General features: G+C 47.7%; 1 long non-coding RNA gene across 1 annotated transcript; it reads left to right on the forward strand.

Annotated features, from left to right (window-relative positions):
• Window positions 1–19,661: 19,661 nt before the first annotated feature.
• On the forward strand, window positions 19,662–48,526 carry LOC132811720 (uncharacterized). The gene is made up of 3 exons (XR_009643371.1): window positions 19,662–19,787; window positions 34,933–35,148; window positions 47,424–48,526. It is a non-coding gene; the product is annotated as an uncharacterized LOC132811720 (long non-coding RNA).
• Window positions 48,527–72,089: the final 23,563 nt, after the last annotated feature.

Here is a 72,089-nt window from a genome sequence, read left to right on the forward strand (position 1 = left end):
ATTTACCAACAATAATTTGGCAAGCTCGGAAATTTAAAAAACAATACGAGCTTCATTGCTGCTCCAGTCGGGTCCCAAGCTCTGTGAAAACAATAACCATGTTCAGGTTTATTGCATACATTCTGAAACACGTGTTCCTTCTCCAGATCCTGCAAGTTTCCCCAATGAGCACAGTCCTTCCAAATGGTGTTGCTAAATTTGGCCAACTCATTTCTTTCCTAGCCTCTATAGCCTGAAGAGTGACCAGAAGCAATTACTCCCCATATGTGGGAACATTACCTACGAGGATGTTTTCCTTCAGAACTGACTTCCATATATTGTGCCAGAACAGATAAAAAGCTTGTTATCTTTTATAGAGCAATGATTCAGTGGGCGTAAAACACTAACCTTTTCTTGCTTAATAATCAAGCTGCCTAAATTTTAAAAATGAACACTTCTTAATATTTCACTCGATCCTAACGAAATATTTTGTGTAAAACAAATCACATGATACATAGTTATTCAGAGAACAAAGCAAGTTTGTTCATTGAAGAACCCAGAGGAAAAGGTGATGAAACAATGTGAGTTTGATATACCTCAGTCATCATTTCAAGTGCATTCTCTGCATAAATTCTCCTTTTCCTCCTCGAAGTATTCAACTTCTTGAATAACTGAGAGAATGAAGTCACAGTTGTACAATACATAAATCAGACCCTTCAGTCCAATTTGCCCATGCTGACCAGATATTCAAAATTAATCTCGTCCCATTTGCCAGCATTTGTTCCATATCTATCTTAAACCCTTTCTACTGATTATCAGTTTATTTTACTTTATCAGCACTTGAAATACTGACTTTTTTTTCTCCCAACATTGGTTAAAGAAGTCATAAGTTCATTCATCCAAGTTAATTTTGTAATCTTTCACAAAGAAACAAGTGAGAACAACATATAGCTGAGTGCAAACCAAAATACTGCAGCTGTGTGATATCTGGGAACACACTAAAGGTGAGACACTGATACTTTGGTGTAACCTGCAGTCTGGCCAAATTGCAGCAAAAAGCTGTTCAATTTTATCTGCAAACTATTGAATAAAATCCTCCTTGCACATTAATGAGGCAGCATTTTGGGGTGTCATTTTTAAAATATATTATTTTCAAAGTTACTCACAATTAAGAGTGATCACTTGGTGCTGTCTGCATAACACAGTATGAAAAGGAATTAACAGTAAAAAACATTATAACCCAAATTCAGAGTCATAAATTCATTGATGTTGCATGGGTCCAGCATTTATAAGTAATCAATTTTTAAAAATAAATACATATACGTTTACTAACTATATTGGAGTACAGTCAAGTTTCTTACTGAACAGTGACAGGATTGGACAGAGTCCGCATGGATTTAAGAGAGGGGAATCATACTTAGCAAATCTACTGAAAGAATCTACAGAGTCGAATATTGAAGTAAGAAATAGCAGGACACGAAGACAAGCTTATCATTAAACATGGTAGACTGGGTTTTGTGAAAGAGAAACTATATTTGACAAATTTGCGACAGTTCATTGAGGAGATAACAAGCAGGGCTGATAAAGGGCAATCCCATGATATTCTCTATTTGGAATTTAAAAATGCAAATGATAAGGTGCTACATAAAAGTTAATTGCACAATTGAGGAGCTCGTGGTATTGGGGTAATGTATTAGCATGGATTGAGGATTGGTTATCCACACTGGGGCTGTTGCTGAGTCCTCACTTGCAGTGCTGTATACAATATTAGCTTCCATATTTAATAAAGGATAAACCAACATTGGAGACCATTCAAAAAAGATTCACTTAGCTGCTTCGAGGATGAAAGGGTTGACCTATCAAGAATAGATAAGCAGGGGTGATCTTATGGAAACCAGATTCTGAGGAGCTTGACAGGGTAGATGTTGACTAGATCTTCCAGCACCAATGAAGTCTCAAACAAGGGAACATTCATTTTAGAAAAAGTAAAGAATTTTTTCTCTCAGTGAATGGCTAGAATTTTCTCACCCAAACTTTTGTGGAAGTTAAATGTGGGAGGGGAATGGTTGGGTTACTCTTCGGAGGGTTGTTCTGGCTTGTTGGGCTGAAAGGCCTGTTTCCACACAGTAGGGAATGTATGATTCTATTTTAAAAGAGGGCAGATAGATTTTTGAAATATTGAGCAGTTGAGGGCTATGCGGATCAAGCATAAAAGTAGGTGTTGAGGCCTGGGTTGGCCCAGCCATGATCTGATAGAATGGGGGAACAAGCTGAAAGGGATGAATTGCCTACGCCTGCTCCGATTCCTTGAGGCTTCAATTCATGTTTTTGTTGTTTCCAAAGAAGAGCGTAATACAATGTGCTAAAGATCTCAGATGTTGTGAAAATGGGGTGTTTATGTACTGATTCAGATAGCATTGAATCATCAGTCACAGCTATACAGTCATGAGTAGGAAGGCAATGCCCTCCATGAATAAAGGAAATCTACTGCAGAGCTCACGCAAAGGGAATTCTTACCCTCAGCAAACTCTCAACCCACCCTACCTCTTGCAAAAATGCCATCCCGTTTTACAATTCCTCCGCCTCTGACGTATCTGCTCCCAGGAGGACCAGTTCCACCAGAGAACAAACCAGATGGCCTCCTTCTTTAGAGACCGCAATTTCCCTTCCCTAGTGGTTAAAAATGCCCTCCAACACATCTCGTCCACATTCTTCACCTCCGCCCTCCAGACCCCACCCCTCCAACAGTAACAAGGACAGAACGCCCCTGGGGCTCACCTTCCACCCTATAAACCTTCGCATAAACCAAATCATCCACCGACATTTCTTCCACCTCCAAAAAGACCCCACCACCAGGGATATATTTCCCTCCACACCCCTTCCCGCCTTCCACAAAGACCGTTCCCTCCGTGACTACCCAGTCAGGTCCACGCCCCTCTACAACCCACCCTCCCATCCTGGCACTTTACCCTGCCACCGCAGGAACTGTAAAACCTGTGCCCTCACCTCCTCCCTCACCTCTAACCAAGGTCCGAAAGCAGCTTTCCACTTCCATCAAAGTTTTACCAGCACATCCACTAATTTCATTAATTGTATCCGTTGCTCCCGTTGTGGTCTCCTCTACATTGGGGAGACTGGGGGCGCCTCCGAGCAGAGCGCTTCAGGGAACATCTCCAGGACACCCACACCAATCAACCACACCACCCTGTGGCCCAACATTTCAACTCCCCCTCCCACTCTGCCGAGGACATGGAGGTCCTGGGCCTCCTTCACCACCGCTCCCTCACCACCAGATGCCTGGAGGAAGATCGCCTCATCTTCCGACTCAGAACACTTCAACCCCAGGGTATCAATGTGGAGGTCAACAGTTTCCTCATTTCCCCTTCCCCCACCTCACCCAAGTTCAAACTTCCAGCTCAGCACTGTCCCCATGACTTGGCCGGACTTGCCCTACCTGCCTATCTTCTTTTCCGCCTATCCACTCCACCCTCTCCTCCCTGACCTATCACCTTCATCCCCTCCCACTCACCCATTGGACTCTATGCTACTTTCTCCCCACCCTCCTCTCGCTTATCTCTCCACGCTTCAGGCTCACTGGCTTTATTCTTGATGAAGGGCTTTTGCCCGAAACGTCGATTTCTCTGCACTTTGGATGCTGCATGAACTGCTGTGCTCTTCCAGCACCACTGACCCAGAATCTGGGTTCCAGCATCTGCAGTCATTGTTTTTACCTCTCCCATCACATGACCCAACATCGCAGCAAAAGCAGGACACACTGCGCATGCTCCAGCCAACAGTGACCCCCCCGGGTGATTGATGTCAGCACCGGACCAATGAAAGGACGGTGGGCGGAGCTGGAGGACCTAGCGGGAGGTTAGTCCTCCAACCAATCACAGTGAACGAAGGGCGGGGCTAACGTAAACCATGTGATCACCTCGCGCCCGACACAGAGTCGCTGTAATGAATGCTCGGGAAGTTTTGGAGAGAATGGAGACGGTAAGGAAAGAAATAAACAGGGAAACGGGAGAAAAGCTGTGTTGCTATGAGCAGAGAGATTTTACAAACAAATTTGAACGTCTCAGTCCTGTGTTTGCAGTAAACGGGGAATGGCCTCCACGCGGCTGCAGGGCTGAGTGAGAGCCGCCATCTTTATTCGGGACAACGATTCACTGGACACGTGCGCGGCCGCCATCTTTGTAGGGGGCAAGGTGCAGCCAGGCGCATGTGCAGCCTTTCTCTGGTATAGAGTCATTGTGATGACAGCAGCCAATCCTGCTCTGATTCACCTCTGGGCTCCCTCAGGACCACTTTGTCAATGTCTAGCCTCCTCAGTCTCGAACCATTTGTGTATTTTTCATCTGTTTAGTATTATATTATTACTTTTATAGACCCTTTGTAAATGAGTTTTTCACTGTGGCCCAGCCCCTGACCATGTGCTCCTCTATTATCAGATTACTTTTTTCCTGAATATTTTTGACAGTCAAGAATTCCTTTTTCCAATAAGCAAGTGTATTTTTCTTTCATTTCTGACTATCAAATTCTGAACCATTTTCATTCCCTGTAATTCATTTTGCACTCCCTGAAACATCAACTGTGTTTCTCCTTCCACAGATCCCAGTGATTAATGCCAAAGCCCTGTTGCCTGGGGAGAGAGTGATGTTTGACTTTCTTGTACAGCTGCAGTTTGTGTGGTGAAGGTGTTCCCACAATGTGGTTGGGTAAGAGACATTACAGATTATTCATTACAGCCACAGTGATGATTTGAAGATAATGTCCAAACCAAGAACAGTATGTAGTTTTATTATCATGCTTTCACAAAAATATTATTGAGGACTTTAGATATGAGGCCAGAGATGGAGATATTTGGTCAGCTGACCAAAAGCATTGCCAAAAAGTAGGTTTTGAGGGATGTCTTAAAAGTGGAAAGCAGACCTGTGAGGTTTTGTCTGCAAATTTCAGCCCATGTTGCTTTAGCAACTGTAGAATCAGCCACACAGTTGAAGTAATGAATTAACAAATCAGTGGGAGTCTCGAAGAAAATGGGTTGTCGAGGTCTCAAAGGATGTGTGGTGAAGGGAGCTAGGGATGATCGCAGCCAGGAATTATATGAAGAGTGAGTTTTCTAAATTGTTGTTGCTTATGAATAGGAGCCCTTTGATGGATCAACATGTTTGGGGAGAAGTGAGCACATGGATGACAGTTTTCAAATTTTCTTGAGATTACAGGGAGGTTGAATTTGGGAGGCTGGCTAGGAGTGTGTTTGGATAATTAAGTCTGGAGATAACACACCATGGATGAGAGTTTCAGTATATGAGCTGAGACGAGGGTAGAATCAGCTAGAAATAGTGGTGTTAGAGTGGGACTGAGCTGTCCCCTTCACCTCACCTCTGGGATTCAGCTGGTTGTCAGGTTGTGAATCAGGGCGGTAACACAATCGGGAGCTGAGTGGCCCTGGTGGAGCCGAAAATGAGTGTCACTCAGCTGGCTGTTGCTGAGCAGCTGCTGCTTGTTCGTCCTGCTAATGACTGCTTCCATCACTTTACTGCTGATCGAGTTGGACTGATGGAGGAAAATTGCCTAGATTGGATTTGCCCTGTGTTTTTATTTCAACATCCCTGGGCAATGTTCCACATTGTCAGTAGATTCCAGTGCTGGAGCAGTACGTGGCTTGGTGGGTGGCAAGTTCTGGAGCACAAGCTATCAGTATTATTGCCAGAATGTTAGCAGGACACAAAGCCTTTACACGACTTAACCATTTTGTTGATATTATTCAAACTAAATCGAACTGGCTTAAAGCTCACATCTGTGATGTTAGGAACTGATGGAGAATGCTGTCATCTTATCTTTTGCATGGATGTTTGAAACCCCTCCATCAGTAAGGGTGGGGATATCTGTAGTGCTTCCTGCAACTAGTTGTTTAATTGTCCATTACCATTCACAACTGGGTGTGGCAGAACTGCAGAGCCCTGACCCACTGCATTGGTTGTGGGATCACTTAGCTCTGTTGCTTGCTCCTGATGCTGTTTGATTATGCAGATAGTCCTGCTTGGTAGCTTCACCAGGTTGGCACTTCATTTTTAGGTATGCCTGGTGCTGCTCATGGCATGCCCTCCTTTCCTGTCCATTGTGATGGGTAAGTGCAGGATGTACAAACCCATGAGATTACAGATTGTGCTGGAGTACAGTTCTGCTGCTGTTGTTATCCCACAGTGCCTCAGAGAGATCCAGTTTGAGTTCCTACATCTGTCCCATTTAACACGGTGATTGTAGCACTCAACACAAGGGAGGTTTTTCTCAACTTTATGGCGAGGCTTTGCCTCCAAAAGGACTGTGTGATGGTCGCTCTTACCGACACTGTCATGGAGAGATGCATTTGCAGCTGGTAGATTCATAACAATAAGATGTAGTACCTTGTTCCCTCACCAGCTGCTGCAAACCCCATTTGAACAGTTATGTCCTTGAGGACTGAGACAGCTCAGTCTGAGCTACTCTCTCAGCTACTGAGTTAGACTCACCTTCCCAGAAGTCCTTCGCTCCTACCTCGCACCTCTAATATTCCATGTCTTTTTTTTTTCACTGGAGAAGGATGTGGAAGCTAGAGAGTTTGGAGAAATGAATAGTGATAACTTGAAAAGTGTCTGTTACAGAGGAGGAGTTTCAGGATGTCTTAAATTGCATCAAGGTGGATAAAGCCTTAGGGCCTGATCAGGTGTATTCCAGAAATTTGTGGGAAGCTCGGGAAGTGATTGCTGGGCCCCTCCCTGACATATTGGTTTTATCGTCCGTGACAGGTGAGGTGCTGGAAGACGGGTGCCATTCTTTTTTTTAAATAAAGGTGGTAACAAAAGGCCAAGGAACACGAGAACAGTGAGCCTGAAGTCAGTGGCAGGCAAGTTGTTGGAAGGGATTCTGAGGGACAGGATTTACATGTATTTGGAAAGACAAGGAATGATTAGAGAGTCAGCATGGCTTTGTGCGTGGGAAATTGTCGCTCTAACCTGATTGAGTTTTTTTTTGAAGAAGTGCTCGGAAGATTGATGAAGACCGACTGTAGACATTGTCTATATGGGCATTGAACAAGGTTCCACAGAGCAGACTGGTTAGCAAGGTTAGATAACATGGAATGCAGGGAGAACTATCTATTTGGATACAAAACAGGCTTGAAGGTAGGAGACAGTGGGTGGTGATGAAGGGTTGCTTTGTGGACTGGAAGTCTCTGAAAAGCAGTGTGCTGCAGGAATGGATATTGGGTCCTTAAATAAATGACTTGGATGTGAATATATGAGGTAGGTTTACAGAAAATACAAAATTGTAGGTGTAGTGGACAGTGAAGAAGGTTAGTTTAAAATACAACAGGATCTTGATCAGATGGGCCATTCGAGTGAGGAATGGCAGATGGAGTTCAATGTAGACAAATGTGAGCTGCTGCATTTTGGTAAGGCAAATCAGGACAGGACTTAATGTATTTAATGGTAAGTTCCTGGGGAGTGTTGCTGAAAAAAGAGGTACATTGTTCCTTGAATGTAGAGTCGCAGGTTGGCAGGTAGTGACGGTGGTGTTTGGTTTGCTTATATTTATTGGTCAATGCATTGAATACAGCGGCTGGGACGTTATATTGTGGCTGGATAGGACATTTGACAATGAGAACCTTTTTCCACGTATGGAGTCAGCTATTACAAGGGGGCATAGCTTTAAATTAAGGGGAGGGAGGTATAGGATAGATGTTAGGGATAGATTCTTTACTCAGCGAGTCGTGAGTTCATGGAATGTCCTGCCAGTAGCAGTGGTGGACTCTCCCTTTTTATGGGCATTTAAACGGGCATTGGATAGGCAAATGGAGGGGAGTGGGCTCGTGTAGGTTAGGTGGGCTTGGGTCTGTGCAACATCGAGGGCCAAAGGGCCTGTACTGCGCTGTATTTTTCTGTTCTTTGTTCTATGATAAAGCCATTTCAGGATTTCCGTTTTCAGTTTGAAGTTTCCTGTTCTGAGAAGGATGTTGTGAAACTTGAAATGGTTCAGACAAGATTTACAAAGATTTGCTACAGTTGGAGGATTTGGGCTACACGGAGAGGCTAAATAGGCTGGGGTTAAATTCCCTTGAGAATCAAAGACTGAGAGGTGACGTTTGGGAGATTTATAAAATCACGAGGGGTGTGGATATGGTAAACAGCTGGGGGCTTTTTTTTCCCCAGGTTAGATGAGTCCAAAACAAGACCACGTAGGTTTAAGTTGAGAGGGCAAAGATTTAAAAGGGATCAAAGGGGCAACGTTTTCAAGCTGAGTGTGGTGTGTGAATGGAATGAGCTGCCAGATGAATTAGTGGAGACTGATACAATTACAACATTTAAAAGGCATCCGATTGGGTACGTGATTAGGAAGGGTTTTGAGGAATTCAGACCAATAGCTGGCAAGTGGGACTCTGTTAGTTTAGGATTCCTAGTTGGCATGGGCGAATTGGTCCATTGTTTCTGAGCTGTACATCTCAGCACAGATAATTCTTGGATCTGAGAAGGTTAAGCAGTGATTTCGACCAGGTGCAGATTTGTTTCTAGGATATTTTAATTTACAGAGAGAGGGGAATTGTTAACAATGTCACAATATTAGTAACTACTTTATGTTAAATGGAAAATAATGTGAATATGTGACCTACATTTTACTGAGTACATTGAGCATCTGGAACAGTCTGAACAGCGGGTGGACACAGATTCAGCAGGTGTTCTCAAACAGATTTGCAATTTTACTTTCTATGGAAAGATTGGGAGGCTGTGGGTACGGATTTGCAGCATCTCTAGAGGGAGAGCACACAGCCTCAATGGGCTGAATAGCCCCCAGCCCCTGTGCTCTGTGATACTGCCCCATTCACTGTGAATGATGAAGCTCATCCCAAGGCAGAGAGAGCGAGGAGCCCACCACTCACCTCACAATGGGGGATGGCTTGATTGACGGCAGCTCCAGACCAATGGGAGGAGAGGCTGTATGGTCCTGCAGCCAATGGGAGTGAATGAGGGGTGTGGCCAGCAAGACGACACCTGTCCATGAGCTGTGGAGGTGCAGTGTCACTGGGTGGGGGTGGGAGAGACAGCAGGGACTGGGACAGAGGCTGCTGGACCTGAATTACAAACTCCCGGTAAATTAAAACCAAAAGAACTGCGGATGCTGTAAATCAGAAACAACAATCAGCAGGTTCTGGAGAAGCTCAGCAGGTCTGGCAGCATCTGTGACGAGAAATCAGAGTTAACGTTTCAGATCCGGTGTCCCTTCCTCCCAGCTGATGTTACTGTGAGAACAAATGTTGGTTTATATGCAGAAGGTAGGGTTTAGGGGAGGATGTAAGGAGTAAAGGATAGGTAGGGATAGAGCGAGAAGAATGGTTGGGTAAAGGAGTAGATAACGATCTGGCTGGGGGAGGGTGACTAGCTGTTAATGGAGACTGAGTGGCAAACCATAGGTAGTGTGTAATGACAGGCTGTGAGACCAAGGCCTAGTGTGTGGGGTAGGGGGCTAGGACATGGGGTTGTTAAGCTGTGGTTAACCACTAACTGTCTCCGTTGTAAGCTGTTCCCCACAAACATCACTCCACGATTGCAGCTGCAGACGGGTGGCACAGTGGTTAGCACTGTTACATCACAGCGCCAGAGACCCGCGTTCAATTCCCACTTCAGGCAACTGTCTGTGTGGAGTTTGCACATTCTCCCCGTGTCTGTGTGGGTTTCATCCGGGTGCTCCGGTTTCCTCCCACAGTCCAAAAGTGTGCAGATTAGGTGAATTGGCCATGCTAAATTACCCGTAGTGTTAGATGTAGGGGTTGGGGTTTGGGTCTGGGTGGGTTGCTCATTCGAGGGTTGGTGTGGGCTTGTTCGGCCAAAGGGCCTGTTTCCACACTGTAAGTAATCTAATCTAAAAAAAAACCTCTTGAATATCTTTCCTAATCCCCTCTGTCCTCCTTAAATATGTATCTTAAAGTTGTTCTCTTTAATCAATGTTTCCAGCATTCGTGAAACACTTTCGGAGAATTGTCAGTGTGAAAGGCTCCATAAAATGCAGGTAGTTGTTGTTAATGCCTGACATCAGGAGAAACAGGAATGAACCCTCACTCTTATACCTCTTATAAGAAGACAGGGATGGGACTGGAAGACCAGGCAGTACCTGTCGGTCCTCCAACCAATCGGAGTGAATGAGGGACGTGGCTATAAGCAACCACGTGATCAGCTTCACTGGCAGCACAGTGTGTGTTGTGACCAAGGCAATGGGAATGTGTGAAGGTGCAGGGCAGGGGAAAGGAAAGGCATAGTGACCAGGAAGAGAAGGAAATTTTAATGGAACGGGCTGAGACATTTTACAGAACTTAGTGCACATCGGAAAACACAAATTTGAAAATCCCAGGACCGTGTTTGTGTCAAACGGGAAAATGCTTCAAATGGTGAATGGTGCGAGTGAGCGCCGCCATCTTTATTGGGGGCAGTGATTCATGGGACAGGAGTGTGGCAGCCAACTTTGTGAGGGGCAAGCTGCAGGGGGACACATGCACAGCTTTGCCTGGCAGGGAGAGATAGGGCAGGTTTTACAGAGTGTCAGAGTCAGGGTGTTTCCAGTGTCAGAGTGTGATGCTGGAAAAGCACAGCAGGTCAAGCAGCAGCCAATCGGTGGGAAGGAAGATGGACAAGAAGGTGGTGCCGAGTTGGAAGGCTGGATCTGGGATAAGGTGGGGGGAGTGGAAATGAGGAAACTGGTGAAATCCACATTGATCCCATCTGGTTGGAGGATCCGAACACAGAAGATGAGGTGTTCTTCCTCCAGGCATCAGGTGCCTGGGATTTGGCGGTGGAGGTGGCCCAGGCCCTGCATGTCCTTGGTGGAGCGGGAAGGGGAGTTAAAGTGTTGGGAAACAGGGTGTTTGGGTTGTTCAGTGTTTTACTGTTACTTTCACAGACCTTTTGTAAGTTAATTTTCCTCTGCTGGCCAACCCCTGACAACGTGCTGCTCTCTAAACGGACTGAATTTTCCACAATCACTTTGCCAGTGAATCATTCCTTTTTACAACAAAAGAATGCATTTTCCTTCCATTTCTGACCATCAAATTCTGCAACATTTTCATTCCCTGAAATATCAACTGTGTTTCTCCTTCCACAGATCCCAGTGATTAATGTCAAAGCCCCATTGCGTGGGGAGAGGGTGATGTTTGACTTCCTGTACAGCTGCAGTTTGTGTGGTGAAGGTGCTCCCACAATGTGATTGGGTAAGAGACATGACAGATTATTCACTCAGCGACAGAGAAAAGTTGACAATGTATGTGCAAATCAACAACAGTTTGTATTTTTATCATTTTTATAATTTCACGAAATACTATTGATGATTTCTGACATTAGGCAACAGATGGGTATATTAGGTCAGGTGATCAAAAGAATTGCCAAATAAGCAGGTTTTCGGGGATACCTTAAAGGAGAAAAACAGATATGAAAGGATTAGGATAGGAATTCCAGACCATGTTGCCTTGGCAACAGTAGAAACAGCCAATCCGGTGAAGCAATGAATAAACACATCGTTGGGAGTCTGACAGAAAATGAGTTGTTGAGGTCTCACAGGTTGTGTGGTGCAGGGAGACAGGGATGTTCACAGCCAGGAATTACATCAAGGGTGAGAATTTGAAGTTGCTTGTAAACGGGAGCCTTTTGTTGGATCAACAAGTTATAGAGCAAGCGAGCACTTGGGCAATAGAGTTTTAGATATTCTTGAGATTATATGTAAGTTGAATGTGGGAGGCTGGCCAGGAGTGTGTTTGGATAATGAAGTCTGGAGATAACACAGGGATGGAGTAAGTATTTCAGTAAATGAGCTGAGACGAGGGTGGGGTTGGGTAATCTCACGAATGTAGAAATAGAATGAAGAGTCAGGCTCCTCCTCATCATCATCATCACTCCCCCTCACCGATTCACAGATATTGTTCCTTGTTCTGTCGGTCTTTTCTGGTTACGTCCTGCTCACCCATTCTGCTACTAACTAATATTTGACTTCAAGGTTGTTGGAAAATCCATCTCCATCTCCACTCTCCCTTTCCTTTCTGAATTCCTTGTATTTGGTGTCCCTCAAGGATCTATCCTTGGTCCCTCCAGTTTCTCACCTACATACTGCCAGGAAGTGACATCGTCCAAAAGCACTGTTAGGTTTCACATGTACACTGACAATGCCCAGCTCTCCCTCCCCACCATCCCTCTCCATTACTCAGTTATCAAACTGCTCATCACACTCCCACTACGCGATTGGCTGCAATTTCCTCCAATGAAACATTGCAATGGTTAAACCCATTGCCTTCAGTTGATGTTACAAATTCCTTTCCCTCACTGCTGAGCCCCTCCCTCTCCCTGGGAACTGTCTGAGGCAGAACTACACTCTTCACAATATTGCTCTCCTATTCTGACCCCAAGGTGACCTTCTGATCAGACATCTACACAATCACAAGCAGCAGGAATTCCAATCTGTAAAATGTTGCTTGTCTCCCCCTCGCCCCAGCTCCATTGCTACTGAAACCCCTTACCCGTGTTGGTGTTGCATTAAAGTTGACAAAACTAAAACAGAACCCTTGATTCCGCGACTGACCCAGAGTCTGGTTCTAGGTTCCCTCATGCTGGGATACATCCTGTCAGTCTTTACCTTGTCAAACCCCTGAGGAAGCCGATATGTTTGAAAGAGTTCCCTTCTCATTCTTCCCAAATCGAGTGAGTAGAGTCCCGACTTCTTCAGCCTTTTCTTCAAAGAGAATCCCTTCAAACCAAGGATCATCCCAGTCAATCTTCTCTGAATGCCTCCGATGAAGTGATGTCTCACCTTAAATAAAGGGACCAAAACTTCTCTCATTACTCCAGATGTGGTCTCACTCGCACTATATAAAGTTGCTCTCAGGTGTATACTTCAAACACTTACACTGCAAATCCCTTGAAATCAGGAGCAATATTCCATTCCCCTTCCTGATGACCTGGTGTAACTTTGTGCTAACTTGCTTTGTTTCCTGCACATTTCCCTCTTGGTCCCTTTGTGGTGCAGCTTTCTACAGTTTCCACCAATTAAATAGTCCTCTGTTCTTTTATTATCTCCTCCAAAATGAACAACTTCACATTTTCCCAAGTGATACTCCATTTGCCGACTTGTTGCCCACTTCTCCGATGAATCCCTCTCTGTAAACTGTTTATAGTCCTTTTGGAACTTTACTGTTATGCCTTTCCTAGGAGATTTTCCCCATCATTCTTCTAAACTTTTCCTGGGAACACTGGGCAGTGGGAAGCATGCAGAGTTCCTGTCTTTTAAGGGATACTCTATGGAATGACTGGGAGGAGCTTACTGCCTGTTTGGTCAGAATGGTGACAACTTGCCCCTGAAGCTGCATGAGCCATTCACCCCCCTCCCCCCCCATGTCTTATTGATGACGCACAGCGGCAGAACGGAAGGAAAGAAGAAGCAGCAAATCCTGCTCTCCACATCTCACTAAAACTTGGAAAATTCTCTCCCATGTGTCAAAGATCTGCCCTGTTCAGTCACATGAAGTCCCAAGATGGAAACTGATAGAAACCCACATACATTTCCCCCTGAACTGACTGCTGACCTCCACAAGGGGTAATGTGTCCAGTCATCCTGGGCCAGGAGGAGGGGATGGTGCGGGTTTCTAACCTGATCTGACAGTGACGGATTTTATAAACTTGTATTACAGGTGGACATTCAGATGGTAACCTCAGTATTTGTAACACCAAACTCTGACAGAATTACTCAATTCATCAGGACCTGGATATTTGCATTTAGTTGTGAGTATTGTGTTCCAGCTCATTCCTATTTGATGCATAAAAGGTCTCCTTTGAATCAAACCATCCTGTCAATAGATCTCCCTCCAAGTCTTTCATATATGTCTTGTCAACAGTTTATGATGAGCTGTTGAGTGTAAGGTTGATTATTCTAATGTATAATTTCTGTAAACCCCTCTGTCACAGGGCAGCCACAATTTCCTCTGCTACAAGGAGAACAACCTCAGTTTCCCCAAACCCCTGATTCCCCAATGTCTGTTTGCTCCCTATAAGGTACACATCAGGATTGTGTTTGAACATTCCCCACTTGCCTGCATCAGTGCAGCCCCCAACAATATTAAAGAAAGTGAACATCCTCCAGGACAAAGCACTGTGCCTGAGTGGTGTCCCATCCCCCACCTTCAGCATTCCCTCTCCCCACCCCCGGGGTACAGTGACATCACTGTGTAAAAGGGAAAGGCAGCATTGTCCTCCCAGACCATAGGGCTGCTCTCTCATTAGGGAGAGATGGCTGGTGGTGGGTTTAACCTGAAGGTTACCACAGCCCAGGCAAGGGGAGAGGTTAGAAAGGAGAGTCCATCTATTGTAGATGGATATTCTCTAAGTATTAAAATCACCAATATCATAAAAATGAATAGTATAAAAAAAAATCCAAAACACACTACTAAAATCCCCCATTCCTTGTACCATCCTGGTAAATCTCCTGTCCCCCCTCTCTCAGGGAACCTGCCATCTTCCCCAATGTGTGGGTGATCTCTGGTTTGCACAGACCCAGCTGCTCTGTGTTCCTGTGGGTGATGGCATCATCGAGCAACAGTTGCACTAAACCTCACTGTCTGTCAGGGTGGGAGACACAGAAATCCCGAAAACATTTAAGATGTATTTAGGTGCATGCTTGCGATGCCATGATAGATGATGCGAATGACTGTGTATTGGAAAATGGATTAGGATAGTTTGGTGATAGTTTTCTTTACTGAAATAGACTCAACGGCCCACAGAGCCTTTTTCTGTGCTGTAAACCTCGAGACAATTAATATAGGGATATGACAGGCCACATGGCTTGGAAAGGGTGGATACTAGGAAATTGTTTCTGTTAGGCGAGGAGACTAGGACCCGTGGACACAGCCTTAGAATTAGAGGGGGTCAATTCAGAACAGAAATGCGGAGACATTTCTTCACCCAGACAGAGGTGGGCCTGTGGAATTCATTGCTGTGGATTGCTCAGCCTGACCCTCAATACCACCCACACACGGCCCCTATCCTGACCCTCACTACCACCCACGCACCGCACCCAGCCTGACCCTCACTACCACCCACACACTGCCCCCAGCCTGACCCTCACTACCACCCACACACCGCACCCAGCCTGACCCTCACTACCGTCCACACACCGCACCCAGCCTGACCCTCACCGCTACCCACACACCGCCCCCAGCCTGACACTCACTACCACCCACACACCACCCCCAGCCTGACCCTCACTGCCACCCACACACCGCCCACAGCCTGACCCTCACTGCTACCCACACACCGCCCCCAGCCTGACCCTCACTACCACCCACACACCGCACCCAGCCTGACCCTCACTACCACCCAAACACCGCACCCAGCCTGACCCTCACTACCACCCACACACAGCACCCAGCCTGACCCTCACTGCCATCCGCACACTGCACCCATCCTGACCCTCACTACCACCCACACACCGCACGCAGCCTGACCCTCACTGCCATCCGCACACCGCACCCAGCCTGACACTCACTGCCACCCACACACCGCACCCAGCCTGACCCTCACTACCACCCACACACCGTCCCCAGCCTGACCCTCACTGCCACCCACACAACGCACCCAGCCTGACCCTCACCACCAATAACATACCGCCCACAGCCTGACCCTCACCGCCGTCCACACAACGCTCCCAGCCTGACCCTCACCGCTACCCACACACCGCCCCCAGCCTGACACTCACTACCACCCACACACCGCCCCCAGCCTGACACTCACTACCACCCACACACCGCCCCCAGCCTGACCCTCACTACCACCCACACACCGCCCCCAGCCTGACCCTCACTACCACCCACACACCGCCCCCAGCCTGACCCTCACCGCCGTACACACACCGCACCCAGCCTGACCCTCATTGCCGTCCACTCACCGCACCCAGCCTGACCCTCATTGCCGTCCACACACAGCACCCAGCCTGATCCTCACTACCACCCACACACCGCTCCCAGCCTGACCCTCACTACCACCCACACACCGCCCCCAGCCTGACCCTCACCGCCGTACACACACCGCACCCAGCCTGACCCTCACTACCACCCACACACCGCCACAGCCTGACCCTCGCTACCACCCACACACCGCACCCAGCCTGACCCTCACTGCCACCCACACACCGCCCCCAGCCTGACCCTCACTGCCACCCACACACTGCCCCCAGCCTGACCCTCACTGCCACCCACACACTGCCCCCAGCCTGACCCTCACTACCACCCACACACCGCACCCAGCCTGACCCTCACGACCACCCACACAAGGAACCCAGCCTGACCCTCACTGCCACCCACTCACCGCCCCCAGCCTGACCCTCACTGCCACCCACACACCGCACCCAGCCTGACCTCTCACTACCACCCACACACCGCCCCCAGCCTGACCCTCACTACCACCCACACACCGAACCCAGCCTGCCCCTCACCGCCACCCACACACCGCACCCAGCCTGACCCTCACTGCCACCCACACACCGCCCCCATCCTGACCCTCACCGCCGTACACACACCGCACCCAGCCTGACCCTCACCGCCACCCACACACCGCACCCAGCCTGACCCTCATTGCCGTCCACTCACCGCACCCAGCCTGACCCTCATTGCCGTCCACACACAGCACCCAGCCTGATCCTCACTACCACCCACACACCGCCCCCAGCCTGACTCTCACTGCCACCCACACACCGCTCCCAGCCTGACCCTCACTACCACCCACACACCGCCCCCAGCCTGACCCTCACCGCCGTACACACACCGCACCCAGCCTGACCCTCACTACCACCCACACACCGCCACAGCCTGACCCTCACTGCCACCCACACACCGCCCCCAGCCTGACCCTCACTGCCACCCACACACCGCCCCCAGCCTGACCCTCACTGCCACCCACACACTGCGCCCAGCCTGACCCTCACTGCCACCCACACACTGCCCCCAGCCTGACCCTCACTGCCACCCACACACTGCCCCCAGCCTGACCCTCACTACCACCCACACACCGCACCCAGCCTGACCCTCACGACCACCCACACAAGGAACCCAGCCTGACCCTCTCTGCCACCCACTCACCGCCCCCAGCCTGACCCTCACTGCCACACACACACCGCACCCAGCCTGACCTCTCACTACCACCCACACACCGCCCCCAGCCTGACCCTCACTACCACCCACACACCGAACCCAGCCTGCCCCTCACCGCCACCCACACACCGCACCCAGCCTGACCCTCACTGCCACCCACACACCGCCCCCATCCTGACCCTCACTGCCACCCACACACCGCTCCCAGCCTGACACTCACTACCACCCACACACCGCACCCAGACTGACCTCACTACCCCACACACACCGCACCCAGCCTGCCCCTCACTACCACCCACACACCGCTCCAGCCTGCCCCTCACTACCACCCACACACCGCCCCCAGCCTAGCCCTCATTACCACCCACACACCGTCCCGAGCCTGACCCTCTCTACCACCCACACACCGCACCCAACCTGACCCTCACTACCACCCACACACCGCACCCAGCCTGACCCTCACTCCCACCCACACACCGCACCCAGCCTGACCCTCACTACCACCCACACACCGCACCAAGCTGGACCCTCACTGCCACCCACACACCGCCCCCAGCCTGACCCTCACTACCACCCACACACCGCCCCCAGCCTGACCCTCACTGCCACCCACACACCGCCCCCATCATGACCCTCACTCCCACCCACACACTGCACCCAGCCTGACCCTCATTACCACCCACACACCGCCCCCAGCCTGACCCTCACTGCCGTCCACTCGCCGCCCCAGCCTGACCCTCACTACCACCCACTCGCCGCCCCCAGCCTGACCCTCACTACCACCCACACAGAGAATTTTTCCCAGGGCAGAAATTGTTAACACGAGGGGTCGTAGTTTTAAGCTGGTTGGAGGAAAGTATAGAGGGGATGTCAGAGGCGGGTTCTTTACACAGAGAGTTGTGAGAGCATGGAATGCGTTGCTAGCAGCAGTTGTGGAAGCGAGGTCATTGGGGATATTTAAGAGACTGCTGGGAATGCATATGGTCACAGACATTTGAGGGTTTGTACATTAGGTTTACGTTCCATAAGGATCAATGGTCGGCACAACATCGTGGGCTGAAGGGCCTGTTCTGTGCTGTACTGTTCTGTGTTGCATGAAGTGTATCTGTACCTTTCGACCATCTGCACCCTGTACTGACAGGTAGGGCTCCCTCAATACCTTAGAAACCATCCCCCAGTATGTTTAAGTAAAAAATGAGGTCTGCAGATGCTGGAGATCACAGCTGCAAATGTGTTGCTGGTCAAAGCACAGCAGGTTAGGCAGCATCTCAGGAATAGAGAATTCGACGTTTCGAGCATAAGCCCTTCATCAGGAATAGGAGAGAGAGAGCCACCAACCTCCGCATACAACGTATCATCACCAACCTCTGCATACAACGTATCATCACCAACCTCTGCATACAACGTATCATCACCAACCTCCGCATACAACGTATCATCACCAACCTCCGCATACAACGTATCATCACCAACCTCCGCATACAACGCATCATTTTCTCACCTACCACCCCACCAACCTCCGCATACAACGTATCATCCGCCGCCATTTCCGCCACCTCCAAACGGACCCCACCACCAAGGATATATTTCCCTCCCCTCCCCTATCAGCGTTCCGCAAGGACCACTCCCTTCGTGACTCCCTCGTCAGATCCACACCCCCCACCAACCCAACCTCCACCCCCGGCACCTTCCCCTGCAACCGCAGGAAATGTAAAACTTGCGCCCACACCTCCACACTCACTTCCCTCCAAGGCCCCAAGGGATCCTTCCATATCCGCCACAAGTTCACCTGTACCTCCACACACATCATCTATTGCATCCGCTGCACCCGATGTGGCCTCCTCTATTTTGGTGAGACAGGCCGCTTACTTGTGGAACGCTTCAGAGAACACCTCCGGGCCGCCCGAACCAACCAACCCAATCACCCTGTGGCTCAACACTTTAACTCCCCCTCCCACTCCACCGAGGACATGCAGGTCCTTGGACTCCTCCACCGGCAGAACACAACTACACGACGGCTGGAGGAGGAGCGCCTCATCTTCCGCCTGGGAACCCTCCAACCACAAGGTATGAATTCAGATTTCTCCAGTTTCCTCATTTCCCCTCCCCCCACCTTGTCTCAGTCGGTTCCCTCAACTCAGCACCGCCCTCCTAACCTGCAATCCTCTTCCTGACCTCTCCGCCCCCACCCCACTCCGGCCTATCACCCTCACCTTGACCTCCTTCCACCTATCCCACCTCCATCGCCCCTCCCCCTAGTCCCTCCTCCCTACCTTTTATCTTAGCCTGCTTGGCTCTCTCTCTCCTATTCCTGATGAAGGGCTTATGCTCGAAACGTCGAATTCTCTATTCCTGAGATGCTGCCTAACCTGCTGTGCTTTGACCAGCAACACATTTGCACCCCAGTATGTTTATCCCCAGAACACCTCGTAAACCTGTTTGTCAACTTTCAGCAGAAGCAGCCTCAGGGCATTGAGCACAGACTGAATGACTCAGTGACGCTTGGATCAGGTCAGATCAAATTCTCAAGCAAACAGATGGCTGGGGATATTCAGCAGCAACGGTGAGGGGAGAGAGGAACAATTCACATTTCAAGTGACCCTTCCTCAAAACGGTCTGTTCTGAAGGAGCTTTCCCGCAGAAATCACTGGATTGAAAGGTGAACTCTGTCTGTCTCTTTCTCCCTCTCCCATCAGAGATGCTGCTGGACATGCTTAGCTTCTTCAGCAATCTCTGTATTGATGTTTCAGGTCTCCAGCGGGTCCGTACAGATTGGTTTTAGTGTTGAATTCTCAAGCTTGCTCTGTTCAAGGGATTGAACCCCTCGGCTACAAAGGGGGGTCAGTTACCTCAGCTAACTGGTTCGTGATGCCAACACTGTTGGCTCAATCTCTATCATGTCTGAAATTACCATGAAGGCCCCAGCTTCTCAACCTCGCCCCTCACCTGAGGTGTGTCACCCACCAGGCCTCTCTCTCTGACAGGACAGCAGCTCTCGGGTCCTCCTGGTCTATACTAACATCCCAACTTTAAAAAGGCACTCCAGGAAGAGAGCTCTTTACGTGATTCAGGCCAAAATCCTGGAGCTCCCTCCCTGACATCACTGTGGGACACCCAAGGACTGCAGTAAGGAGAGTACAGCTCACCCCCACCTTCCAGGTAACTATTAGAGGGGGTGGGAATCACATGCAAGCCCCATTTGAAAATAAGTTTATTACAGGGTGACGGTGGATGGTCACTAAGACTGTTTCTGTACCTGTGCTGCAATCAGCATAACGAAGAAGCAAACGGTGGGTTGAAGATGACATTGATAGCCTTTCGTAGGTTGGTGTTTATTGGAGATTGTATCGACAGTATGAATGTTTGAGCACTTATTCAAGGGCATGCAGGTAGCTGCCAGAGGAAATGATGGGGGCTGGACCGATGGTGACATTTAAAAGCCATCAGGATGAGTATGTGAATAGGAAGGGTTTAGAGGGATATCAGCCAAGTGCTAGCAAATGGAATGAAATGAGATGAGAATATCTGGTTGGTATGGTCGCGTTGGACAGGAAGGACAGTTTCCAAGCTGTATATCTCTGTGACTCTGTGCCTCTGAATAGTCTATTACAGAGAGTTTCAGACAGGGCTTGGACTGTGTGTCTCGCTCATGCTTCCTCAGAATCTGCAAACCCTATGACTCTAAATTTCCACAACACTACATGAAATAGAAAAAAGAGGGTCAGTACTGAGGCAGTGCTGCACTGTCGGAGGGTCAGTACTGAGGGAGTGCTGCACTGTCGGAGGGTCAATAATGAGGTAGTGCTGCACTATCGGAGGGTCAACACTGAGGGAATGCTGTACTGTCAGAGGGTCAGTACTGAGGGAGCATGCACTATCCAAAGTTCAGTACTGAGGGAGTGCTGCACTGTCAGAGGGTCAGTACGGAAGGAGAGCTGCACTGTCAGAGTCAGTTCTGAGGTAGAGCTGCACTGTCAGAGGTATTTTCATGAGATTGGGCCACACTGTCGGAGGGTCAGTACAGGGTCACTTCCACACTGTCAGAGAGTCAGTACTGAGGGAGTGCATCACTATCAGAGGATCAGTGTGGAGGGAGTGCAGCATTGTCAGAGGGTCAGTGTGGAGGGAGTGCAGCATGGTCAGAGTGGAGGGAGCGCAGCATTGTCAGGGGGTCAGTGTGGGGGGAGTGCAGCATTGTCGGAGGATCAGTGTGGAGGGAGCGCAGCATTGACAGAGGATCAGTGTGGAGGGAGTGCAGCACTGTCAGGGGGTCAGTATGGAGGGAGTGCAGCATTGTCAGAGAGTCAGGACGGGGGATGGTTATGCAGTGAGAGAGTCAGTAGTGATGAAGTGCGCACTCTCTGAGGGTCAGTGCTAATGGATGGCCATGCTGTCAGAGTGTCGCACTGTGAGAGGGTTACTACTGATGGAGCGCCACACTCTGAGGTGGTTAGTACTGAGGGATCACCGCGCTGTGAGGGGGTCAGTACTGATTGAGCGCCACACTATGTGTCAGACAGTCAGTACTGAGTAATTGCCGCATTGCCAGAGGGTCAGTGCTGAGAGGGTGATGGACTGTCAAAGGGTCATGACTGAGGGAGCGCTACACGGTCAGTGTGTCAGTTCTGAGGGAGTGGTGTTTCAGAGGGTCAGTACTGAGGCAGTGCTGCACTGTCAGAGGGTCAGTGTGGAGGGAGTGCAGATTGTCAGGGGGTCAGTGTGGAGGGAGTGCAGTAGTGTCAGAGGGTCAGTGTGGAGGGAGTGCAGTAGTGTCAGAGAGTCAGTATGGAGGGAGTGCACCATTGTCAGAGGATCAGTACTGAGGGAGGGCTGCACTGTCAGAGGGTCAGTACTGAGGGAGGGCTGCACTGTCAGAGGGTCAGTACTGAGGGAGGGCTGCACTGTCAGATGGTCAGTGTGGAAGGAGTGCTGCAATGTCAGAGAGTCAGTATGGAGGAGTGCACCATTGTCAGAGGATCAGTACTGAGTGAGGGCTGCACTGTCAGAGGGTCAGTACTGAGGGAGGGCTGCACTGTCAGAGGGTCAGTACTGAGGGAGGGCTGCACTGTCAGATGGTCAGTGTGGAAGGAGTGCTGCAATGTCAGAGAGTCAGTATGGAGGGAGTGCACCATTGTCAGAGGATCAGTACTGAGGGAGTGCTGCAGTGTCAGTGGATCAGTACAGAGGGAGTGCTGCACTGTCAGATGGTCAGTGTGGAAGGAGTGCTGCAATGTCAGAGAGTCAGTATGGAGGGAGTGCACCATTGTCAGAGGATCAGTACTGAGGGAGTGCTGCACTGAGAGAGGGTCAGTATTGAGGGAATGCTGCACTGTCGGAGGGTCAGTCCAGAGAGAGTGCAACACTCAGAGGTTCAGTACTGATGTAATACTGCACTGTCAGATGGTCTGTACTGATGAATTGCTGCACTGTCAGAGGTTCTGAACCATGGGAGTGCTGCACTGTTGGAGGGTCAGTACTAAGGCATTGCAGCACTGTCAGAGGGTCAGTACTGAGGGAGTGCAGCACTGTCAGAGGGTCAGTACTGAGGGAGGGCTGGACTGTCAGAGGGTCAATATGGAGGGATTGCACCATTGTCAGAGGATCAGTGTGGAGGGAGTGCAGCATTGTCAGAGGATCAGTGTGGAGGGAGTGCAGCACAGTCAGAGGGTCAGTATGGACGGAGTGCAGCACAGTCAGAGGGTCAGTACTGAGGGCGTGCTGCACTGTCAGTGGGTCAGTACTGAGGGAGAGCTGCACTGTCGGAGGGTCAGTACTGAGGGAATGCTGCACTGTAGGAGGGTCAGTACTGAGGGAGAGCTGCATTGTCAGAGGGTCAGTACTGAGAGGGTGATGGACTGTCAAAGGGTCATTACTGAGAGAGTGCGACACGGTCAGTGTGTCAGTTCTGAGGGAGTGCTGCACTGTCAGAGGGTCAGTACTGAGGGAGTGCTGCAGTGTCAGAGGATCAGTACTGAGGGAGTGCTGCACTGTCAGAGTATCAGTACTGATGGAGAGCTGCACTGTGAGAGGGTCAGTACAGAGAAAGTGCTACACTATCAAACGGTCAGTACTGTGGGAGTGCCGCACTGTCAGAGGGTCAGTATTGAGGGAATGCTGCATTGTAAGAGGATCAGTCCAGAGAGTGCTACACTCAGAGGTTCATTACTGATGAATTGCTGCACTGTCAGAGGGTCTGAACTGTGGGAGAGCTGCACTGTCAGAGGGTCTGAACTGTGGGAGAGCTGCACTGTCAGAGGGTCAGTACTGAGGGAGTGCTGGAGTGTCAGAGGGTCAGTACTGAGGGAGTGCTGGACTGTCAGACGGTCAGTACTGAGGGAGGGCTGCACTGTCAGAGGGTCAGTTTGGAGGGAGTGCAGCATTGTCAGAGGGTCAGTTTGGAGGGAGTGCAGCATTGTCAGAGGGTCAGTTTGGAGGGAGTGCAGCATTGTCAGAGGGTCAGTGTGGACGGAGTGCTGCACTGTCAGTGGGTCAATACTGAGGGAGTGCTGCACTGTCAGCGCATCAGGCTGGGGGATACCTGCATTGTAAGAGAGTCAGTACTGAGTGAGTGCCACACTGTCAGATGGGCTGAATGGCCTAATTTCTGCTCCCATGTCTTGTGGTCTACAAGGAATATCGGGAATTGTTCAGTACATTGCTGCTTCTGCGTCCTACAGACCCTGCTCAGCAATGATTCCCGTGTCCAGATTCCAGAGACTGTGTTCAAACAGACCGTCTTCATTTAGTTTTTGAACTTGAAGAGGTTACATCCTCTTTTCCCAGGGTTGGAGGGTTCGTTTCACGTGACTGACCTGCCAGCTCAAAGGGATATTTTCATGCTGCAGGGCTGAGGTTTATTCCTCAGCTTCCGTCTGCTCATCCCAAATGGATCCCACTGCCCCACACGCAGCACAGGCGTGTGTTCCTTATTTCTGAGCTTCCCAATGCTCATCCACTTCCAGAATGACATCCAACACTCCTCCAAACCGTATCGCAGGGTAATTGCCTGGGAGAGAGGAGGGCTAAGAGTGGAAATAAAAACCTGAAAGTTCCTTACAGTGACATTAAGGGTGAATTGATAATGAGAGAAAGAGTAGGTTGTGGAAGACAGTGAGAGTTTGTGCATGGACCCAGAGGGTGTAGTGAATGGATGCATTTTGTCAGTGCTCATTGAGACAGGGTTGATAATAAATCGTGGAGATGCTCTGTGATACAATTAAATGAATTAGCATATATATATAGAGAGATGGTTCTGAGTGGTCTGGCCTTCTTACAACCCAATAAATCTCCAAAGACGGGGGAAATGTATCTCAGTTTACCGAATGAGGTGATGGAGGAAGTAGCAGGTACACGAGCAAACATTTTCAAATCCCCTCTGGCCACAGGAGAGTTGTCTGCAGACTGACCATGTGGTACTGTTATTCAAGAAGGAGCATGGGATATACCAGGCAGCTCCAGGCCGGTCAGGCTAATATCGTGGGTGGGACGTCTGTTGGAAGCAAGTTTGGGAGATAGAATTAATCAGCCTTTAAAGAGACTGGAGTTCAGGAAGAACAGTCAGAATGGTTCTGTTAAGGGGAGGTCAGGTCTGACCAATGGGATCGCACTGTTTAAGGAGGTGACCAGGTGTGTAAATAAGGGCAATACTTTCCTGTCGCCTGCTTGGAGGTTAGTGAGGCTTTTATCAGGACCCATACCGGAAACTGATGGATGAATATAAAAACTCAAGATCTAAGGAATTTGGCGCAGAATGCTGAGTGGCAGGAAGCAGACAGTGATGGCCCAATTAGAAATCTCTGTCCGTTCATGTCTCACTGTTGGGGTCTTGCTGATGTGGCTGATAGAAAAGATGTAGGTTTGAATGGTGGATGGTTAATCATTGGGTTCATGAATGAGATGAAGATTGGTTGGGTGATAAATACTGAGGAGGATAGCCTTAGGTTACAGAAGGATGGAGATGGCCTTGTCAGATGGACCGATCAGTGACAACGGGTGAGGTGCCTGAAGACTGGAGGGTGGTTAATGATGGGCCATTATTGAAGTAAGGCTGCAAGGAACAGCCATTGAACTATGGAGCTGTGAGCCCGATGGCAGTGGTGGGTCAGCTGTTGGAGAGCATTCTGAGAGACAACTTACATACATTTGGAAAAGCAAGAATTGATTAGGGATGGTCAGCTTGGCTTTGTTTGTGGAAATGATGTGTCCAACTTGATGGAGCTTTTGAAGGGATGACCAAGGAGACAGATGAGAAGGTTTCACATGGGAGACTGCTTAGTAAAAGGTTAGATGAGATGACATCCAGGGAGAGAGGACAGCACGGTGCCTCAGTGGTTTGATTCTAACTCCCGGTGACTGTCTGTGTAGAGTTTACACATTCTCTCTGTATCTGTACGCGTTTACACCGGGTGCTGCAGTTTCCTCCCACAGCCCAAAGATGCCATGGGAAATGCAGCATTACAGGGATAGAGTAGAGGATGTGAGTCTGGGTGGGATGCTGTTCAGACAGTCAGAGTGGGCCCAATGGACGGAATGGCTTGCTTCTACACTGTAGGAATTCTAAAATTAATCCAGAGAGACAAGTCATGTTCTGGGAACCTGGACTCCAACCTTGAACAGGGGTGGATGTGGGTCCTTACCGTCTGAAGGGGTTTGAACACAGTCTGAGGGGGGAGCTGGGCTGAGCCCTGAAGTGTTGAGGGTGTGAATGATTTGAGGAGCTACTGTCTGAGGGGCTTTGGGGGTTAAACACAACAAAGTGGTGCTTTCTTAGATATTGAGGGAGCACTTTCTGAGGTACTGAGGGAGCACTTTCTGAGGTACTGAGGGTGCACTGTCTGAGGTATTGAGGCAACACTCTCTGAGGTATTAAGGGAGAAATATCTGAGGTATTGAGGGAGAACTATCTCAGGTATTGAGGGAGCACATCCTGAGGTACTGAGGGAGAACTAAGCAAGGTATTGAGGGAGAACAATCTGAGGTATTGAGCGAGCCCTTTATCAGGTATTGAGGGAGTACTATCTGATGTATTGAGGGAATACTATCTGAGGTATTGAGGGAGCACTTTCTGAGGTATTGAGGGAGCACTGTCTGAGGTATTGAGGGAGCACTGTCTGAGGTATTGAGGGAGCACTGTCTGAGGTATTGAGGGAGCACTGTCTGAGGTATTGAGGGAGAACTACGTGGGTATTGAGGGAGCACTTTCTGAGGTATTGCTGGAGAACTATCTGAGATATTGAGGGAGCACTTTCTGAGATATTGAGGGAGTACTGTCTGAGGTATTAAGGGAATACAATCTGAGGTATTGAGGGAGAACTATCTGAGGTACTGAGTGAGCACTTTCTGAGGTACTGAGGGAGCACTTTCTGAGGTATTGAGGGGGCACTTTCTGAGGTATAGAGGGAGAACTATCTGTGGTACTGAGGGAGCACTATCTTGTGGTACAGAGTGCAGAGGATAGAAAGGAACAGATGCAATTCCCTGATCATTTCCTCAGCGTCCCCGAGGCACTCTGGTGTTGTCATTTGAAATGGAAGCCACTCCCCATTTCAGAAGATTCAGATCATTTTAAACAATCAGTGAAAAATAACAGCAGGATGTGTCTGAAACATGGTCAGTTTGTCCCCCTCACTCTGTCCCCCACTTCTCTATTCCCCCTCTCCATGACCTTCTCTGTGTCCCACTCTCTGTGTCCCACTCTCTGTGTCCCACTCTCTGTGTCCCACTCTCTGTGTCCCACTCTCTCCTTATCCCCCCTCTCTGAGTCCCCTGCTCTCTGTTCCCCGCTTTCTGTCCCCCGCACCTTGTCACCCTCGCTCTGTCCCCTTCGCTCTGTTCCCCACTCTCTTTGCCCCCTGCTCGCTGTCCCTCTCGCTCTGTACTCCGCTCTCTGTACCTCTTCTATCTCTCCCCCCTCACTCCACTCGCTCTCTCCCCCCACCTCTCTATCCCTCATGTGGTCCCCTCTCTCTGTGCCACCTCCACTCTATCCCAATGCACCCTTTCCCCCGCTCTCTGTACCCCTCGTCTCTACCTCCCTCCTCTCTGTCCCCCGCTCTCTGTCACCCCTCTCTCCCCCTCTCGATCTGTCCCCATCTCCCTCCCCCTTCTCTCTCTCCCCCACCAGCCCCCCTCTCTCTTCCCCCCATTCGCCCTCTCTCTCTCCCCCTCTCTCTGTCACCCTCACTCTATCCCCCCTCTCTCTATTCCACCTCTCTCTGTGCCCTCTCCCTGACAACCTCTCTCTGTCCACCACTCGCTCTCTGGCCCACTCTCTTGTTCCCCACTCTTTGTTCCCCGCTTTCTGTCCCCCTCGCTCTAACCCCATTGCCCGTCCCCCTCTCTCTTTACCCCCTCTCTCTCCGCCTCTCACTCCCCTCCCTCTCACTCTCCCCACCTCTTTCTCCATCACGCTGTTCCCCTCTCTCTGTCCCCCTCTCTCTGTCCTCCTCACATGTCCCCCCTCTCTGTCCCCGCCTCTCTGTCCCCCCCCGTCCCCCTCTCTCTGTTTCCCTCTCTCTGACCCTACACACCGATTCCCCCACTATCCCCTCTCTCTGTCGCCCCTTTCTGACCCCCCTCTCTGACCTGCTGTGTCCCCTCTCTCCTTACCACCTCTCTCTGTCCCCCGTGTCTCTGTACCCCCTCTATATTCCCCCCTGTGTTCTCCACTCTCTGTTTTCCATCCGTCTTAACCACTCTCTGACCCCTCCCTCTGTTCACCCCCCACCCCGCTCTGCCCCCGTCCCTCTCATTCTGTCCGGCCCTCTATGTCCACCCTCTCTCTATTCACCCTGACCCTTCTCTTTTCCCCCCCGTCCCCTTCTCACTGTGCCCCCTTCTCTGTCCCCACCTCTATATCTGCCCTCTCTCTTTCTGTGCCCATCTCTCTATCCCCCCCCCCCACCGTCCCCTCCTCTCGGTCCCCCTCTCTCTGTAGCCCCTCTCTGTCCACCATCTCTCCCTGTCCCCCCTCGCTGTCCCCCCCTCGCTGTCCCCCCCTCGCTGTCCCCCTCTCGCTGTCCCCCCCGCGCTGTCCCCCCCGCTGTCCCCCCCCGCTGTCCCCCCCTCGCTGTCCCCCCTCTCGCTGTCCCCCCTCTCGCTGTCCCCCTCTCTCTCTCTGTCCCCCTCTCTCTCTGTCCCCCTCTCGCTGTCCCCCCTCTCTCTGTCCCCCTCTCTCTCTCTGTCCCCCTCTCTCTGTCCCTCTCTCTGTACCCCGCCTTTGTCCACCCTCTCTCCCTATTCCCCATCTCTCTGTCTCCCTCTCTGTTCCCCCTCTCTGTGCCTCCTTTCTATCTCCCACTCTCTCTGTCCCCCTTTTACTGTCCCCCTCTCTCTGTCCTCTTCTCTCTGTCCCCCCTCTCTCTGTCCCCCTCTCTCTGTCCCCCCTCTCTCTGTCCCACCCTCTCTGTCCACCCCCTCTCTGTTCCCCCTCTCTGTCCGTCCTCACTCTGTCCCCCCTCACTGTCCCCTTTTCTCTGTCCCCTCGTCTGCCCTCTCTCTCTCTCTGTGCCCCCTCGCTCTGTCTCTCTGATCTCTGCCCCCTCATCTCTGCCCCGCTTCCTCTCTGTTCCCCCTCTCTCTATGCCCTCTCTCTGTCCCCCCTCTCTGACCCCCCTCTCTCCTTACCACCTCTCTCTGTCGCCCGTATCTCTGTACCCTCTCTATGTCCCACCCTGTGTCCCCCGCTCTCTGTTTTCCATCTCTCTTAACCACTCTGTCTCCCAGTCTCTGTCTCCCAGTCTCTGTCTCCCACTCTCTGTCTCCCACTCTCTGTCCCCTCTCTCCGCGCCCCCCCGCCCGCGCTCTCTGTCCCCCTATCCCTGTACCCCCTCTCTCTGTACCCCCCTCTCTGTTCCCCCTCTCCCCGTTCCCCCCTCTTTCCTTAACACCTCTCTCTGATTCCCCTCTCTCTGTCCCTCCTCTCTGATGGCCCTCTCTCTCTGTCCGCGCTCTCTCTCTCTGTTCCCCTCTCTCTGCTCCCCCCTCTTTCTGTCCACCCCTCTCACTTTCCACCTCTCTCTGCCTCCTCCCTCTGTCACCACCACTCTCTGTCCCCCTCTCTGTACCCCCCGTTTCCCCCTCTGTCTCCCGCTCCGTCCCCCCCCGTCCCCCACTCTCTGCCCCCCTCTCTCGCTGTCCCCCTCTCTCTGTCCCCCGCTGTCTCTCGCCCCTTTCTCTGTCCCCCTCTTTCAGCCCCTGGGTACCCCAATTTCTGTCCACCCCTCGCTTCGTTCCCCCCTCTCTGTCCCCCCTCTCCATCCCACCTCTCAGACCGCCCTCTCTCCTTACCACCTCTCACTGTCCCCACTCTCTGTCCCCTACTCTCTCCCCCACTCTCTGTCACTCCTCTCTCGCTGTCACTCTCTCTCTGCCCCGGGTCCTCCACTTTCTGTCCACCCCTAGCTCCATTCTCTCCTCCATCCCCCCTCTCTATCCCCCCTCTCTGACCCCACTCTCTCCTTACCACCTCTCTCTGTCCCCCGTGACTCTGTACGCCCTCTATTTCCCCCCGTGTCCTTCGCTCTGTTTTCCATCTCTCTTAACCACTCTCTGTCCCCCACTCTCTGCCCCCGGGTCCTCCACTTTCTGTCCACCCCTCGCTCCATTCCCACCCTCTCTGTCTCCCCTCTCTGTCTCCCCTCTCTGTCTCCCCTCTCTGTCTCCCCTCTCTGTCTCCCCTCTCTGTCTCCCCTCTCTGTATCCCCCCTCTCTATCCCCCCTCTCTATCCCCCCTCTCTATCCCCCCTCTCTATCCCCCCTCTCTATCCCCCCTCTCTATCCCCCTCTCTATCCCCCCTCTCTATTCCCCCCTCTCTATCCCCCCTCTCTATCCCCCCTCTCTATCCCCTCTCTCTATCCCCTCTCTCTATCCCCCCTCTCTATCCCCTCTCTCTGACCCCCCTCTCTCCTTACCACCTCTCCCTGTCCCCCATGTCTCTGTACCCCCTCTATTTCCCCCCGTGTCCCCCGCTCTGTTTTCCATCTCTCTTAACCACTCTCTGTCCCCCACTCTCTGTCCCCCACTCTCTGTCCCCACACTCTGCCACCCCCTACCTGATCCCCTCTCTCTGTGCTCCTAACTCTGCCCCCCTCTCTGCACCACCTCTCTCTGTCCCCGCTCTCTCTCTCTATCCCCCTATCTCTTCCCCCCACTCTGTCCCCTCTCTCTCTCTCTGTCCCCCTATTTCGGTCCCCTGTCTCGCTGTCCCCTGTCTCGCTGTCCCCTGTCTCGCTGTCCCCCACTCCGATCCCCTCTCTCTGTCCCCACCTCTCTCTGTCCCCACCTCTCTCTGTCCCCCTCATTGCCCCGCCTCTCTCTGTCCCCCTCTCTCTGTCCCCCTCCCTCTGTCCCCCTCTCTCTGTCCCCCTCTCTCTGTCCCCCTCTCTCTGTCCCCCCTCTCTCTGTCCCCCCTCTCTCTGTCCCCCCTCTCTCTGTCCCCCCTCTCTCTGTCCCTCTGTCCCCCCTCTCTCTGTCCCCCCTCTCTCTGTCCCCCCTCTCTGTCCCCCCTTCTGTCCCCCTCTCTCTCTCTGTCGTCCACTCTGTCCCCCTCTCTGTCTCTGTCCCCCGTCTCTGTCCCTGTCCCCTCTCTGTCCCCTCTCTCTCCCCCCCTCTCTGTTCCCCCTCTGTGACCCTCACTCTGTACCCCCCTCTCTCCCACAGCTCTCTGTCGTCCACTCTGTCCCCACGTCTCTGTCCCCACGTCTCTGTCCCCACGTCTCTGTCCCCCTAAGTCTGTCCTCCTCTCCTGTCACCCCCCTCTGTCCAGCCTCTCTCTGCCCCTCACTCTGTCCCACCCTCGCTCTGTCCACCCTCTCTCTGTCCCCCCGTCTGTCCCCCTTTTCTCTGTCCCCTTCTCTCTGTCCCCGCTCTCTCTGTCCCCGCTCTCTCTGTCCCACCTCTCTCTGTCCCACCTCTCTCTGTCCCACCTCTCTCTGTCCCACCTCTGTCTGCCACCCCTCGCTCTGTCCCCCTCCCTCTGTCGCTCTCTGTCTGTCCCCCCACTCTCTGTCCCCCTCACTCTGTCCCCCACTCTCACTTTCCCCCACATCTCTGTCCCCACCTCTGTCCCCACGTCTCTCTGTTCCCCTCAGTCTGTCCTCCTTTCTCTGTCACCGCCCTCTCTGTATCCCTTCTCTCTTCCTCCTCTCTCTGTCCCACCCTTGCTCTGTCCACCCTCCCTGCCCCCCTGTCTTCTGTCTCCCCTCGCTCTTCCCCCCCCTCTGTCTCCCCTCTCTCTGTCCCCCTCTCTTAGTCCCCCTCTCCACGTCTCCCCTCTCTCTGTCCCCTTTTCTCTGTTACTCTCACTCTATCCCCTTCTCTCTATCCCCTTCTCTCTATCCCCTTCTTTCTGTCCCCTCTCTCTGTCTCCCTTCTCTGTCCCCTTCTCTGTGTCCCCCTCTCTCTGTGTCCCCCTCTCTCTGTGTCCCCCCTCTCTCTGTGTCCCCCCTCTCTCTGTGTCCCCCCCTCTCTGTGTCCCTCACTCTGTCCCCCAGCTCTCTGTCCCCCACTCTGTCCACACGTCTCTGTTCCCCTAAGTCTGTCCTCCTCTCTCTGTCCGCCCTCTCTCTGTCCGCCCTCGCCTCTCTCTCGCACTCTCCATCCATCTTGCCTTCCCCTCCCTCTACCCCTCTCTCACCCTCCCCCTCTCTTGCCCCCCTCACTCGCGCTCCCCCTCTCTCGCCCTATCCTCTCTCGCTCTCCCTTTCTCTTGTTCTCCCCTCCCTCCCTTCCCTGTCTCGCCCTCTCCCTTCCTCTCGGCCTCCCCTCCCTCCTTCCCCTCTCTGACGGTCCCCTCCCCTTCCTCTCGGCCTCCCCTCCCTCCTTCCCCTCTCTGACGGTCCCCTCCCCTTCCTCTCGGCCTCCCCTCCCTCCTTCCCCTCTCTGACGGTCCCCTCCCCTTCCTCTCGGCCTCCCCTCCCTCCTTCCCCTCTCTGACGGTCCCCTCCCCTTCCTCTCCCCTCTCTCGCCCTCCCCATCCTCCCTCACCTCCATCCATCTTGCCTCCCCCCTCTCTTGCCCTCCCCTTCATCCCTCTCCACTCTCACCCTCTCCTTCCCTCCCTTCCCTCTCACTCCCTCTCCCTCCTTCAAGCCCACCCCGCGCTCGCCCTCCCCTCTATCGCCCTCCCCTCCCTTTCTCCCCTCTCTTGCCCTCCTCTCTCACCCTCTCCATTCTTCTCGCCCTCCCTTCCCTCCTCTCTGTTGCCCTCCCCTCTCTTGCACTCCATCTCTCGCCCTTAATTCCCTCCCCTCTCTTGCCCTCCTCTCTCTCACCCTCACCCTTCTCTAACCCTCCCCTCCCTCCCTAGCCTGTCGCGCCCTCCCCTCCGTATCTCCCCTGTCTCCCCCTCCCTCCCTCTCACCCTCTCCTTCCCTCTCGCCCTCTCCTTCCCTCTCGCCCTCCCACCTCTCACACTCCCCTCTCTCACCTTCACCCCTCTCTCACCCTCCACTCCCTCTCATACCCTCACCCTCCCTCACCCCCTCCCCTCCCTCCTTCCCCTCTCTCGCCCACCCCCCTCTCACCCTATCCTCTCTCGCCCTCTCCCTTCCTCGCACCCTCCCCTCCCTCCCCTGTCTCTCCCTACTCTCTCTCTCCCTCCCCTCTCTCACCCCTCCCCTCTCTCGCCAACCCCCTTCCCTCTTTCGCCATCGCCTCTCTCACCATCCCTTCTCTCACCCTCGCCCTCTCTCGCACTCCTCTATCTCGCCCTCTCCCTCCCTCTCGCCCTCTCCCTCCCTCATGCCCATCCCCCTCCCTCTCCTCCCTCTCTCGCCCTCCCCTCTTTCACTCGCACCCTCACTCTCGCCTTCACCTTCCTCTCCCCTCTCGTGCACTGTGCTCTCTTGCCCTCCCCGTCTCTCGCCCTCCCCCTCTCACACCCTCCCCCTTTTCTCGCCCTCCCCCCCCCCCCCCGTCGCACCCTCCCCTCCCTTCCCTCTCGTCTCCCGGTCTCCCCTCTCTCGACATCTCCTCTCTCATCCTCCTCACTCTCGCCTTCCCCCCTCTCTCTCCTCCCTCTCCCACTCTCTCTCCCTCTCGTGCTTCTCTCTCTTGCCCTTCACTCCCTCACTCCTCTGTTTCAACCTCCGTCTCTCAAACTCTCCCCTCTCTCTCTTCGTCCCCTCCCTCCTTCCTATCTCTCGCCCTCTCCCTCCCTTTTCGTCCCCCCTCGCGCTCCCTCTCTCTCCCATCCCCTCTTTCGCCCTCTCCCTCCCTCTTGACATTCCCTCCCCAACCTCCATCCCATCTCTCGCCCTCCCCTATCTCACCCTATCTCTCCCGTGCCCCCTCTCTCTCTTCCCCCTCTCCTTCACTCTCCCTCCACCTTCTCTCACTCTTGACCCTCCTCAATCAGTGTCTCTCTCTCTCTCCCCCACCTTCCTCCTTTTCCCTCTGACTGAATCGCTCTCCCTCCTTCCCTCCCTCCCTCTGTCTCAGACACATTCAGTCTCCCTGTTCCTTCCCTCTCCCTCTGACCCAGAGACTGTGCGGTGTGGGGTTGGTTGGTCGTGAGGCTGCGTGTGTGGGGGGGGGGGTGAGATGTGGGAGGTAGGAGGAGGGGAAAATGGGGGAGAGATGGAACTGCTGGAGGGAGACAGAGACAGCAGGACAGAGAGAGTGAGGGTGAGGGGATAGGGAAGATGTGGGCAGGTGGAGAAACCGAGGTTGGGGGAATTGTGTGTGAGAGGGGAAACGAGGGAGTGTGAAGAGGAGAGGTGATGAGGGAGAGAGAGAGAATTGAGGAGAAAGTGAAGGGGAGAGGTAATGGGGAGGCCAGGCTGCAGTGGGGGGACAGAGGGAGTTAACCCCAGCTCCTGAGCTCAGGGCGCGGTGCCCTCCCCTTCCCTGAGGACCAGGACTCGGGGCTGAGTCTGTCTCTCTCCAGCTCAGCTTCTCCAACACAAAGACACACAACAACATCGGTCCCTCTGCTGCTCGGCACGCTGTAATCAGCATTTTTATTGGTTACAAATGGAAGTGATGGATACAGTCAGTGGGATGGTGCCTTTTCTCACTGGCCCCTGAGTTGTGAGAAACATTGAAATGTTTCCCTGTAACCCCCCTGTGGGATAAGGAGGGACAAACCAGCGCTCCCCTCAGTCTGTTACCATAGCGACAGGCTGCTCCATCGCTGAAACACTGAACTGAAATGAGAAAATCCCGGATGGTGTGATTAATGAGGGAATTTGATGGATGGATGGATTTGGGTGAAGGGATATTTCAGCACATTCTTCAGCTGCTGCCTGAACTTAGTCTGGGTCACGGCATAAATCGCGGTGTTTGTGCAGCAACTGAGGAGCTGCAGCATGAAGCCCAATTCCCGCACAAACCAATCGAGAAACACAGGGGTATGCACAATAAACCTCATCCGGTTCCATATAGAATACAGCATGAACGTTGACCATAACAGGATGAAATTGGCCGAGATCACAAACAGTAAAATGATGGATTTTTTTCGGTTTCTCATTTCAGTGTCAGACTGAGCGTCCCCATTGGTGTGAGCGCGGAGTCTCCTGCGGGCTCTGCTGGTCACTAAAATGTGTCTGACGGTGAGAACATTGAGCAGCAGAATCAGGAGAAATGGGACACACGGGGTTAGAATGTGGTGGAGGAACTCGATTGTGACCCAGACACTGGACAATTGAACAGCGTCTGTTACATCACAAAACCAGGGGGCGTTCCCCAGCCGATACCGAGCCATGAGCATAAAATACCAGGAAATGTTCTTTAAACAGCTCAGCACAGTCACTGCTCCCAGAACCACAGCCGCCGTTTTCTCACTGCAATATTTACTTTTCAGCTTCTGGCAACAAATGGCCACAAACCGATCAAAGGTGAAAGTGACGGTGAACCAGACAGAGCAGTCAGTGGCTGCATAAAGCAGGGCGGCGTGGATATTACACACGGGGACAGAGTACCTCAGGAAATAAAACTGTTCCCGATAAACAATGGGAATGTGTCTCAGGATCAGGTCGAGGATAATGACCAGGAGATCCGCCGCTGCCATGGCCCCCAGGTAACGTCTGACACATGGAGACAATCCACAATCTTTATAAAGCAGGACGTAGATGGTCACTACGTTAACTGTGAGGAAGGAAAACAAACCCATTATCCATCAGCCTGGAGGCAAAGGGACCCGTTTGATCGGGGACCCAGTGAGATTTTCAAATGTGTCCCTGTATTCAGGGATTTATTAAAATAATTGGACCTGGAATAACAAATGGGAAGGTCGGAATTACTGACAAAAATGTGACAGAAACCACAAGAAACCCTCCCTCCCCAAACACACAGAGACACATCCATAAGGACAGATGGTTTCTAGAACATTCCGACACACTCGATCACTCGAGAGCAGGCACAGGTCACTCCTTCCCAGTTCCTAATACGGAGGGTGGGAATGTTGCTGTCCTGAAGGATTCTCTCCCAGTTTCCTGAAGACAAACAGAGTTTGGGAATTCCTGTATTTTGGTCTAAATTGTGGTCGATCCTGTGTCGTGAAGAAATGTAAACGCAGGGAAAACGTATTCACCCCTTTAACTGCCTGAGGGGCCTTCGGAACAGTGTCTCCTTCTCCCTGGAACGGGATCTCTTCCCTCGGGATCTTATCGTTTGTTCAATTCACTGACGTCCGGCCGTTCACAAACAAACAACGTCAGGGACAGAACGTTCTGGGGAATGTCAGTTATAGAATGTCAGGGACAGAACGTTCCGGGGAGTGTCGGTTATAGAACGTCAGGGACAGAACGTTCCGGGGAATGTCGGTTATAGAATGTCGGTGACGGAACGTTCCGGGGAATGTCAGTTATAGAATGTCAGGGACAGAACGTTCCGGGGAGTGTCGGTTATAGAATGTCAGGGACAGAACGTTCCGGGGAATGTCAGTTATAGAATGTTGGGGAGAGAACGTTCCGGGGAATGTCAGTTATAGAATGTCGGGGGCAGAACGTTCCGGGGAATGTCAGTTATAGAATGTCGGGGACAGAACGTCCCGTGGAGCTCCTTGACCTGTCTATCACTTTTCACCCCTATTCACCCCACCACCATGATACACTGTGCACAGGTTACATATCTGTCCAGCACCGAGAGCTGTGCAGACCACATCATTGTATTATCTATAAACCTCAACCAGACAGTCTGACCAGCACAGAGACCTGTGCAGTGATCACCCGTGAATTCATATGTAAACCCAGGAGCAGTTACCCTCCCAGCATGTAGGACTCTGTACCCCACCCCAGTGCATTGATCTGTAACCCAGGAGCAGTTACCCTCCCAGCATGTAGGACTGTGTACACCACCCCAGCGCATTGCTCAGTAACACTGTGTTAGATCCCTGCCCAGTGTGGGGAAACTTGCAGCCCATGCTGGAAGTGACAGGACCTCCAGCTCCCACCAATTTACAGCTCCATATCGATATTGTGCCATGTCAAGGGGGTGCTGTGGGTGTGAACATCACTGCCAGAGAGAGATGGCGGGGGAATCAGTTTAAATATCATCACATGGGATGGGTTTGTGGTATAGACATAGAGGAGGAGACTGAGAGATAGTGTCATGGACGGCTGTGTTCTCAGGTTTCAGAATACTGAAATGTAGACACTTCGATAGCATCCGGTTACATGAGCCAGTCTTCCCAGGAAAGACGGGAAAAGGGGACATTGGTGTGAGGTGAAATGATGGAGTTTGGATGAACGTTTGTTCTACAGCTTTGTAATTGGGAGTAGTTACAACAGAATCTCTGACTCACTGGGCAGAGAGATTATCTGTACGTGGCCAAGCTAGATTCCTGGTGCTATCCTATCAAACACAACTCATTGACGACCCACACACCCCACCCCCACCATAGTGTCCCTCTCATTCAGTACCAGCTTGGTTCTCCCACCCATCATGGCTGGAGGGACTCACAGTCGCCCGGGTGCCCCTGGATATTCCATGACCCCTGGCACTGGTGCCATCTTTAAAAGGCCAATGGGTACACGGCTGACCTTTCTCAGTTAGGAGCTGCCCTGTACAGTTTACCCCGAGCATGAAAGATATGGGGCAATTACACCACGGTTTGTCGACTGGGGCACGGAGGTCCTGGTGGATGGGCTAGTACAGAGGGTGACCATTCTCTTCCCAGAGAGAGCCACACCAGCAGACCCACTGAGCATGGTCTGTGCTCCCCACCCAGCTCAGTGCAGTTTCTGTGATCTGAAGAAATGTCCAGCAATACAGCACATGCATCAAAAACCTTCCCCGCTCTGTCAGGATAAGGGTCACTGTGTTCTCTCTGCTCCCTCACACTCACGGTATATCTGTTATAGCACCGACCCCCGAACAAAGCTCTTGCTCATATACACGCGGCGCTCTCTGTTCCTTCAGCCCCTTTATAATGGCACGGCCTGTTTTAAACTGTCTTTCTTTATCTTTCATATCAAAGTGCATCACCTCATACTGCTCTGCGTTGATCCCTATCTACCAGCGTGTCACTGTCCTGTTAGAGTTCCACACTGTCCTCCATAGACTTTACAATCCTTGCAGGTTTGGTACCATTTAGAAACATTAAGATTGTCACAGTCCCCATGAAACAACTGAAATCCTGTCCCACACACAGGAGTGTGAGCAAGTGAGATACTGATATATTCCCAAGGACAGAGTCAAATAATGACATACTGTCAATGGATCAACAAAAATCCTGACATATACGAGACAGAGTAGATGAAATATTGACAAACCACAGAGCAAGAGAAATCCTGATAGGTTCCACTTATCTATATTCACCAGGGTATAATGGGATGAAGTTGAAAGCGTGTACTGTACCTTTAAGAGAGAGTGAATGCTGCTCTGAACTGAGAGCTTACAAGTACCTGTGATATGAGAGGATGGCAGACCCAGAAACAGTATATTACTACAGAGCTGGAGTCTGGTTATAAGCAGTTAAGAGATAGAGGGTCTTTCAGATCACTTTCAGTGTTAAAAAATACATTGTTGTTTTTATTTAATCAGTGGAATTTGGGAGTTCTCTGTCACTCATATTTTAACAGTTTCGAGGTGAATTGAGCATTTATTTATGTTTAGTTTAAATTACCAGATGAGATCTATGCTGTGCCCTAACAATTGCTGTGTGTGTATCTGTGTGTCTCTGTGTGGGGCAAGTCTGGCTGTCTCTGTGGTGCTTAAAGTGATGCAATGTCACCCTCTGCTGGCCTCCCCACGCCACTGCACCGGCATTGGCAGAGGGTGAAAACCAACAGGAATTCACTCAGAGAGGGGGAGGGAGAGGGCAGCTGCTCACAGCACCATCCAAACTGATGTCTTATCCATGTACTGATCTAAATATCCTTTAAACGTTGTAACTGTCCCTGTTTTCACCACTTGCTCTGCAAGTTCATTCCACACACAAGCCAGCTTCTTCTAAAATAATTACCTCTCATGACTTTTGTAAATCTTCTTTCCTCGCACCTTAAAATATCACTCAGTTTTGAATCCCCAACTCTCGGTAAAAGACATCAGCCCTTCAGCTTATCTGTACCCCTTATCATTTTATAAACCTCTGCAAAGTTTCCCCTCTATATAATATACTCTAGGGAAAAAAAGTCCCAGCCTACCCAGCCTCTCCTTATAGCTCAATCTCTCCATTTGCAGCAACATCCAGGTTAAACTCTTCTGAACCCTCTCCAGGTTAATAATATCAAGGTCAATAATATCAAAGTGAACAGTCAATGTATTTTATAAGGGTAATGGAGACCAAAACTAGAGGACATAGTTGTAAGGTAAGAGGGGAAACATTTAAAAGTGACCTAAGGGGCAGATGTTTCACCCACAGGTTGGTGTGCCTGTTGAATGAGTGGGCAGGATGACCAGACTGGACACAGTATTCCAGAAGAGGTCTCACCAATGTCCTGTACAACCTCAACATGACGTCCCAATTCCGATACTCAAAGGTCTGACCATTGAAGACAAGTGTGTTAAACACCTTCTTAACCACATTACCTATATGAGATGCAAATTTTAAAGAATTATACCTGATGGCCGAGGTCTCTGTTCTACAACACCGCCAAAGGCCCTGCGTTTAATTGTATAAGTCCTGCTCTTGTTGGATTTACCAAACCCAGTATCTCGCATTAGTCCAAACTAAACTCCATCTGCCACCCCTCAGCCAGTGAGTGACATTACCACCTCCTCACCTTCCCCGTTTAATTTTAAAATGTCCCCCCCCTCTCCAGGAGGCCTGCACACTCCGGCCTTCATTTTCACAAAGACCCTGAGCTTGGTTTGCCTTGTGTGGTTAGAGGGAGGAGGGACAGATTGCAGACACAGTCAGTGGGGAGGAGAGGCTGGAAAGTATCCTTTCATGGCGTGGTATCATTTCATGGTTTGAGACACATGTGAGAGTTGAGTTATACTGATCGGTGTTTTGGGACCAGAAATTATGGTCTTTCTCCGTGTCTGATGTTCAGTAATAAAGATCTACTTGAGACCCTTCATTGGGCAGAATATGTCTGCAGGATTCCTTTCCCTAATATAGTAGACTACAGATAATAGCGATTAAAGATGGTCAGAGTTAATTTCGATCTTGCACTTGTTTAACAAAACAAAGTGTTTTGTGTAGTTCAGTAATGGTAACCTGATTATAATAAATCCACACCGAGCTGAATGCTGTACCTTAAAATGTGACCCAAAATCTGGGTATAGTAGTGTCGTGGGTAGTGTCCCTGTCTCTGAGCCATGACTCTGGGTTTGATTCCAATTCCTGAAATTGTTTGGTAGTGTTCCTAGCTCTGGACCAGAAGGTGTGGATTCATGTCCTGCCTGTTGCAGAGGTATGTCTCAGCATGTCATAACAGACTGATGAACAAACACACGGGAGAATAATGTTACAGCTTTATGGGTATTGCTGAGTGGTGCTCGTGTCCCTACCTCCGGGCACAAAGGTCTAGGTGTAAATCCCACAGAAGTGTCTCCTAATATATCTGAACAAACTGATTAAACTGGTTTTAGAATTGTGACTTGATGGAGAAAGAACAGGTGTCGGTGTTGAATGTCAGCATTTCGGCCCAGGATCATTGAAAGTACAGCCATTCGTGTTGATTGAAGTCACATTTCGCAGCAGTAAAGGTTTATAAAATCAGAATGGTCATGGATAGGGTTTGTAGTCAAGGTTTTTCCCCAGGTTAGGGGCGCTCAAAACTAGAGGATATTGGTGGAAATTGAGAGGGGAAAGGTTTTGAAGAGGCCTAAGGGGCACCTTTTCACACAGAGGGTGGTGTGTATATAGAATGAGCTGCCAGAGGAAGTGGTGGAGGCTGGTACAACTCCATCATGTAAAAGGCATCTGGATGCTGACAGACCTACCAAGATTTTCCAGCAATTTCTGTATTTGTTAAAACATTAATTTTAACACCGGTATCTGTGTTAGCTGTTTGGATACAGAATTGGCTGGCCAACAGAAGACAGCGAGTGGTAGTGGAAGGAAAATATTCTGCCTGGAAGTCTGTGGTGAGTGGTGTTCCACAGGGATCTGTCCTTGGGCCTCTACTGTTTGTAATTTTTATAAATGAGTTGGATGAGGGGATTGAAGGATGGGTCAGCAAGTTTGCAGATGACACGAAGGTTGGAGGTGTCGTTGACAGTATAGAGACCTGTTGTAGGCTGCAGCGGGACATTGACAGGATGCAGAGATGGGCTGAGAGGTGGCAGATGGAGTTCAACCTGGATCAATGCGAGGTGATGCATTTTGGAAGGTCGAATTTGAAAGCTGAGTACAGGATTAAGGATAGGATTCTTGGCAGTGTGAAGGAACAGAGAGATCTTTGTGTGCAGGTACATAGATCTCTTAAAATGGCCACCCAAGTGGACAGGGTTGTTAAGAAAGCATATGGTGTTTTGGCTTTCATTAACAGGAGGATTGAGTTTAAGAGTCGTGAGATCTTGTTGCAGCTCTATAAAACTTTGGTAAGACCGCACTTGAAATACTGCGTCCCGTTCTGGTCACCCTATTATAGGAAAAATGTGGATGCTTTGGGGAGGGTTCAGATGAGGTTTACCAGGTTGCTGCCTGGACTGGAGTGCTTATGTTATGAAGAGAGGTTGACTGAGCTCGAAGTTCTTTCATTGGAGAAAAGGGGGAGAAGAGGGGACCTAACTGAGGTATTCAAGATTATGAGAGGCATAGATAGTGTTGATAGCCAGAGACTATTTCCCTGGGCAGAAATGGCTAACACGAGGGGTCATAGTTTTAAGCTGGTTGGAGGAACGTATAGAGGGGATGTCAGAGGCAGGTTCTTTACACAGAGAGTTGTGAGAGCATGGAATGCATTGCCAGCAGCAGTTGTGGAAGCGAGGCCATTGGGGACATTTAAGAGACTGCTGGACATGCATATGGTCACAGAAATGTAAATGTGCATACATGAGGATCAATGGTCGGCACAACATGGTGGGCTGAAGGGCCTGTTCTGTGCTGGACTGTTCTATGTTCCATGTTCTATGTATTCTGAATACATTAACCATTTTATTTTTTTAATGACACAGGGACATATAAACATATCTTCAAATCGACCGAGACCATTTTCTGCTCAGGGTATGGCTCTGTGTATGACAGCAGCAATGATGCACCGACATGGAACAGGGAATGTGATGGAGACATAGTTTGGACAATGTACAAGGAGACCTCACATGGTCCAGTATTGGGAGAGAATGACATTATTGTGTGATTCAACTCAGGGAGGGAGAAAATGTCATCTGCCCGAGAAGAAACGGCCGATTGCACTCTCTCTCCTGCATTATTCCTCATCACAGTAACGTGTACGAGCTAAAACAAGACTCTCCTGTTATTGTTACCATTCTTATTTTTATAGAATCCCTGCAGTGTGGAAACAAGCCCTTCGGCCCAACAAGTCCATACTAACCTTTCAAAGACTAACCTTCCCATGCCCTTACAGTTACCCCTGACTAGTGCACCTAAAGTAGAAATCGCTGAACACTATGGACTATTTGACCAACCCACTTGAATTATACAGCTTTGGGCTGTGGGAGGAAACTGGAGCACCCATCAGAAGCTCACGCAGACAAGGGGAGAAGACGCAAATATTGGGACCATAGGGAGTAAGTTTACAGATGACATCAGAAAAGTGGTGTTGCAGATTATCTCAGAGTACAACAAGATCACAAATAGATGGAACAAAGGGGCAAGGTGTGACAGATGAAGTTTAACTTAGATAAATACGAGGTTACGCATTTTGGGTAGGCAAATCAGGGCAGAAATTACACATTTAATTGTAAGGGCCTGGTGAGTGTTGTGAGACAAAGGGAAATAGGGCTGCAGGTACATTGTTCTTGAAAGTGGAGTCGAATGCAGGCAGTGCGGTACAGAACACATTTTACAAATTTGCCTTAATCAGTCAGAGCATTGAGTATAGGAGTTGTGGTGGCATGTTGTATCTGTACAGGATGTTGGTGAGACCACTTTAAGAATACTGCGTACATCTTGGTTTTCTGCAGAAAGGATTTACACGGATGTCCCAGGACTGGAGGTTTGAGCTTGAGCGAGAGGTTGATTAGTTTGAGGTGTTTCTCCCTGGAGTGTCAGAGGCTGAAGGGTGACATTTCAGAGGTTTATAAAACCATCAGGGGCATGGATATTCTGAACAGGCATGTTCTGCTCCCCAGGGTAGGGGAGATCAGAACAGGAGAGCATAGGTTGGAGGGGAGAGGGCGAATGATTTAGAAGGGACCTGAAGATAAATGTTTCACACACACAGTGGTGTGTGTACATAAAGTGCTGTCAGAGGAAGTGCTGAAGGCGGTTACAATCGCACATTTAAAAAGTATCCGAAAGAGGAGGGATATTGGCCAAATGCTGGCAAATGGGACTGGATCAGATTTGAAATCTGATCGGAGTGAACAGATTGGACTAACGGGTCTGTTTCCGTTCTGTATGACTCTCTGATTCTGTAAGAGGGATGACGAAAAATTCTGAAAGTACCGTTCAAATCCGAATCCTCTTCACTGGAAGTTTATCGTGCCTCTATGTTCACATTGATTGAAAGTTGCGTTAGTGAAATATTTGACAAAGAACTGAGTAATGGATAATGGGACACAGACAGGAAAGTGCGGCTGAGACCCCAACCTGATCATCCACAATCTTAGTGCCTGGTGGAGAAGGTTCAACGTATCTAATGACTCACTCCTGTCCCTCAATCCCGTGGTCCTGTGCTCCATTCAGACCATTAAGCCTGTTAGGCAGGAGCATTTAGAGACTACTTACTTCTATAACCTGTTGCACAGAAACAGAGGAGATCATTCAGCCCTGCAAGACTGTCCCACACCCGTTGAGGTGATTTGGGAAATGTAATTGTAAAACCCAGGCTGGGGATGAAAGAGGCCCCTCATCTCTCTTTACAGAGCTTCCCCTCTCTGAAACGTGTGCTCCATTTGTTGGTCATGTTGTAGACCCAAATTCATTATGAATACAGCTCCCATACCTCACCCAGAGATGGCTCACAAAATCCTCTGGTCTCCCTGACGGCAACATTCAGTAACAGAACATTCATGAAAATAACACCCACTAACTTTCCAATAACAGAATGTGAGAACATCAGACACAGGGCCAGGTCGTTCACTCCCCAAACCTGCCTTGTCCTCCACTAAGATCATGACTGATCTGCTCTTGGTCTCAAATCCTCTTTCATACCCAATTCTTCATCGCCCTCAACTCTCTGATAGGACACAAGTGGTCAGGTAAAAATGACTGGCCCTGATATCAAGGCTTCTGTTGACTTCTGTTGACATCAAGGAGCTTAACAAATGTGAACTTAATGGGTATCAGAGAAAACTCTCCAGTGTTTGGAATCATGCATTGCACAAAGGAAGATGTTCAACATCTCAGTCCTGGGTCACCTCTGTGGGAGATCCTCAGGGTAGCTTCCTCTTCACAAACTTCTACAGCTGCTTCATCAATGTCTCCCCGCCCCCACCCTCCCCACCATAAGATCAGAAGTGGGGATGGTCACTGAGGATTCCACAATGTTCAGAATAATTTGACACCCCCGTCAGCTCCTGAATTGGACTGTGTCCATGTGCAGCAGGACATGGACTGCATTGAGGCTTGTGCTTTTAAAGAGTCCGTAACATTCATATAAAGGACTGTCTGACACTGCACATTGCCACAGTAAAATAACAGTTCATTCCGCACCTCACACTGGTTTCACAGGAATATGAGGAAGTCGTTCAGCCCATTGACACTATTGGAGAAGAACAGGGACAGCCCATTCAGTGCCTCCAGCCTATTACTCAGGAAGAGAAGGATTCTAGTGTGATGGGCCACACCAGAGCCCCTCGACAATATTTGAAGGCGGTAGCCGAGACTCTAATGTTTTCTTATTTTAAAGAAAATGTAAAGTGTCTGTTCCAGATGCAATGTGACTGGTCAAACAACTCAGTGTGAAGCAAAACACCATTTACTTAAACACGATAGATGAAATAAAACCAAAGAAAGAAGAATTTAGAATAACGTAATTATATTGGACGAGTTAACAGAATAATAGATCTAGGACCTAATACTAATGAACTGTTCCAATACTGGAAAATCACATGAACACAGCCCTTGGCAAAAAGGAATATTCAGACACTGAATGACACAAATATTTCTCCAATTCAGGATTTAAAAACAGCACCAAGAGAAAATTCACAGAGAGTAGCTGCCAGGAGACATTCACTAAAGCTTTCAACTTGGTGGAGACCCCAATGATTTCTGATGTTACTGAGAAACCAAAACCCAGAAATCCTAATCTGCGAGAGCTGACCACACCCATTCCATCTGCAGTAAAATAAACCTAAGGCCTCACTAGTTGTTTACTCAAGTGGTCTTAACTAGCCAGCTTGGTAACGGTCATTCAATCTCTCTCGTAAAAGAAACCAGAACAAAATACCTTCTTAAAACCTACAGCATCATCACACTAGTCAGCACATCGAGCTGTCATACAGGAACCAGGGTAACCCAATCAGGCCCTTGGCCCTGTCCAATTGGACGAGGAAGAAGCCAGTCAGTCCCTTGAGTCACTTATACAGGAACAGGAGGAGGCCATTCCCACCTCAATGCACTTACACAGGGGCAGAATGAGGTAATTGATGCTGATTCCTGATGAACGGCTTATGCCCGAAACGTCAATTCTCCTGCTGTGCTTTTCCAGCAAACCACTGTCTGCTCTGATCTTCAGCATCAACAGTCCTCGCTGACTCCTAACTGATGCTCTAACATGATGAACAAGTGGAGCAGAGGCTGCACAGACAGACTGCTCCACGTTGTTCCTCGTAGCTCCATCTGTCATGATACACACGTGGGACTTTAATGCGGTTTTCTCGCGGTGAGGAGGGAAGCCATATGTCTTGTGTGAAGTCACAAGAAGGCACCTTCCATCTCCGAGAAGCCAGCCTGGTGTTCTCTGTGTAAGGCGGGAGCTGGTGGGAACGGCTACCTGTTTCAGATGGAAGGTATTGTGGCTGCTGTTGGGGATTGTGAGCAACATGGCGTTCAGTACGGGTTCACACGCCGCCTACACAATAACGTGAGGAGAGTTAATTTAGGCATATAAACTATTAGGAAAGTCACGTTAGATTGATAAATGGACTCTCTAAGTTCAAATAATGCTGATCTTCTTCATGTTAATCTTGTCTAGTGCACGTCCTGTTCAGTGTAACCTGTATGCCTTACTCTGTCCAAGTCTATTTCCACCCTATGATCTGTCTGGCCATGCTGACTATGATCTTCCTCCGCTGCTCATAAATAAAGTGATTCCCTGTCCTGAGGTACACGTGACAATAAATCAAACCAACCAATCCTTGATAAAGTATGGAATTTCTCTCCCTGTCAATGTCTCTTTTGGAAGTAACTGATCGCTGCCACTCCTCATGTTTAACGTCACCGTGTCTTCGTCTCTCACAGCTCTACTGATTAAACGCTCAGCTTCTTCACTCTATCCTCGTGATACCATCACCCGTGTCTGTGGTAAGGAGATCATTCCTTACAAAGGAGATCAAATCCGTAGAGTGTGTCCCAACCACGCTTTCGGCAAGGCCCTAAAACAGCAGGAAGATGGCATTACTTATGTACTCGAATTATCTTACAATGAAGGACAGCACACCATTGACTGCACCCATTACTTACACAGGATTTGATTCGAAGCAGTCAGCAGAGACTCGTGAGTGGGAGATCATGCTTCCCAAATTTGTTAGAGTTCGTTGATGAAGTGACCAAGCAGGTTGATGAGGGCCGAGCGGTAACCATAGTCTCTATGGATAACAGTAAGGCCTTTGATAAGGTTCCACATGGCAGACTGCTCTGGAGAATTACATCATGTGGAATGCTGGGGAACTGGCCAATTGGATGCATAGTTGGCTTGATGGTCGGAAGCAGGGGGTTTAGTGGAAGGATACTTGTCAGACTGGAGGCTGGGTCCATAGCTGTCTGTTTTGGTTAATTTGGTTGAGAATGTACAAGGCATGATTAGTAAGTTTGCAGATGACACTACAATAAGTGGGAGCATAATCATTGAGGAAGTTTATCAGAAATTGCAGCAGGACCTTAATCAGTTGGGAAGTGGGCCGAGAAATGGCAAATGGAATTTAATAAAGAAGTGTGATGTCTTCCATTTTAGAAACTCAACTCAAGGTAGGAGTTGCACTGCGAATGGGAGGGCCTTAAGGGGTGTAGTGGGCAGTGAGACCTTGGTGTTCAGGAGCATGGTTCTCTGAGAGTGGAGTCACATGTAGACAGGGCAGTGAAGAAGGCATCTGGCACACAGACCTTCATCAGGCCGGACATTGAGTATGGAAGTTGGGAATTTATGCTGCAGTTATACAGGACTTTGGTAAGGCCGCACTTGGAGTATTCTGTTCAGGTTTTGTCACTTTGTTATAGGGAGCACATGTCTATCTCCTAAGGAAGTTATTACGGTACCTTGCTGTGGCAACTGACAGGGTACCCTTCATTGTTCAGTACTTCCCAGGAGCTGACAAATTATACCATGTTCTTCGTGACCTCCAACACATTATCAATGAGGATGAGCACCTCGCCAAGACCTTCCCCACACCTCCACTGCTTGCCTTTAAACAACCACCAAACCTCCAACAGATCATTGTTCATAGCAAGCTGCCCAGCTTTCAGGACAGCGCCATACAACCCTGTCACGGTAGGCACTGCAAGACGTGTCAGAATGTGGACATGGGTATTACCATTACATGTGAGGACACCTCCCACCATGTACATGGCAGGTACTCATGTGACTCAGCCAACATTGTCTATCTTATACATTGCAGGCAAGGGCGCCTGGAGGCATGGTACATTGGGGAAACCGAGCAAAGGCTACGACAAAGGATGAATGGGCACCACACCACAATCAACAGACAGAAGTGTTGCCTCCCAGTTGGGACACTTCTGCGGTACTGGACATTCGACCTTGGGTGACCATCCTCCAAGGCAGACTTCAGGACAGTCAACAGCGAAAAATAGCCAAACAGGGCTGATAGCTAAGTTCAGTACCCATAGGGAGGGCCTCAACTGGGCCCTTTGGTTCATCATACTACAGGTGACCACCATTGCACTATATACATACACAGACACAGTTACACACACACACACACACACACACACTCCTATACACACACATACACACGGACACACATATACACAGACATGCACACAGACACTCATGCACACCCTTACAGACACACACACTCCCATACTCACACATGCATCCTCTCAGAGACTTAGACCACTCTACACTCATGCAGGCACATATACCCTCTCTCTCACAGACACTCGCAAACCCCCACCCCAGACACATACACACTTCCACTCACACATGCACCCCCTCACTGAATTAAGACACTCTGCAATCACGACACACACATGTACACTCTCTCTCACACTTACAACCCCCAAACCAGACAGACGTACACACAGACAGACACAAAGACCCACATGCGCCCATACGTTTTGTGGGGTGAATTTGTACTTGCAGAGTTACATTGTACTTTGCTCAAAAACAGTAAAACTCTGTTATCTGGCTTTTTAGGTTAGAATTGATCTAAAATCATGGCATAGACAGAGAACACAGGGCGCTAACACCTTCGACATATTGTCTAAATAACCCAATTGTTACAGTTAACCTGAGAATGCAACTTAAAAAAAAAGTTTTTTGATTTACACACGGAAGAAGGTAAACTATCATGGTTTTTGAACAGATGAAAGACTCAACAGACAATCAAGGTAATTTTCAATGTGTAGCTTCAGTTACATCATATCGTAATTTTTTTTGCTATAAATGCTGTGCCTTACAATTTTGTCCCCCACAATCACCTGAAGAAGGTGCGGTTCTCTGAAAGCTACTGTGCTTCCAATTAAACCTGTTGGACTATAACATGGTGTTGTGTGATTTTTAACTTTGGACACCCCAGTCCAACACCAGCATTTCCAAATCATGATTACTGTGAAGTGGAATCGTACTAATCGTTCTCCAGCACTCTGGCACCTCCCCAATGGTCAGATTCTAAATAAAATTAATGTTAGAGGTCATCTCGCCACGTTATTCATGCTCTTCGCAAGCATTATTGTGAGATTTTCTCTAGAGTTATGCATGTAGAGTAGAGAAGGACAATGATTTTAAACAATGCTGTGTATTACCCTAGAGAGCTGAGATTGCTCTGAACTGGATGGAAACCTTTCAGCAGCCTGGTAATGTTTTTGCTGCCTCTGTACAGGATCTTAGTGAGATCACATTGGAGTAGTGTGTAAAGAATTTTTCTACTCAATGAAGAAAGTGTATTGTTATATTGGAAGGAGCTCAGAGATAGTTCCCTCAACTGATTCCTGCAAAGAAAGTGTCTTAGGATGGAGAGTTATCAGGAAAGTGGAACCGAGGCCTCGATAACATCAGCCATGATTGTATTCAATGGCGGAGCTGGTTCGAGGGGTTGGATTCCTGACTGATGCTCCTCGTCCACACTCAGCCTTTCGACCGTAATACACAGTATAGAGGGAAGACTGTCTATCAAACAGGAAGCAGGCTCTCCGGATAAATCAGTCTTAATCAGTTTGTCAGAACGTCACCAGTGGAGTCACACAGTGACCAGTGCGGGGACCTCAACTATTTACAATCTACATCAATGATCAGGAGGTTGGAACAGATATCCAGATACTGAGTTTGGTGATGTCGCTTGGATAAGCAAGAGATTAAATTATCAAGAGAGGGTGGAGTGTCTGCGAATAGATACAGAAAGTTAAAGACAATGGATAATAATCTGGCAGGTGCAATACAACATAATATAACCTGTAATTTCATTTACAGGAATAATGGAAGGCAGTATGTTACTGAAATGGAGAGGGATTACAGGACTTCATGATACTGTGTACTGGGGGGTTCACTCAGACCCGTTCAGACATGGAAGGTTTTTCTCCATCCCTGATGGTCTGCTCATTGACAATCCGAGTGACCCCATTGCTCTCTGTACACATGGAATACTTTTGATGTGGTTGGTTGGTGGTGGGGATGGAGTTTTGAAACGTGTAGTAAGGGGATGGCCTTTATCCAAGATACAATTATTCCTTTCTATATGGAGACCCGTAGACGATGGGAATGGCTGCCTGCTTCTGAATGAAGGAACTATGGCTGCTTTCAGGACAGGGGTATTCACCAACATAATATACTGTACATGGACAACCTGTAACATTAATAGAGTGTGAGCTCCTTCAGTTCCTCTACCTCTCCCCATGTAATGGCTACTCGGCAGATTCCATGTACACCATCGGGAATCTAACTATACTGGGAAAATAAGGATACACCTGGCAGCTTCCCGCTGAGGGAGAAGCAATGTATTGATCTCATCCACCATATACATCCTCCATCACCGAATGGTGACACTGATGTTGAGATACTGGGAGATGACGGAGCTGTCACCGACTCCGGCCTGGAAAGTTTCGGATCACAGAAGCTGAATGAAACTGTGACCCTAATAGCCACCGGCAGCACCATCTTCCCCCTGGCGTGAAGCTGCAGGTCGTGTTGAAGAAGGTGACACCGCTCTGTGACCAGCTCCTACTTCAGACCAGATCCCCTCAACACTCTGTTCCTGGGTTAAGTGTAGCTTGGGAAGCTGCTCCTGGAAAACCCGAGGTGGATACAGCAGATCCCTTTCCCAACACACACTCACTCCGTGGTTTCAGAGCTTCCCCTCTCTGCAGCTTCTGTTCCATTTGGTGTTCATGTTACACACCCAGATGCTGTTACCATAGTCCCCATGCTCCATCCAAAGTTGGGTCACCAAATCCTCCGGTCTCACTGAATGTCTGAGGCAGCTCAGAGCAAAACCTCCAGCAAACCATCCCCAGCACCTCCACTAACTTTTCAACAACAGGAGTCAGTCAGAAACCCCTCGGCTACAAATATTGTGGACCAGACCAGATCCCCGCAAAATATTTTAAGAAGGCCACTTAGACCCAAACCATTCCTTATTTGAAAGAGAGATGTGAAGTGTATTTTCCAGATATGTTGTGACTGGTCAAAGCACTCAACGTTAAGCCAAGTATAATCTATTCAAATGCTTTAGTTAAAATACAATCAAAGAAATTTTGGGAGAACTTATATGTTGGAACAGTTACACAAACAATAGATACCGTACCTTCTTGGTATATACTGCTTGGCACAAAGATAAATTCAAATACAGATTCTTACATGCAGTTTTTTTGATCCAGGAAAAAGCAACATCAACAACCATCTCAGAGAGAAAAGCAGCTGGGGATCATGTATTGAAACTTTTAACCCTGCTAGGATCTCCAACAGCTTCTGAATGCTGCAGCCAAAAACAAAATGAGAAACCCTGGTCAGGGAGAGCTGGCCACTGCCCTTCCATTGTTATCACCGTTTTAATAAAACCTAAAGGCCTCCTCAGTTATTTACTTAAACTGTTTTCAGACAGCAGTTCCGCACCTCTGCCTTTAAAACCTCTCTTAAAAAAACAAGAGAAAATAACCTTTATACAGTGATAGTATCCTCACAACTCCACCTTTAATAAAATGATCTATCAATATACAAAGATGGATTCATGTTAGACTTCCTAATCTTCCTCTATTAGTAGCAGATAGAAAGGATAGTGAAGAAGGTGTTTGGTATGCTTTCCCTTATTGGTCATAGTATTGAGTACAGGAGTTGGGATGTCATGTTGCAGCTGGACAGGACATTGGTTAGGCCACTGTTGGAATATTGCGGGCAATTCTGGTCTCCTTCCTATCGGGAAGATGTTGTGAAACTTGAAAAGGTTTAGAAAAGATTTACAAGAATGTTGCCAGGACTAGAGGATTTGAGCTACAGGGAGAGGCTGAACCGGCTGGAGCTAATTTCCCTGGAGAGTCAGAGGCTGAGGGGTATGGATAGGATAAATAGGCAAAATCTTTCCCTGGGGTCGCGAGTCCAGAACTAGAGGGCATAGGTTTAGGGTGAGAGGGGAAAGATATCAAAGAGACCTAAGGGGCAAACTTTTTCATGCAGAGGGTGACACGTGGATGGAATGAGCTGCCAGAGGATTTGGGGGAGGCTGATACAATTTAAGAGACATTTGGATGGGTATATGAATAGGAAGGGTTTGGAGGGATATGGGCTGGGTGCTGGCAGGTGGGACGAGATTGGGTTGGAATATCTGGGGGCATGGACGGGTTGGACTGAAGTGTCTGCTTCCATGCTGTACATCTCTATGACTCTGTGATTCTATGACTGCAATGCATATATATATATATATATATATATATGATATTGACTCTGAGCATATAAATGTTCACAACGAGATTCGATTTCAGTCATTTTACTCCTGCCACAGAATGCCTTTGTCTTTCTTCATCCACGTCTCCAGACTGTGTCAAAACTTAGTTTTCTCGCCCTGTCACCTGTATAATTTCAAACTGAATGGCAGCAATAATAAGCTCAATTGAAACAGACTGCTAATTTTTCACCTGAATGCCCCCAAAGTTTTAAGGAATCACGATCAGTGATAAAGACTTGTCTCATGTATGTTATTCACAATTTAAATGCTGAAATGTTGTAACACCAACGTCAAGCTCAAGGCCTCCTTCCCCATTGTGGAATAAATCTGTTGATGTTTCCACTGGACACCCCAACCACACGTTACATAATGGAGCACTCCTCATCTCTCCAATGCTCCCTCTGAATTATATAGCTCCTCATGTCTCAGCATAAAAGAATTACATACTTCTGTACCTCTTAATGCTATAACCTCTTTACCTGCTACTCCTGGCCTATACCAGTAAACCTTACTCTCATAGGCATATGTTTTAAGAAGATCTCACACATTCTTCTCAATCTCTCACAGAATCCAAACTTTGATTTCTGAACCCAATCATCATCAGCCATTTCAGTTTCTAATCTTGCCGTTGTAACTCTCTGCTCTTCCACACGAGTTCTCACGGCTGCAGGAAGTGAATTGTTGAACTTCTCCAAAATAAGAATCTCTCTAAGAGTGCCATAGCCTTTGCTCTGTTTTTAATACTAATACCCACCTTTCAAAATTACTTTGTTTGATTCTTTCAAACTCAATGCACGCTTAACGAGGGAGGTTTTTTTTTTAGATTCCAGAAACGCTGTCTGTAGCTTCTGGCCCAAGCTCATATGCCCTTCAGATGGCTTTCTTCACCTCCTCATACTGGCCAGATACCCCCACTGATCGGGATGCAAATACCTTACAGCTCTGGGTGGATCAACTAAATCCACATGGTCACTGATCACTGCATTTGTTTAGCCACTTTCTCAAATGAAATTAAAAAGCCTTCCCCATCCTTCTCATCAAATTTAGACAATGTCTGGGCATATTTAAACAGAACCCCATCAGGCCTTTGGCTACTAAAGGATTGCTCATCCTTACTATCCTCCTCATCCAACCTACCGTCTACCTTCATCTCCAACTTCTATGTCAACTTTCCTAATTACTAACTTGTGAAGTTGAAAAGCTCTGGGTTTCTTCTCTCTCGTTCTTCTTCATTTCCTTTTCTTTTATTTCTACTTCTCATTTTAATTTGACTGGTTTCAATTCCTTCTCATGTTCAAGTCGCCTCATTTCAAATTGAATTCGAGCCATTTCCAAAGAGTCTGATGGCGGTTCCACCAAATGTAATTGCCAAGCTATAGCTGTAATTATCTCTCATTTTCTCACAGACAAACACAACCCCAACTCCAGCTTGTCTGTCAATTCCTACAGCTTTACCTTCATTCCCTTTTATAAACCCCCCAACTTCACTTCGTCCACACCCAGAGAACTCTCAGTCACTGAAAGAATCTTTATACACAAAACACGTTTTAAACCAACTGAATTCAACATCCGCAACAACTACTATATGTGACTTTTGAACCCAATAGTCTCTGTTGCATACTCTCCAGTGTCTGCATGAGAGTATTCTGGATGCTCTGGTTTCCTCCCGCAATCTAAAGATGTGCATATCAGGTGAATTGGCCATGCTAAATTGTTTGTGGTTTTCAGGGATGTGGGGTTTAGATGCCTTAGTTGGGGAAAATGTGTACTAATAGGGTAAAGGAATGTTTCTGGGTAGGTCACTCCTCGGAGGGTCAGGGTGGACTTGTTGGGTCAAATGGCCTGTTTGCACATTGTGGGGATTGTAATTGTAAACCCAATTTGGTATTATCAATTTAGAACCAGACAAGAAACCCCAGTTTGCTATAGACCAACCAGACTGCCTCAAACTATTTCAAGGAAGTCGCTTGGATGCCAACATTTTCTTATTTTAAAGGCAGATGCGAAGTGAGAGTTCCAGATATGATGCTACTAGCCAAACCACTCACCATTAATTAAAACACAATATATTTAATGTAATGAAAATCCATACAAAATGAAGAGGATTTGAGAATAACTTAACTATTGGAAGCCTTAACCGAACAATGGATACAAAACCGTCTACAAATGAACTATTCCAATATATGAACATCACCTAAACACACCCCATGGTAACAAGGAGCATTCAGACATGCAGTTCTCCAATCCAGGAGGAAACAGCATCAAGTGAAGCTTCAGAGAGAATAGCAGCTCTGGATAATTTACTAAAACTTCCAACCCTTCTGGGACACAAGCACCTGGTGACTTACAGCTATAAGGAAAAAACTAGAAAGCCTGGTCTATGCGAGCTGGCCATTGTTACTACTATTTATTAAAAACCCAAAACCCCAAAAGTTATTTACTTGAGATGTTTACAGTAGGCAGTATGGACTTTAAGATCTCTTGTTAAAAAAAATAAAATAACCATTTTTTAAAAAAAAGTGACAGCATTGTCAGACAGTTTAGATGCCTGGTCCTTTACTCAATGAGCTTCCCCGTGTTACTGATCGCAAGGTCACCTGAGTTGGCAAATACAGGTACAGACCAAGTTACAAGGATGTGTCTCATAACTTCTGAAACACACCTGTCCATGGGCCATCACATGGGACATACCGGGAAGTGAAAAACAGCCAGATTCACACCATTTCACTGTTTCTGAGCTACACAGTGCCAGCACTCGATACAAAATATAGCCAAAACCCAAGGCCAGGGAAAGATACAGAGGGACAGAGAGATTCACATTACAGACAGAAACAGACAGTTAATTAACTGGAAGGAGGTTGTGGAAAAATGGGGGAAAAGACAGAGCAGTGGGACTAACTGGAGAAGTAAGATCTTCGAGAGTAAAATTACAAGAATGAGAACATTAAATAAAGGCATTGTCAGATCATCTGAAATGGTTTGTTACATCAAATTCTGAATCTGCTTCACAGAACACCACAAACAACATAAACTGGGACAAGATGACAGCCCAGCATGGACAGCTGTACAGACCATGCTAGTGTGTTGCTCAGTAAACTGCACTATCTGTCCAGCATGGAGAGCATTGCAAACTTTACTATTATATGCTAACTATACTCGCATCAGATTACTGTCTCCAATTGGAAGGTTTGCTCTCGCTTCGTGTGTGTGTGTTCATCAGAGTGTACAGATGAGGTAAAGTGTTTGAGAATGTTAAAATAAAGGCATTGCCATAAAAATAGCAATATACATCCGTGTGAACATGAATGACAGATGGATGGGAGGTTGGTGTGTGTTCGAATCAGATTTGCTTCAACAGGGTTGAAGCCGAGAGCGTCAGCAGCAGATTATTAACTTCATTAAGACTGTATTTTATAACTCAAGGTTCAAACAGGAGATGGAATAAGCCAGTGAGATACATCGCGGAGTGGTAAGTATTTCAAGTTAGAAATGGTCAGGGCATGGTATCAGGAATCAGCTCATGATCAAAGGGATCTTCCACAGTTGTGACTCATCTGCTTCAGCTGCAGATATTGGCCAGGCATGGGATGGAAACACTGGAAGGAAGTGGAGTTTGTAACCAGAACAGTAGACAGTGACCTCCATGCTCTTAATATTTAAATAACAAAGACAAAGATACAATACATTGCGGTTCTCCGCTGAAACTGAGTAGGTCAACATAGAGACGCATGAGTAACATTGCCAGAGCAGAGGGAGGCAGTAATTGAACACCTTCATTTATGTAGTTAGTAGTGGTCTGTAGAGTAAATATCTGGATTCAGAGTTTCAACAGGAACAATAATAGTGGACAGAAGTGTAGAAAATATGAAAGAACAGTAATACAGTCATAACCAGTTTATAGAAAAAAAAGGATAGTGACACTTACCAGGAACACCAACGATAGCCAGGAAGGGATAATAAAAATATTGCATAAAGAGAAGAGCGTAATAGATCCGCGATGATAATGACAACGAATCAAATGCAGAAAGATACCAAATATAATCGGATAAACTCCTGTCTATTGTTGGAACATTCCAGTCTAATGTTCTCAGATTATGATCTCTCCTCCCCCTCTCTCTGGATCTGCTGATCCCTGTCAGTGCTGTCGGTGATGGTCCCACTCATATTATGGGATAACGCATTGAATGGCGCCCATTTATCATTAAAAGATGTAAATCCTTCACTGGGACAATTAGAATCTATGGAGATTGGCATTAATCACAGTCACTGAAAAAATAGAATCAGTTAACCAGTTCCATACATCACTTTTCATATCACTATAAAAGGGAACATTTCCCGGTTTTGGATGGATTGGATGATGGTTGCTGAGGGATGGACCATAAATCTTTAATTTTTTATTTACTTTTCCTTGCATACAATATTATTAACAGAACACTGCAGGGGTGTATATGTGTTCCACTGTGTTTAGGAAAGGAAGTAGTTATAAAATAACAGATCAGCTACATAAAAAAAAACATCGGATGGGCAAGTTTCTAGATGCCTTAACCTACAGTATGATACTTATTGACCAGTGTGAGGCTACGCTGGGTTTTAAGTACCCTGTTTTCAAATCCTTTTATAATCTTGACACAGAGCACTGAGACGGCTGCTCAGGAACAGGCCGAAGCAATTCTGTCCCTATGGGTCTCTTACAGAAGGATAGGAGAAGGCCATTCAGTCCATATTAGCCTGTTGCTAATTGAAAAGGTGGAACTCTGGAATATTAGCACATTTTGCCAACAAAATCATTCAAAATAAAAGGATTTGTTGCTGCAGCTGTATGAGGTGTTACTGAGAGGGCACCTGGAGTTCATTGTTTCTGTAACTGAGAAGGGATGGACCTCCATCAGGTACAGTTTATTGGCTGCTTATAATCCAGGGGTTGATGTGTCATTTAATGTCTTGTGGCTGTTATAAAGGGACAGGAGGATCCCATGCAGCCCCTCGAGCCTGTTACAGAGGAGCAGGAAGTGTTTATTTAACATTTCAAGTCTGTTACGCATAAATATTATGTTTAAATTAGTTATGGAATAGGAAAGACCTGATGTAAACAATAAAGTTCTAACTTTGAACAAGACCAATTTTGAAAGTGTTAGGTGAGCCCTGTGAAAGGCTGATTGGAATACCCTATTCACAGGTAAAGGGATGGTTGAAAAATGCAAGGCCATCAATACTTGGTTTTAGAGAGTCTAGAGCCAACGTGTTCCTGTTAGTGAGAGGGGCAAGGCTGGTGGGTGCAGGGAGTGCTGGATGGCTAGATATATTGATGCTCTGGTCAAGGTAAGGAAGGAGGAATATGTCAGGTAAACAGAGCTGAGATCAAGTGGATCCCCAGAGGAGTATAAAGGCAGTAAGTGTATAGTCAACGGGGAAATCGGGCCAGAAAAATGTGAACACAAATTGGGGCTTCAGAAATAGGGTTAATGAGGTATTGAAGAAATTCTACAAATCTTTTAATGGCAAAAGATTAACAAGGGAGAGAATAGGGCACCTTAAAGATCAGTAAGGCTACCTATACGTGGAACTACAAGAGATGGGAGGGATATGAAACGAGTATTTCTCCTCAGTATTTAATGTGGAGGGAGTTACAAGCGCGAGAGAATGAAGAATGTATAATAATATCTTGAAAAGTGTCTATATTACAAGGAGGTGTTGGACATTTTAAAACACATAAAGGTGAACAAATCCCTGGGACCTGACCAGTTATATCCCAGACGTTTGTGGGAAGCTACGAAAGAGATTGCTCTGCATTTTGCTGATGTATTTGTAACATTGATTTTCACAGGTGAGGTGCCATGGTTCTGGAGGGCTGCTAACGTAGTGTCATCATTTAAGAAAGTAAGGAAAAAAACAGGTAACTATAGATCGATGAGCCTGACGCTAATGGTGACTAAATTGTTGGAGGGGGTTTTGAGGGAAAGGATGTATATGCATTTAGAAGGACAAGGACTGAAGAGAGCTTTGTACATTGGAGATCACGTCTCACTGACTCAGTGGAATTTTTTGAGGAAGCGATGAAGATGATTGATGAAGGCAGAACAGGGGAGGTTGTCTTTAGGGAATTCAGTAAGAAAACCAAAATGTTCTACATGGTAGACTGGTTAGCAAGGTCAGACTGCCTGGGCTCCAGGGAGAGCTCGCCATTTAGATCCAACATTTTTTTGAATATTGGAGACAGGGCGTGACACTGGATATTTGTTCATTAAACTTGGAGACCTGTGACCAATGGTGTGCACAAAGATCAACAGTGAGTTCACTGCCTCTTGTCACTTATACAAATCATTTGTATTTGAGTATATGAAGTATGGTCAGTAAGCTTGTAGATAATCCCAAATTTGGTGGTGTAGTCGACAGTGAAAAATGATATCTCCGAACAGAGAGAAAGTTGATTAGGTGAGCCAAGGGGTGGTGGATGGAGTTAAATTTAGATAAATGTGAGCTGTTGCATTTTGGCAAGACAAATCAGGGCAAGATATGTAGGTAGAGTTCTGTCGAAAGTTGCCACTCAAAGGGAACTCCAATGAAATTATAGAATCCCTCCAGTGACGAAACAGGCTATTCTGCCCATCAAGGCCACACCCACCCTCTAAACAGTATCCTACTGGAGAAACGCCTACCCTGTCCCTCTGAGCCTGCATTTCCCATGGCTAATCCACCTCGCCCACACATCCCTGGGTATTGGGGCAATTTAGCATGGCCAATCTACACTTGGCGGTATATCTTCGTACTGTGGCAGGAAAACGTAGCACCCAGAAGAAACGCACGCAGACACAGGGAGAATGTGCAAACACCACACAGGTAGTCATTCAAGGATAGAATTCAACCCAGATCGCTGCGCTCTGAAGCAGCAATGTCAGCCACTGAGCTACTGTGTCACCTGGTGGTGCAGCTTCTTCGTTCCTTGAAAGTGCCCTCACAGGTAGATGGCGGAGTGAAGAAAACACTCGGTGATCTTCCCTTTATTGGTGCGTGCTTTGAGTCAATGCATTTGCATGACATATTCCATCTGTCCAGGACATTGGTTTGGCCACTTTTGTAATATTGCCTTTAATTCTGGTCTCCCTGCTGTCGGAAAGATGTTGTCAAACTTGAAAGGGTGGAGAAGTGATTTAAAAGAATATTGCAGAGGTTGGAGGGTTAGAGTTACAGGGAGAGTTTGAATAGGCTGGGAGTATTTTCAAGTTTTGAGGCTGAGAGGGGACCTTAAAGCGGTTTATAAAATCATGACGGGCATAGATAATGTAAACAGTCACCCCAGGATAGGCGAGTCCAAAATTGCAGGACAAAGGTTTAAGGTGAGAGGGGAAAGATTTATAAAGGGAAATGAGGTACAACACATTCAATGAGAGACTGCTGTGTTTATGGACTGAGCACCCAAAAGAGCTGGTGGAGGCAGGCACAATTACACCATTTAAAAGGCATTTGAATGGGTACATGCATGGGAAGGGTTTAGAGGGATATGGGCCAAGGGGGACGAGATTAATTTAGGATATTTGGTTAGAATGGACGACTGGATCGAAGGGTCCTTTTCCGTGCTGTACATCACTGAGACTCTGTTGAGTTTTGAGTGTATAACACGGGAACAGGAAGAGGTTATTCAGGTTCTGAATTCTGTCAGTCAGCTTGTTTGCTCAATTACTGAGAGTCAAATACAAAAATACATCATTCAGATTTTAATGGTGTTTTCCACAAACAGGAGAAAGGCTTTTAGTCAAGAGAAGCTGTAAGGAATGTGAAGAGGCCATTCAGTCCCTCAACTCCATTCCACCGGAGCAGCAGGTGAGCACAGAGAGATTGGAGCCTGTTACACAGGAACAGGTGGAGGACATCAATTTTCACAAATAGATGGCAGTCACTCGGCTGCTGAAGGCTGGGACACAGGAACAGGAGGGAGTCACTCAACTGCTCGAGACTGGGACACAGGAAAAGGAGGGAGTCACTCAACTGTTCGAGACTGGGACACAGGAACAGGAGGGAGTCACTCAACTGTTCGAGACTGGGACACACGAACAGGAGGCAGTCACTCAACTGTTCGAGACTGGGATACAGGAACAGGAGGCAGTCATTCAACAGCTCGAGACTGGGACACAGGAACAGGAGGGAGTCACTCAACTGTTCCAGACTGAGACACAGGGACAGGAGAGAGTCACTCAGCTGCTCGAGACTGGGACACAGGAACAGGAGGCAGTCATTCAACAGCTCGAGTCTGGGACACAGGTACAGGAGGCAATCACTCAACTGCTAGAAACTGGGAAACAGGGAAATCTGGAGGCTAGTAAGGCCCGAGGATCCTGTTACGCAGGAAAAGGAGGAGGTGCCTCACTCCCCACCAGTATGGGACAATGGGAGAGAAGGTGGGTTTGCATGGCACAAACAGAAATGTATGATAAGTTGCATTAGTGGTCCATTCAATCCTGCCCCACCATTCACTAAGACCACGGCTGATCTAATTATGATTCCCTCATTCCATTTTACGGAGACTGTTCTCTCTGCAGCCTGTGCTCCATTTGTTGGTCATGTTGCAGACCCAGATGCTGTAACAACAGTCACCATGACTTATCCAGAAGGATGGGTCTAACCGGATGAGTCAGGATTTGAAGGGTCCAATCACAAGAATGAAAGCACAAAATAAAGGTATTGCCAGATGTTTAATTCTCTCACATTCGCAATCCAACTCACAAAACCAGCCCATTCATGATACTTTCAGGATGGAGCACTGTGTAGATCTGGCTACCGTACTGCTGAATGCAACCCAGCAATATCCAGAATGGAACTCTGTGCAGCCCACACCAATGCTTGATCTATAGTCATGGGCTAAATGTCCAGCGTGGGGAGCTGTGCAGTCCGCACTGGTTCATTCATACAGAAAACCAGGCTGTTTCACTGTTCGGTAACACTGTGTTAGATCGCTGCCCAGTGTGGGGAAACTTGCAGCCAATGTTGTAAGTGACAGGATGTGCAGCTCCATATCTCCACTGTACCTTGACAAGGGGTGCCGTGGATGTGGAAATCACTGCGATGGAGAGATGCAAATGGGAACAGTTTAAATGCCAATAGTACTGATTAAGGCGGGTACCACACCTGTATTTAAAGTTGAAATAACTTAGATAATATCCAATGAGGTTTGGTGAATGGTGCAAAGTAGTTAGAGGGGGATGGTGATGTTATAGTGGTTGCACTATAAGCCTCCAAATAACCAATGGGAATTAGAGGAAGAAATATGCAGGGAGACTGGGGAGACTTGCGGGAGCAATAGGATTGTTATAATAGGTGATTTCACTTTTCCTAACATAGACTGGGGCTTCCAGATGGTTAAGGACTTAGAAAGAATGTAATTTGTTAAGTCTGTTCAGGAAAGTTTCCACAAGTAATATATAGAGAAGCCACTCGGGAAGGGACAAACTTGACCTACAATTGGGAAATAGGGCAGGACAGGTGAATGAGATAAAGTGGGGGAGCATTTTGGGAAAAGTGAAATAACCTGAATTACTAAGTGTGATGGGATACTTATAACCATAAAATAAGTGTAGATTTTTGTTTGGCCTGTGTAAAGCATGCTGACCGTTGCATGAAAGTATAAAGATGATGGAAAATATTGTTAGGAGTGTCCGTCCCTATGGGAAATGCCCTCAAAAAGGCGATTGAAAAAATACTGGGGTAAAAGTGCCTGAGTGCTGTCTGGTCAGTGACAGGAACCCAGGGGGTTGAATGACTGAATGTTCCTGTAACATGGAGCTGAGAAAACCATCAGATCAGCCGGGATATTATTAAATGCTAGAGCACACTTGAAGGGCTGAATGGCCTCAGCATGGTTTGAATTATGTGTGATTTAAAAAAATGTACATCTCTACTCCTTCCTCTAATGTGTTACACACTGGGACACTGCCATTTTCCTGAAACTGGGAATTATTTGGAACATTATCTGGAACATTCCATAATCAGCAATCTCAAGAATATTCTATAACTGTGTGGGAGGTATTGCAAAGTTTTAAGCTGGTAGGAGGAAAGTATAGAGGGGATGTCGGAGGCGGGTTCTTTACACAGAGAGTTGTGAGAGCATGGAAGGTGCTGAGATAACTGGGTCGATCGAACGAGCAGAGTGGGTTGCAGCTCGATGCTTCTGACGGGTGCACCACTTGTTGGGACTTACTCGATCCTTTCCCCATGTTCTGTCATTTCCGTTTTACAAATCGGGATTCGTAAAGATTCTGTCGCTCTTTTAGTGCTGAATTTTAAGTAAATGGTTGGGATGGGGTGGATTAGAGAAGCACTTTGCCCGTGTGTTGATGCAGCGCCCAGCAATCAGACCTTCTGGATCGCCACCATCTTGTATTCTCCCTTAACATTTTATCAATATTATCATTTAATTTTGCATTACATTCCTGGAGGTTCTGAAGCTGTGTTATTTGATACCACTGTCTACATTTTACCCCACACTGCACATTGCTGCCCATTCCTCAATAATCATTGACTCTGTTGTTATTTATGAACCTTCCATCTGTGCCTGAAAAATATTCAATATTTCTGCCTCCAATGCTCTGTGGGGAAGCGTGTTCCAAAGACTCACACACCACTTTGAGAAAACAATTATAAACATTATGATCTGACTGTGAGATTAGTATTTTTGTCTCCTTATCTGAGATAGGATGTAATTACATTGGAAGCAGTTCAGAGAGATTTCATTTCACGTATTTCTGAGGTAAAGGGCTTATATTATGAGGGCTTTAACAGGTTACTCTTGGAATGAAAATGAAACATACAAGACCTCGAGGAGAGTGGATTAGGTATGTACCCACTGGTGTTTGTATAGTTCAAATCTATTGTCATTTTCATAGAATCTCTACAGTGTGGAGACAGGGCATTCCGTCCATTAAGTCCACACTGACCCACCAAACAGCATCCCAACTCGACCTGGCCCCCAATCTTATTGCTGTAACCCGGCATTTCCCATAACTAACCCACCTAACCTACGCATCCCTGGGCACTATGGGCAATCCACTTCAAACTGCACATGATTGGACAGTGGAAGGAAACTGGAGCACTGGGAGGAAACCCACACAGACACGGAGAGAATGTTTAAACTCCACATAGAGGGTCGCCTGAGGTTGGAGTTAGACCCAGCTCCTTGGTGATGTGAGGCAGCAGTGTTACCCACAGATCCAACATACTCCTCCGTTAGTTCTGTTAATAACTTGTGGCTGACTAAAGAAATCTGCCTGACGTGTTCTTATCACTGAACCTGACCCAGTCTGAGACTTTTACCATCGGCAATATCACCAACCTGGTTACATTTAACATTTGTTGTGAGCCGTGGAAGAGTTGGACTAGGAAAGGAAAGAGTTACATCCTCCATTCTCAGTCACAACTGGAGTAAGAAAAAAAAATCACAAAGTGCGAATTCGTTCAAGTGGGAATTCGCTTTCCCAGAAGTTTGGAATGGCTGAATCGTTATATTATATCGAGGCTGGCTTCGTCTGATTGTCCATAGACAGGTGAATCAGGGATAATGGTGCATGGAGAGAAAAGTGCAGCTGGGACCACAATGAGATACGCCACGAGTTTATTTACTGGTGGAGTAGTGTCAAAGGGCTGAATGGCCCCCTCGTGTCCTGCAGCCCTATGTTCTGATGTTCCATTCAGCTCTTGGGATGTGCTACACAGGGGCAGATCAAGGCCACTCTGATGGTTGGGTGCAGTTTTGGAAATGTACTTGGAAAATCCAGGCTGGGTCAGGAAGTGACACTCACTCCCAATCCCTGTTTCCAGGCTTCCCCTTTCTGCAAAGTCTGCTCCAGATGTGGGTCATGTTACAGAGCCGGATTTACTGTGAATACAGCCCCCATACCCTACCCAGTGTTAACTCAAATCCTCTGCTCACCCAAATGCAGCATTACACAACACAACTTCCGGAAAAATAACCAGTAACTTTTCAAAAGCATAGCACGTGAAATTAATAAATAGGAACAAGAGTAGGCTATTCGGCCCCTCAAGATTGCCCAGTCATTTAATACGAATATGGCTGATCTACTCCAGGTCTAACTCCACTTTCTCGCCGACTCCTTGTATCTCTCCACACCTCTCCGGGTTAGGGAATTCCAGGCATTCACTACCGTCTGACAGAAGACATCACTTTGTATCTCAGATAGAAATTGATATTCCATATTCGGTATCTATGTCCTCGAGTTCAAGACTCCACTCAGGAATGGTAACGACGTCTCACATCTACCTTCTCAAGTCCCTTCTGTGTCTTGTATTTTTCAGCAGTATCACTCCTCATTTATTTAAACCCCAATGAATAATCGCCTTACAATCTTAGAGATTCTCACTAACATAGCCCTTTCATCCCTGGAAGCCGGCTAATGAAACAACCTAGTTACTTGCTGCATCAGCATGCTGACTTTATGTTTCATACACAGGAACACTCCAATCCCTTTGTACTGTTCTTTTTGTGGAAGTCCTCTCCATTAAATAACAGCCTGCCTTTTGATTCTCAATGTTGTTCTCAAACTCGGATGTATATTTCACTCAGCTCTCTCCTTCAAACTGTCAGTATAGAGTGTAAATAACTGATGCCATCGGACTGATAGCCGTGGTCCTCCAGCAGAACCACCTTTATATTGATGATTCATTCTCCTGACTCTCCGATTTCTATGTGCTAACCAATCATCATCCCGTGCTAATACATTCCCCATCATCCTACGAGCTTCTATCTTGTGTAAGAAATTTTATTTTGTAAAACTTGTGGAAAAACTCTGGAAAGCCTGGTGTCTGCCAGATCCCCTTTATCAAGTCTGCTTGTTACATTCTCAGGCCTCTCCAGAAATACTTTGCATGATTTTACAGGGCAAAGTATAATTTCACTTTCACAAAACCATTGTGAACCTGCGTGAAGCTGTTCTAAATGTCCGTGCTGGCCAGGTTTTCCAAATTAACCTCGTCCCATCTGCTTTCATTTGGCCCATATGCCTCAAAATGTTTCCCATCCGTATATTTGTCGAAATGAGTTTTAAATATTGCAGCTGTACATGGATCTACCACTCTTCCTCTGGCAGCTCAGTCCATACCCACACCACCCGCTGTGGAAAAACACTGCCCCGGCCTCCCTTGTAAATTTTCCCTCTTTCACCTTAAACCAATGCCATCTAGGGCTGAACTCCCCGTCCTGTGGAAAAGACCTTGGCTATTCACCCTATCCATATCTCTCATAATTTTAGATACTTCTATAATGTCATCCCTCAACCTTCTACACTCCATCCAATACTAACTTTAAGAACAAGCATTTAAAGATAAATACTGCAAATTTGAAACTAGGGTAAACAATACTCAGCCCACATTTCATACTGTGATTTGTTTTTTCTCCCTATTACAATACTAAGGCAGCATGAAACGCTTACTAGTGCCAGTAAGAAGTCAAGCACCTGATATCCTTTGTCTAAAGGGGGTGATGATCTCGACAGTGAAAACGTATTTATGGCCAGGTCTTTATAATGCCACATAGTCAACATTCTCCCTCCTGGCCTCCTATGACCTTGTGTGATTGTGTCTTCTTTATCTTGCACTCCATACAGAGAACTCCTTTCCCCATTCACACTTTAATTTAAACTCATTTTGTATCATCTTCACATTCACCACTGCTAAAAGCCAGTTTCCCTTTGCCACACCCTATTTTCCCTGTCACCTATCTCCCACCTCTGGCAAGGTATTAAAAAGCCAAGTTTCCAATGCTTTTCAGTTGTGAAGAAGTGTCACACTGCGCTTGAAATACTAACGCCGTTTCTCTGTCTCTGCAGATGCTGACAGACCTGCTGAGCTCCCTCAGAAGTGAATAGGCAAAGAACAAACTTTCACAAACAACTAACTATGGATACTGGTAATAAAAATACCAAAATTGCTTGAGAAACGGAGATCTTTGTAGAGGGTCACTGGACCTGAATGTTTAACACTGCATTCATTCCAGAAGATGCTGCAACATCTTCAGCAATTTCTTAAGCAATTTCTGTTTTTGGAAAATTTCCAAAGAAGTATGTCAAAGATGCTCAACCATCCTGTCCAACATGGAGAGCTGTACACTGGGAACTGAACAATAACGCATGGTGCACAAGTTCCTTGACTCTGAAACTTCATAAATCTGGCATCACTGACACTACAGAACTCTTAATCATGGTCAGGGAGAATAACAGAGGGGAACACATTCACTTCAAATACAGAAGTTGACGTTGTGGAAGAGAATCGATTTAGATCATTATTTTAAATGGATTCAGTTAAAGTAACAAATTAGAGGAGTGACACCAGGGAGAGGCCCTCAGCAGAATGAGAATATGAAAATGCAAGTGTTACCGCATCAGAAACCAGGTTAGGTCACTGAATACAGGGCTGATGGGTGAATGGGTCTCGGTGTGAACTGGGGGACAGTCAGTAGAATTGAATTGTAGATATTGTAGACCACAGCAGCAGCAGAAACAGAATTGTATTCAACGACAATCTGTAACATTTTCCTGATGATAATTCTACCATTACCATCAAGCCGATCCATAGTTCAGTGATGAGTGTGGGTGAACATGCCAGGGTCGGAATCACGTGAACCTAAACCTGTTGACAACTCATTAAAGCTACTGCAATCAACTGGTTAAATTCCGACCAGCAGAACTAATGTCTGATGGAGAGGGGAAATGATCCCAAGACTAACAGATCAGACCTAAGCTCTGTCGTCCTGCCAAATGCAAACATAAATGTCGATGGACTATTAAACAATTTACTGGAGCAGAGTACTCCACAAATATTCTCATCCTAAATATCGGAACAGCTCTGTACGTCAATGAAAAAAGTCAAGGATGTGGTGTCTGCACTATCCTCAGCCAGACGTGTTGAGTGAATGATGATCCACCTTACACTCATCATGTTTCCCACAGAATCACATATGGTAGTGTTCAAACAATTCGATTTTCTGCCCGTGACGTGAAGAAACAGTAGATAGACAAAGGCAATGGGCCCTGACCCCATTCCTGCAATAGGACTGAAGATTTGTGCTGCACAACAAGCCGTGTTCCTGGGGAAGTTGTTTCATTCCAGCTCCAACTCTGACATCTCTCTGGCAATATAGAAAATTACTCAGCTATGCCCAGTCCGTGAATAGGAGAATAATTACAATCGGACCTTTTACCACACCCTCAGTCGAATCATGACAGTCAAATTGGTGGGAATACTTTTTTCTTAGAGCTGTCAAGTAGCACCGAAGTAATCAGGTCAGTGTGGTTTCCGATAGATCCCCATGTGGAGATGGTGCTGTAGTGGATATATCATTGGATTGCAAATCCAGACTAGGCCAATGCTTTGGCAGCTGGTGGAAGTTAAAAATAATTAATAAAATATCGAGACCTAAAATCTGGTGTCAGTAATAGTGATCTTGTGTCCAATGTTGATTGTTAACATCAATCTCCTACACCAATGTTCTTTCAGGAAGTCAATCTCCTGTGCTTTCTTGGTCAGGCCGAAAAGTGACTCCAGACGCAAAGACATGGTCTCTGAATCGGCCAAGTGAGACACTCATTCGTATCAAACTACTCTGAGGTCTTAAAGGATAAAACTTGACAGAACACCCGGCATCAACCTCGTTAAAGGAAAGGGAATGGGAAACACAGTCCTGTTGACCATGCATAGACATCCTTCCTAACATCTGAGAGTTTGTGACGACATTTAGATTTGGTTAGATTACTTACAGTGTGGAAACAGCCCCTTCGAACCAACAAGTCCGCACCGACCCGCCGAATCGCACCCACCCAGACCCATTCCCCTACACCTAACGCTACGGGCAATTTAGCGTGGCCAATTCACCTAACCTGCACATTTTTGGACTGTGGCAGGAAACCGGAGGAAAACCACGCAGACACGGAGAGAATGTACAAACTCCACACAGTCAGTCGCCTGTTTCGGGAATGGAACCCGGGTCACTGGCGCTGTGAGACAGTAGTGCTAATCACTGTGCCGCCATGGCTTTTGCACAGAGCTTTCCCACAGATTGCACAGAAACATCGGGAGAGGAGGAGGTCATTCAGCACATTGAGCTTTCTCCATGTTATTTCATGGCCGAACACCTCCTCAATGCAGTTTTCCCCACACAATGTTCATATCTCAAAATATGTTTAAACATTATGAAATATAGTGCCTTCGGCCCATCAATATATAGGGAGTTCTCTAACAAAAAGTACGATTTGACTGCAACGCGATTCGTGAACCGTTTCCTATAAAGTGAACTGTCATCCCTGCTTCAAAGCTGTCACACCCTGTCAGAGGTTTATATATATCACTGAACTCTCCACACATTTTCCTAAAGCCCAGTCACCCCAAACTCTGCTCCCACAACTAACCTGTCATCCCAGAGATCAGTCTGGTCATCCTTCACTGCACTCCCTCAATGGCAGGGTTGCCCTTTATTAGGTAAGATACCAAAACTGCACACAACAGTGCACCATTTTCGAGGTGGGGTCTCGCCAAGGCCCTCTACAGTTGCAGTAAATGACCCTTACTTCTGTATTCTAAATCCCGCTGAAATGAAGGTGAATAAACCATTTATCTTCCTACTTGTTTTCTGCTCCTGCAATATTGCTTTCAGTGACTGGTGTACAGGGAGATCCAGATTTTGTTCAATGTTACAGCTCCCACATGCTGGGTCTATGTACACTGTATACAGTGTGCCAATGCTATTTCCAGTATTGATTTCCGTGTTCAGAACTCTCTGCCCTACATGGACTCAGAAGGCTGCGCAGAAATAAACAAAAATGCAGCTTAAGTTCATTTATAGATCAACTATTTTCAATCAATCCCTTTTCAAATGATAGGCTGCCATTCAATTGATCCTATCAAAGTACATAACCTCTCATCTCTGCATTGCTCCCCATCTGTCAGATATTTGCCCAGTCACTGCACTTGTCTCAATCACCTCGGAGCCTTTCTTTTACATCCTCCTCATCCACTCACAAGCTGACATCGTTTATTGTTGTCAGCAGACTTGGGAATATTGCAATTGAGCCCCTCAACCAAAGATGTGATGTGTATTGGGAATAGCTGGATGCCAAATCTCGATCCTTGTTATATCCTCCAAGCCTTCCATTCAAAAAACATGGTTTTATTCCTACTCAATGTTTCCTGCCAGCTCTCCCATTCTAAAATACAAACAATATATTAGCCCCAGTCCCATAGGATTCAAATTTGCACAAAAGGCTTGGGGCTTTATCAAAAATCTTTCTGAGATTCCAATCGTATTGCGTTGATACCTTCTCCATAATTTTGCTAACAGCCAATTTCTCAAATCTGATTCCTATTTCATAAACCTCTGTTGACTTTGTCTATGCCCATTAATTTCAGTCCAATATTCTCTATTGAACGTTTTAGTGGATAATTTCATTCCATTCCCTTTTTCTCACCAGGCTGAAGTTCTCTAGTATTGCGAGGAAATTTTATTTTTGTTTTTCTTTCTTCTTCTGTGAAGGCATAACTGAAGTATTTGCTCCATTGATCTGCTATATACCTGTCCTCAATTGCCTGGTATCAGACTGTAAGGAAGCTACACCTTTTTCTTTTAATTGTGCCATTGACGTATTTTCAGAAGATATTACAAGTTCACTTCGAGACACTGTGATAAGATATTCTTCAGAAACTGATTAATTCCTATCTTAATCGACTGAATGATTGACCTTTCACAGCCATAGAATCACAGAAGCACAGACTCTGCACTATCATAAATACAGCACGGTCTACATTAGCCCCACTTTCCAATACAAAGCTGGTCGCTGTGAATCTTATGGCATTTCAAGTGCACAACCATGCATTTTCTAGCTTTTGACGTAACCATGACAATTCCCCTCTCACGAAGTGCATCCCAGACCCTAACATACTTTGTGTGGAAAACAGTCCTCACATTCTCACTAAGCCTCAAACCCTTCACTTCAAAAGTGTGTCCCTTTGACTAAAAGGACCAGCTGCTGTCTGTCCACCCAGTCCATGTCCCTCGCAATCTTATCGTCCTGATTCACGCCTCCCTTAGTCTTCTCTGCTCCAAACTAAACAACCCGAGCTTATCCTGCCTCTCTCCAAAGCTGATATGCTCCATCCCAAGGAACATTCTGCTGAATCCCTTCTGCACCCCCTCCAGTGCACTCACATCATTCCTTTAATGTAGCTCCCAGAGCTACACACAGTATTCCATCTTGGCTAACGAAAGTTTCACATAGCTCTTATAATCTATGCTTCGATGTGTGAAGGCTGTGTTTACACTCCCGTACCCTTTCTCAAATTGTGTGTTACCCTGTCCAGCCACAGTCACGGATATGTGGAGAAGCACACTCTGAGCTTCCTATTGTGCTGCCATTCATTGATCCCTTCCCTGCCTGGTTCCTTCTTCCAAAGTGCATGACCTCATGTTTATCAGGGTTACATTCCATCTACTATTGATGTGACCATCTGACCATTCCATCTGTATCTTCCTATAACATAAGACATTCCTTCTCACTGCCAACCACCCGGCTAATCTTTGTATCAAACTTACTTATGGCACCCCCACCCCTCGTCCATATTCACAGCTGCATCCTTTATGATAAGGTTTAAAATCAGGAAACACCAGCTTATAGTCCAACAAGTTTATTTGGAGGCACGAACTTTTGAAGCGCTGCTTCTTCATCAGGTGGTTGTGCGCTTTGATGAAGCACTTCGAAAGCTAGTGCCGCTGAAGAAATCTTCTGGACTATAACCTGGTGTTATGCAATTTTTAGCTTTGTCCACCCCAGCCCAACACCAACACTTCCGAATCAGAAATATTAAGAGACACAGCACTGATCCCCGAGGTACACCATTGGATACTAGCCTCCAATCGCACATCAGCCTTCTACCACCACCGTCTGTCCCCTACCACTAAAGCTGATTTGGTTGCGACTTGGCAACTCACTAATGAGTCCTACCTGTTCCCTGGTTATTCTGTTCCGCTGGACACACTTGGAGAATATCTGGAGATTCTCACTAATCTTGCCTGTCAGTAGGTTTCCATGCCCCTGTGTTAGTTAGTCCCCTCCAAGTGAAGTTTTTCCACCATATTTCAGTCTTAACTGGCCTGTCCCAGATCCTGCCATTATTTGCCTTGAATGTGGAATAGGCAGCGAGGGGACCGTTCTGTTAATTGCCAAGTTGTCATATATTTTGTGAATTTTCTAAATTCACTGTGACCCACCTCTCATTGCTTGAAACTCTCGAGACCACAGACCGAGTTTCCTCATCAGGCAATCTCACCATCTGAGGGATTAATCTGGAGAATTTCCATTGCACTTCCTCTGCGGTCAGCATTTTTTTTTTCTGAGATTCGGTCACCAAAACTGTACACAATACTCCAGGTACAGTCCCACCAACACGCTGTGAAACTGCTTCAACATGTCTTTACATCAATGTTCTGACTCTCTTAAATGGAGGCGAACCAAACTTTAACTTTCCACTTACAAATATTCCTCCAAATACCCTTCACATTCATTGCATTTACGAACTCACTAAGATCTTTTAGAAACCCTTCCGAAAATCCAATGTATGCCACTTCTACTGATTCCCCATTATCGATGCTGTAAGAAATTACTTCAAACAATTCCGAAGTTTATCAAGTATGTTTTCTCTATCAGAAATGCATGCCGATTCTCTCCATTGTAGCTGTTAGTTTCTAGATAACAAAAAATGTCAGCCTGTGTAATGGATTCCAACAGTTTCACGACAACTCTTAATTTAACTGGTCTGCAGTTCTCCACCCTCTTTTTCCCTTTATCTGTTTGGATCCCTTCCATTCATCTATAGAGCTTGATTCACGTTTATCCACAATAGTTTCTGCCCTCTGCAGAACGTGCAGGAAAATAAAACACAGTCATCGACAGTGCAATTAATAGTACTATTGGTGATTTATTTCCGACATTTTGATAGGAAGTACATCTGTTTCGTCAGACTTAGCAATGCTCAATCCAGCTACATGTTCAAGTACTACCTTGTTACTGATATGAATTGACTTTATTTCTTTAGCTCCAGGAGTACGATATGATCACCTGGTATTACTGGGTGATTTTCTGGATCTTCGTCCATGAAGACAGATGGAAAGTAACTGGTTGTTTTCTT

Source organism: Hemiscyllium ocellatum, unplaced genomic scaffold (genome assembly GCF_020745735.1).
Source record: "Hemiscyllium ocellatum isolate sHemOce1 unplaced genomic scaffold, sHemOce1.pat.X.cur. scaffold_234_pat_ctg1, whole genome shotgun sequence".
In the NCBI taxonomy this organism is placed as follows: domain Eukaryota; kingdom Metazoa; phylum Chordata; class Chondrichthyes; order Orectolobiformes; family Hemiscylliidae; genus Hemiscyllium; species Hemiscyllium ocellatum.